This window comes from Amblyomma mixtum, chromosome 3 (genome assembly GCF_055824585.1).
Source record: "Amblyomma mixtum isolate Tamu chromosome 3, ASM5582458v1, whole genome shotgun sequence".
Classification (NCBI taxonomy): Eukaryota; Metazoa; Arthropoda; class Arachnida; order Ixodida; family Ixodidae; genus Amblyomma; species Amblyomma mixtum.
This window is the reverse complement of record NC_143014.1, coordinates 421,025,480-421,097,568: the sequence shown is the minus strand read 5'-3', so window position 1 is coordinate 421,097,568 and position 72,089 is coordinate 421,025,480.

The following is a 72,089-nucleotide window of genomic DNA, read 5'->3' as shown; positions in this document are numbered from 1 at the left end:
CCAACCAACCCAACCAACACAACCAACCAACCAACACAACCAACACAACCAACACAACCAACACAACCAACCAACCAACCAAACAACCAACCAACCAACCAACCAACCAACACAACCAAACAACCAACCAACCAACACAACCAACACAACACAACCAACACAACCAACACAACCAACACAACCAACCAACACAACCAACCAACCAACCAACCAACACAACCAACCAACACAACCAACCAACACAACCAACCAACACAACCAACCAACCAACCCAACCAACCCAACCAACACAACCAACACAACCAACACAACCAACACAACCAACCAACCAACACAACCAACACAACCAACACAACCAACACAACCAACCAACCAACCAACACAACCAACACAACCAACACAACCAACACAACCAACCAACCAACCAACCATTCAACCAACCAACCATTCAACCAACACACAACCAACACAACCAACGCAACCAACACAACCAACACAACCAACCAACCAACACAACCAACCAACACAACCAACCAACCAACACAACCAACCAACACAACCAACACAACTAACAGAACCAACACAACGAACACAACCAACACAACCAACACAACCAACCAACCAACCAACACAACCAACCAACCAACCAACACAACCAACCAACCAACCAACACAACCAACGCAACCAACTCAACCAACCAACCAACCCAACCAACCAACCCAATCAACCAACCAACCCAACCAACCAACCCAACCATCCCAACCCAACCAACCCAACCAACACAACCAACACAACCAACACAACCAACCCAACCAACACAACCAACCCAACCAACACAACCAACCCAACCAACACAACCAACCCAACCCACACAACCAACCCAACCAACCCAACCAACACAACCAACACAACCAACCAACCAACACAACCAACACAACCAACCAACCAACAAAACCAACCAACCAACACAACCAACCAACCAACACAACCAACCAACCAACACAACCAACCAACACAACCAACACAACCAAAATAACCAACCAACCAACACAACCAACGAACACAACCAACACAACCAACACAACAACACAACCAACCAACCAACCAACCAACACAACCAACCAACACAACCAACCAACCAACCAACACAACCAACCAACCAACACAACCAACACAACCAACCCAACCAACCCAACCAACCAACCAACCCAATCAACACAACCAACACAACCAACCAACCAACCAACACAACCAACACAACCAACTAACCAACACAACCAACCAACCAACACAACCAACCAACACAACCAACCAACCAACACAACCAACCAACCAACACAACCAACCAACAACCCAACACAACCAACACAACCAACACAACCAACCAACCAACCAAACAACCAACCAACCAACCAACCAACCAACACAACCAAACAACCAACACAACCAACACAACCAACACAACACAACCAACACCACCAACACAACGAACACAACCAACACAAGCAACACAACCAACCAACCAACACAACCAACCAACCAAGCAACCAACCAACCAACCAACCCAACCAACCCAACCAACCAACCAACCCAACCCAACCAACCCAACCAAACCAACCAACCCAAACAACCAACCAACCAACCAAACCAACACAACCAACCAACCAGCCAACCAACCAACCAACCAACCAACCAACCAACCAACCAACCAACCAACCAACCCAACCAACCAACCAACCCAACCAACCAACCAACCAACCAACCAACCAACCCAACCAACCAACCAACCCAACCAACCAACCCAACCAACCAACAAACCAACCCAACCAACCAACAAACCCAACCAACCAACCCAACCAACCAACCCAACCAACCAACCCAACCAACCCAAGCAACCCAATCAACACAACCAACCCAACCAACACAACCAACCCAACCAACCCAACCAACACAACCAACCCAACCAACCCAACCAACACAACCAACCCAACCAACACAACCAACCCAACCAACACAACCAACCCAACCAACACAACCAACCCAACCAACCCAACCAACACAACCAACCCAACCAACACAACCAACACAACCAACACAACCAACCAACACAACCAACACAAAAAACCAACCAACCAACACAACCAACACAACCAACACAACCAACCAACCAACACAACCAACACAACCAACCAACCAACCAACCAACACAACCAACACAACCAACACAACCAACACAACCAACACAACGGCTTCTTACACGGTCGATCTTGCGAAACACAGCTGTTTGAACTGATCACTGACCTTCATCACGCTGTTCATGCTCACTCTATAATAGACGCCGTATTCGTAGATTTCGCCAAAGCATTCGATAAAGTCCCACACATACGTCTAATAAATAAACTTGAGAATCTGAACTTAAATCCTAAAATTATTTCTTGGATCAAGAGTTTTTTGGCCAGTCGGTATCAAACAGTCTTTGTTAATGGGCATTCATCGTCCCTCTCCCCCGTTAAATCTGGAGTACCGCAAGGGTCTGTACTCGGACCTATCTTGTTCTTAGTTTATATTAATGATATAAGTAATAACCTAAATTCAACGGTCAGATTATTTGCAGATGATTGCGTGATATACAGACAGATTACTGATCCTTCCGACTCTACTCGTCTACAATCAGACCTTAACAAAATTAATGACTGGTGCACACAATGGCAAATGGAGATTAACACCTCAAAAACAAAAGTTGTTAGATTTACCACAATATCTAGCGCCGAACCTTGTCGTTACACTTTGAACAATGTGCGAGTAGAATCGGCACCCATCATAAAATATTTAGGCTTGCATTTAGCAGCAGACCTCTCATGGAACAGGCACATCGATACAGTTATTAACAAAGCTTCCAAAACACTCGGCTTCCTCAGACGTAACCTGCGTTTAGCTAATCCAGGCACAAAGCTATTAGCATACACTACATTAGTTCGCTCGAAATTGGATTACGCCTCTTTGATCTGGAACCCCCATCAAGCATACCTAGTAACAAAATTGGAGTCCCTGCAAAATAAAGCCGCCCGGTTCATATCGAAGAACTACTCTCGATCAGCGAGTGTAACTGAAATAAAAAAAGCTCTAAATTTACCTCTTCTCGACAAACGGAGAATGGTTTCCATACTGTCATTTTTCTACAAATTATATCACAGTCATTCTTCCTTTTCTTCGTACCATATCAAGCCGGCTCATCGGATATTCCCACGCATTGATCACCAACTGAAAGTAGAACCCATTTTTGCTAGAACTAATCTCTTATTTCATTCGCCTCTCCTCATCGCCATCCGTCAATGGAATCTACTCCCTGGCACCATTGCGTCTGCCAATGATTACGAAGCGTTTGTAACCGCTCTAAAACGTCACTTCGAGCTGTAACCTTCATATTTTTGCATTCTTGTTGAAGCACTGCTTTTGAAGGAAACCTGAGTGTTCTTTGTCATGTGCCTTTATATTTTGAGTGTTTGATGCTTTTCAACAATGTGTTCCCGGCCAACGAATTTTGTACTCATCGGAAATTTTTTCTGTTGTTCCCCCCTATGTAATGCCCGCTCGGGCCTTTAGGGTATTTGAAAAAACCAACCAACCAACCAACCAACCCAACCAACCAACCAACCAACCCAACCAACCAACCCAACCAACCAACCCAACCAACCAACAAACCAACCCAACCAACCAACAAACCCAACCAACCAACCCAACCAACCAACCCAACCAACCCAACCAACCCAACCAACCCAAGCAACCCAATCAACACAACCAACCCAACCAACACAACCAACCCAACCAACCCAACCAACACAACCAACCCAACCAACACAACAAACCCAACCAACACAACCAACCCAACTAACACAACCAACCCAACCAACACAACCAACCCAACCAACACAACCAACACAACCAACACAACCAACCAACACAACCAACACAACCAACACAAAAAACCAACCAACCAACACAACCAACACAACCAACACAACCAACCAACCAACCAACCAACACAACCAACACAACCAACACAACCAACACAACCAACACAACCAACACAACCAACCAACCAACCAACCAACCATTCAACCAACCAACCATTCAACCAACCAACCAACCAACACAACCAATGCAAGCAACACAACCAACACAACCTACACAACCAACCAACCAACACAACCAACCAACCAACCAACCAACCAACACAACCAACACAACAAACCAACCAAAACAACCAACACAACCAAAACAAACCAACACAACCAACACAACCAACCAACCAACCCAACCAACCAACCCAACGAACCCAACCAACCAACCCAACGAACCCAACCAACCCAACCAACCCAACCAACCCATCCAACCCAACCCAACCAACCCAACCAACCCAACCAACACAACCAACCCAACCAACACAACCAACCCAACCAGCACAACCAACACAACCAACCCAACCAACCCAACCAAATCAACCAACCCAACCAACACAACCAACCCAACCAGCACAACCAACACAACCAACCAACCAACACAACCAACCAACCAACCAACACAACCAACCAACCAACCAACCAACCAACACAACCAACCAACCAACACAACCAACACAACTAACAGAACCAACACAACGAACACAACCAACACAACCAACACAACCAACCAACCAAACAACCAACACAACCAACCAACCAACCAACACAACCAACCAACCAACCAACACAACCAACACAACCAACTCAACCAACCCAACCAACCAACCCAATCAACCAACCAACCCAACCAACCAACCCAACCATCCCAACCAACCAACCCAACCAACCCAACCAACCCAACCAACACAACCAACCCAACCAACACAACCAACCCAACCAACACAACCAACACAACCAAGACAACCAACACAACCAACACAACCAACCAACCAACACAACCAACTAACCAACACAACCAACCAACACAACCAACCAACCAACACAACCAACCAACACAACCAACACAACCAACACAACCAACACAACCAACACAACCAACCAACCAACCAACCAAACAACCAACCAACCAACCAACACAACCAACACAACCAACCAACACAACCAACCAACCAACCAACACAACCAACCAACCAACCCAACGAACCAACCAACCCAACCATCCAACCAACCAACCAACCAACCAACCCAACAAAACCCAACCAATCAACCCAACCCAACCAACCCAACCCAAACAACCAACCAACCCAACCAACCCAACCAACCAGCCAACCAACCAACCAACCAACCAACCCAACCAACCCAACCAACCCAATCAACACAACCAACCCAACCAACAAAACCAACCCAACCAACACAACCAACACAACCAACACAACGAACCCATCCAACACAACCAACCCAACCAACACAACCAACCCAACCAACCCAACCAACACAACCAACCCAACCAACACAAACAACACAACCAACACAACCAACACAACCAACCAACACAACCAACACAACCAACACAACCAACACAACCAACCAACCAACCAACACAACCAACACAACCAACACAACCAACCAACCAACAGAACCAACTAACCAACACAACCAACCAACCAACACAACCAACCAACACAACCAACCAACACAACCAACACAACCAACACAACCAACACAACCAACCAACCAACCAAGCAAACAACCAACCAACCAACCAACACAACCAACCAACCAACACAACCAACACAACACAACCAACACAACTAACACAACCAACACAACCAACCAACACAACCAACCAACCAACCAACACAACCAACCAACCAACCAACCAACCCAACCAACCAACCAACCCAACCAACCAACCAACCAACCCAACCCAACCAATCAACCCAACCCAACCCAACCCAACCCAACCAACCCAACCCAAACAACCAACCAACCCAACCAACCCAACCAACCAACCAACCAACCAACAAACCAGCCAATCAACCAACCAACCAACCAACCAACCAACCCAACCAACCCAATCAACACAACCAACCCAACCAACACAACCAACCCAACCAACACAACCAACACAACGAACCCATCCAACACAACCAACCCAACCAACACAACCAACCCAACCAACCCAACCAACACAACCAACCCAACCAACCCAACCAACACAAACAACACAACCAACACAACCAACACAACCAACCAACCAACCAACACATCCAACACAACCAACATAACCAACACAACCAACCAACCAACCAACCAACACAACCAACACAACCAACACAACCGACACAACCAACACAACCAACACAACCAACCAACCAACACAACCAACACAACCAACCAACCAACCATTCAACCAACCAACCATTCAACCAACCAACCAACACAACCAATGCAACCAACACAACCAACCCAACCAACCAACCAACACAACCAACCAGCCAACCAACACAACCAACACAACCAACCAACCAACACAACCAACACAACCAACCCAACCAACACAACCAACACAACCAACCAACCAACCAACCCAACCAACCCAACCAACCCAACCAACCCAACCAACCCAACCAACCAACCCAACCCAACCAACCCAACCAACACAACCAACACAACCAACCCAACCAACACAACCAACCCAACCAGCACAACCAACACAACCAACCAACCAACCAACCAACACAACCAACCAACCAACCAACCCAATCAACACAACCAACACAACCAACCAACCAACACAACCAACTAACCAACACAACCAACCAACACAACCAACCAACCAACACAACCAACCAACACAACCAACACAACCAACACAACCAACACAACCAACACAACCAACCAACCAACACAACCAACACAACCAACACAACCAACCAACCAACCAACACAACCAACACAACCAACACAGCCAAAACAACCAACACAACCAACCAACCAACCAACCAACATAACCAACACAACCAACACAACCAACACAACCAACCAACCAACCCGAACAAACCAACCAACCCAACCAACCCAACCAACACAACCAACCCAACCAACACAACCAACACAACAAACACAACCAACACAACCAACCAACCAAGCAACCAACACAACCAACACAACCAACCAACCAACCAACACAACCAACACAACCAACACAACCAGCACAATCAACACAACCAACACAACCAACACAACCAACCAACACAACCAGCACAACCAACACAACCAACCAACCAACCAACACAACCAACCAACACAACCAACCAACCAACCAACCAACACAACCAACCAACCAACCAACACAACCAACACAACCAACACAACCAACCAACCAACCAACCCAATTAACACAACCAACACAACCAACCAACCAACACAACCAACTAACCAACACAACCAACGAACCAACACAACCAACCAACCAACACAACCAACCAACCAACACAACCAACCAACACAACCAACACAACCAACACAGCCAACACAACCAACCAACCAACCAACCAAACAACCCAATCAACACAACCAACCCAACCAACACAACCAACACAACCAACACAACCAACAAACCAACCCAACCAACACAACCAACCCAACCAACACAACCAACCCAACCAACACAACCAACCCAACCAATGCAACCAACACAACCAACCCAACCAACACAACCAACACAACCAACCCAACCAACACAACCAACCCAACCAACACAACCAACCCAACCAACACAACCAACACAACCAACCCAACCAACACAACCAACACAACCAACACAACCAACACAACCAACCAACCAACCAACACAACCAACACAACCAACACAACCAACACAACCAACGAACCAACCAACCAACCCAACCAACCAACCAACCAACCCAACCAACCAACCCAACACAACCAACCCAACCAACACAACCAACCCAAACAACCCAATCAACACAACCAACCCAACCAACACAACCAACCCAACCAACACAACCAACACAACCAACAAACCAACCCAACCAACACAACCAACCCAACCAACACAACCAACCCAACCAACACAACCAACACAACCAACACAACCAACCCAACCAACACAACCAACACAACCAACACAACCAACCAACCAACACAACCAACACAACCAACCAACCAACCAACACTACCAACACAACCAACACAACCAACACAACCAACCAACCAACCAACCAACCATTCAACCAAGCAACCATTCAATCAACCAACCATTCAACCAACCAACCAACCAACCAACACAACCAATGCAACCAACACAACCAACACAACCAACCAACCAACACAACCAACCAACCAACCAACACAACCAACACAACCAACCAACCAACACAACCAACACAACCAACACAACCAACCAACCAACCAAACCAACCAACCCAACCAACCAACCAACCCAACCAACCCAACCAACCCAACCCAACCAACCCAACCAACACAACCAACCCAACCAACACAACCAACCCAACCAACACAACCAACACAACCTTCACAACCAACACAACCAACTCAACCAACCAACCAACCCAACCAACCAACCCAATCAACCAACCAACCCAACCAACCAACCCAACCATCCCAACCAACCAACCCAACCAACCCAACCAACCCAACCAACACAACCAACCCAACCAACACAACCAACCCAACCAACACAACCAACACAACCATCCAAAAACACAACCAACTAACCAACACAACCAACCAACCAACACAACCAACCAACACAACCAACCAACCAACACAACCAACCCAACCAACACAACCAACACAACCAACCAACCAACACAACCAACACAACCAACACAACCAACACAACCAACACAACCAACCAACCAACCAACCATTCAACCAACCAACCATTCAACCAACCAACCAACCAACACAACCAATGCAACCAACACAACCAACACAACCAACCAACCAACACAACCAACCAACCAACCAACCAACACAACCAACACAACCAACCAACCAACACAACCAACACAACCAACACAACCAACACAACCAACCAACCAACACAACCAACACAACCAGCACAACCAGCACAACCAACACAACCAACTAACACAACCAACACAACCATCACAACCAACCAACCAACACAACCAACCAACCAACCAACCAACCCAACCAACCCAACCAACCCAACCAACCAACCCAACCAACCCAACCCAACCAACCCATCCAACCCAACCCAACCAACCCAACCAACACAACCAACACAACCAACCAAACCAACACAACCAACCCAACCAGCACAACCAACACAACCAACCAACCAACCAACCAACCAACACAACCAACCAACCAACCAACCCAATCAACACAACCAACACAACCAACCAACCAACACAACCAACTAACCAACACAACCAACCAACACAACCAACCAACACAACCAACCAACCAACACAACCAACCAACACAACCAACACAACCAACACAACCAACCAACCAACACAACCAACACAACCAACACAACCAACCAACCAACCAACCAACACAACCAACACAACCAACACAGCCAAAACAACCAACACAACCAACCAACCAACCAACCAACATAACCAACTAACCAACACAACCAACCAACCAACACAACCAACCAACACAACCAACCAACCAACACAACCAACCCAACCAACACAACCAACACAACCAACCAACCAACACAACCAACACAACCAACACAACCAACACAACCAACACAACCAACCAACCAACCAACCATTCAACCAACCAACCATTCAACCAACCAACCAACCAACACAACCAACGCAACCAACACAACCAACACAACCAACCAACCAACACAACCAACCAACCAACCAACACAACCAACACAACCAACCAACCAACACAACCAACACAACCAACACAACCAACACAACCAACCAACCAACACAACCAACACAACCAGCACAACCAGCACAACCAACACAACCAACACAACCAACTAACACAACCAACACAACCATCACAACCAACCAACCAACCAACACAACCAACCAACCAACCAACCAACCAACCAACCCAACCAACCCAACCAACCAACCCAACCAACCCAACCCAACCAACCCATCCAACCCAACCCAACCAACCCAACCAACACAACCAACACAACCAACCAAACCAACACAACCAACCCAACCAGCACAACCAACACAACCAACCAACCAACCAACAAACACAACCAACCAACCAACCAACCCAATCAACACAACCAACACAACCAACCAACCAACACAACCAACTAACCAACACAACCAACCAACACAACCAACCAACACAACCAACCAACCAACACAACCAACCAACACAACCAACACAACCAACACAACCAACACAACCAACCAACCAACACAACCAACACAACCAACACAACCAACCAACCAACCAACCAACACAACCAACACAACCAACACAACCAACACAGCCAAAACAACCAACACAACCAACCAACCAACCAACATAACCAACACAACCAACACAACCAACACAACCAACCAACCAACCCGAACAAACCAACCAACCCAACCAACCCAACCAACACAACCAACCCAACCAACACAACCAACACAACCAACATAACAAACACAACCAACACAACCAACCAACCAAGCAACCAACACAACCAACACAACCAACCAACCAACACAACCAACACAACCAACACAACCAGCACAATCAACACAACCAACACAACCAACACAACCAACCAACACAACCAACACAACCAACACAACCAACCAACCAACACAACCAACCAACCAACCAACACAACCAACCAACCAACCAACACAACCAACACAACCAACACAACCAACCAACCAACCAACCCAACCAACCAACCAACCCAATTAACACAACCAACACAACCAACCAACCAACACAACCAACTAACCAACACAACCAACCAACCAACACAACCAACCAACCAACACAACCAACCAACCAACACAACCAACCAACACAACCAACACAGCCAACACAACCAACCAACCAAACAACCCAATCAACACAACCAACCCAACCAACACAACCAACACAACCAACACAACCAACAAACCAACCCAACCAACACAACCAACCTAACCAACACAACCAACCCAACCAACACAACCAACCCAACCAACGCAACCAACACAACCAACCCAACCAACACAACCAACACAACCAACCCAACCAACACAACCAATCCAATCAACACAACCAACAAAACCAACGCAACCAACACAACCAACACAACCAACCCAACCAACACAACCAACACAACCAACACAACCAACACAACCAACCAACCAACCAACACAACCAACACAACCAACACAACCAACACAACCAACGAACCAACCAACCAACCCAACCAACCAACCAACCAACCAACCAACCAACCCAACCAACCAACCCAACACAACCAACCCAACCAACACAACCAACCCAAACAACCCAATCAACACAACCAACCCAACCAACACAAGCAACCCAACCAACACAACCAACACAACCAACAAACCAACCCAACCAACACAACCAACCCAACCAACACAACCAACCCAACCAACACAACCAACACAACCAACACAACCAACCAACCAACACAACCAACACAACCAACCAACCAACCAACACTACCAACACAACCAACACAACCAACACAACCAACCAACCAACCAACCATTCAACCAAGCAACCATTCAATCAACCAACCATTCAACCAACCAACCAACCAACCAACACAACCAATGCAACCAACACAACCAACACAACCAACCAACCAACACAACCAACCAACCAACCAACACAACCAACACAACCAACACAACCAACCAACACAACCAACCCAACCAACACAACCAACCCAACCAACCCAACCAACACAACCAACCCAACCAACACAACCAACACAACCAACACAACCAACACAACCAACCAACCAACACAACCAACACAACCAACCAACCAACCAACACTACCAACACAACCAACACAACCAACACAACCAACCAACCAACCAACCAACCATTCAACCAAGCAACCATTCAACCAACCAACCATTCAACCAACCAACCAACCAACCAACACAACCAACGCAACCAACACAACCAACACAACCAACCAGCCAACACAACCAACCAACCAACACAACCTACACAACCAACCAACCAACACAACCAACACAACCAACCAACCAACCAAACCAACCAACCCAACCAACCCAACCAACCCAACCAACCCAACCCAACCAACCCAACCCAACCAACCCAACCAACCCAACCAACCCAACTAACACAACCAACACAACCTTCACAACAAACACAACCAACTCAACCAACCAACCAACCCAACCAACCAACCCAACCAACCAATTCAATCAACCAACCAACCCAACCAACCAACCCAACCATCCCAACCAACCAACCCAACCAACCCAACCAACCCAACCAACACAACCAACCCAACCAACACAACCAACCCAACCAACACAACCAACACAACCAACCAACCAACACAACCAACTAACCAACACAACCAACCAACCAACACAACCAACCAACACAACCAACCAACACAACCAACCAACCAACACAACCAACCCAACCAACACAACCAACACAACCAACCAACCAACCAACACAACCAACACAACCAACACAACCAACCAACCAACCATTCAACCAACCAACCATTCAACCAACCAACCAACCAACACAACCAACACAACCAACCAACCAACACAACCAACCCAACCAACCAACCAACACAACCAACACAACCAACACAACCAACACAACCAACACAACCAACCAACCAACACAACCAACACAACCAGCACAACCAGCACAACCAACACAACCAACCCAACCAACACAACCAACCCAACCAACCCAACCAACCCAACCAACACAACCAACCCAACCAACACAACCAACACAACCAACCAACACAACCAACACAACCAACCAACAAACAAAACCAACCAACCAACACAAACAACCAACCAACACAACCAACCAACCAACACAACCAACCAACACAACCAACCAACACAACCAACCAACACAACCAACCAACCAACACAACCAACCAACACAACCAACACAACCAACCAACCAACACAACCAACCAACACAACCAACCAACCAACCAACACAACCAACCAACCAACCAACACAACCAACACAACCAACACAACCAACACAACCAACCCAACCAACCAACCAACCCAATCAACACAACCAACGCAACCAACCAACCAACACAACCAACTAACCAACACAACCAACCAACACAACCAACCAACCCAACCAACCCAACCAACACAACCAACACAACAACCCAACCAACACAACCAACCGAACCAACACAACCAACACAACCAACCAACCAACACAACCAACTAACCAACACAACCAACCAACCAACACAACCAACCAACCAACACAACCAACACAACCAACACAACCAACCAACCAACACAACCAACACAACCAACACAACCAACACAACCAACACAACCAACACAACCAACACAACCAACACAACCAACCAACCAACCAACCATTCAACCAACCAACCATTCAACCAACCAACCAACCAACCAACACAACCAACGCAACCAACACAACCAACACAACCAACCAACCAACACAACCAACCAACCAACCAACACAACCAACACAACCAACCAACCAACACAACCAACACAACCAACACAACCAACACAACCAGCACAACCAGCACAACCAGCACAACCAACACAACCAACACAACCAACTAACACAACCAACACAACCAACACAACCAACACAACCAACACAACCAACCAACCAACCAACACAACCAACCAACCAACCAACCAACCCAACCAACCAAGAAACCCAACCAACCAACCCAACCAACCCAAACAACCCAACCAACATAACCAACCCAACCAACACAACCAACCCAACCAACACAACCAACACAACCAACCCAATCAACACAACCAACCCAACCAACACAACCAACCCAACCAACACAACCAACCCAACCAACACAACCAACCCAACCAACACAACCAACCCAACCAACCCAACCAACACAACCAACCCAACCAACACAACCAACACAACCAACCAACCAACACAACCAACACAACCAACCAACCAACAAAACCAACCAACCAACACAACCAACCAACCAACACAACCAACCAACCAACACAACCAACCAACACAACCAACCAACACAACCAACCAACACAACCAACACAACCAACACAACCAACCAACCAACACAACCAACCAACACAACCAACACAACCAACACAACCAACACAACCAACACAACCAACCAACCAACACAACCAACCAACACAACCAACCAACCAACCAACACAACCAACCAACCAACCAACACAACCAACACAACCAACCCAACCAACCCAACCAACCAACCAACCCAATCAACACAACCAACACAACCAACCAACCAACACAACCAACTAACCAACACAACCAACCAACCAACACAACCAACCAACACAACCAACCAACCAACACAACCAACCAACCAACACAACCAACACAACCAACACAACCAACACAACCAACACAACCAACCAACCAACCAAACAACCAACCAACCAACCAACACAACCAAACAACCAAACAACCAACACAACCAACACAACCAACACAACACAACCAACACAACCAACACAACGAACACAACCAACACAAGCAACACAACCAACCAACCAACACAACCAACCAACCAAGCAACCAACCAACCAACCAACCAACCCAACCAACCAACCAACCCAACCAACCAACCAACCAACCAACCAACCAACCCAACCCAACCAACCAACCAACCAACCAACCCAACCAAACCAACCAACCCAACCCAACCAACCAACCAACACAACCAACCAACCAACACAACCACCAACACAACCAACCAACACAACCAACACAACCAACCAACCAACACAACCAACCAACACAACCAACACAACCAACACAACCAACCAACCAACACAACCAACCAACACAACCAACCAACCAACCAACCAACACAACCAACCAACCAACCAACCAACACAACCAACCAACCAACCAAACCAACCCAACCAACCAACCAGCCAACCAACCAACCAACCAACCAACCAACCCAACCAACCAACCAACCCAACCAACCAACCCAACCAACCAACCAACCAACCCAACCAACCCAACCAACCAACCCAACCAACCAACCCAACCAACCAACCAACCAACCCAACCAACGAACCAACCCAACCAACCAACCAACCCAACCAACCAACCAACCCAACCAACCAACCAACCAACCAACCAACCAACCCAACCAACCAACCAACCACACCAACCAACAAACCCAACCAACCAACCCAACCAACCCAACCAACCCAACCAACCAACACAACTAACACAACCAACACAACCAACTAACACAACCAACACAACCAACCAACACAACCAACCAACACAACCAACCAACCAACCCAACCAACCAACAAACCCAACCAACCAACCCATCTAACCCAAACAACCCAACCAACCCAACCAACCGAACCAACACAACCAACCCAACCAACACAACCAACACAACCAACCCAACCAACACAACCAACCCAACCAACACAACCAACCCAACCAACACAACCAACCCAACCAACACAACCAACCCAACCAACACAACCAACCCAACCAACCCAATCAACACAACCAACGCAACCAACCAACCAACACAACCAACTAACCAACACAACCAACCAACACAACCAACCAACCCAACCAACCCAACCAACACAACCAACACAACCAACCCAACCAACACAACCAACCGAACCAACACAACCAACACAACCAACCAACCAACACAACCAACTAACCAACACAACCAACCAACCAACACAACCAACCAACCAACACAACCAACACAACCAACACAACCAACCAACCAACACAACCAACACAACCAACACAACCAACACAACCAACCAACCAACACAACCAACACAACCAACACAACCAACACAACCAACCAACCAACCAACCATTCAACCAACCAACCATTCAACCAACCAACCAACCAACCAACACAACCAACGCAACCAACACAACCAACACAACCAACCAACCAACACAACCAACCAACCAACCAACACAACCAACACAACCAACCAACCAACACAACCAACACAACCAACACAACCAACCAACCAACACAACCAACACAACCAGCACAACCAGCACAACCAGCACAACCAACACAACCAACACAACCAACTAACACAACCAACACAACCAACACAACCAACACAACCAACACAACCAACCAACCAACCAACACAACCAACCAACCAACCAACCCAACCAACCAAGAAACCCAACCAACCAACCCAACCAACCCAACCAACACAACCAACCCAACCAACCCAACCAACACAAACAACACAACCAACACAACCAACACAACCAACACAACCAACCAACCAACCAACACATCCAACACAACCAACATAACCAACACAACCAACCAACCAACCAACACAACCAACACAACCAACACAACCGACACAACCAACACAACCAACACAACCAACACAACCAACCAACCAACACAACCAACACAACCAACCAACCAACCATTCAACCAACCAACCATTCAACAAACCAACCAACCAACACAACCAATGCAACCAACACAACCAACCCAACCAACCAACCAACACAACCAACCAGCCAACCAACACAACCAACACAACCAACCAACCAACACAACCAACCCAACCAACACAACCAACACAACCAACCAACCAACCAACCCAACCAACCCAACCAACCCAACCAACCCAACCAACCCAACCAACCAACCCAACCAACCCAACCCAACCAACCCAACCAACACAACCAACACAACCAACCCAACCAACACAACCAACACAACCAACTAACCAACACAACCAACCAACACAACCAACCAACCAACACAACCAACCAACACAACCAACACAACCAACACAACCAACACAACCAACCAACCAACACAACCAACACAACCAACACAACCAACCAACCAACCAACACAACCAACACAACCAACACAGCCAAAACAACCAACACAACCAACCAACCAACCAACCAACATAACCAACACAACCAACACAACCAACACAACCAACCAACCAACCCGAACAAACCAACCAACCCAACCAACCCAACCAACACAACCAACCCAACCAACACAACCAACACAACAAACACAACCAACACAACCAACCAACCAAGCAACCAACACAACCAACACAACCAACCAACCAACCAACACAACCAACACAACCAACACAACCAGCACAATCAACACAACCAACACAACCAACACAACCAACCAACACAACCAGCACAACCAACACAACCAACCAACCAACCAACACAACCAACCAACACAACCAACCAACCAACCAACACAACCAACCAACCAACCAACACAACCAACACAACCAACACAACCAACCAACCAACCAACCCAATTAACACAACCAACCAACCAACACAACCAACTAACCAACACAACCAACGAACCAACACAACCAACCAACCAACACAACCAACCAACCAACACAACCAACCAACACAACCAACACAACCAACACAGCCAACACAACCAACCAACCAACCAAACAACCCAATCAACACAACCAACCCAACCAACACAACCAACACAACCAACACAACCAACAAACCAACCCAACCAACACAACCAACCCAACCAACACAACCAACCCAACCAACACAACCAACCCAACCAATGCAACCAACACAACCAACCCAACCAACACAACCAACACAACCAACCCAACCAACACAACCAACCCAACCAACACAACCAACCCAACCAACACAACCAACACAACCAACCCAACCAACACAACCAACACAACCAACACAACCAACACAACCAACACAACCAACCAACCAACCAACACAACCAACACAACCAACACAACCAACACAACCAACGAACCAACCAACCAACCCAACCAACCAACCAACCAACCAACCCAACCAACCAACCCAACACAACCAACCCAACCAACACAACCAACCCAAACAACCCAATCAACACAACCAACCCAACCAACACAACCAACCCAACCAACACAACCAACACAACCAACAAACCAACCCAACCAACACAACCAACCCAACCAACACAACCAACCCAACCAACACAACCAACACAACCAACACAACCAACCCAACCAACACAACCAACACAACCAACACAACCAACCAACCAACACAACCAACACAACCAACCAACCAACCAACACTACCAACACAACCAACACAACCAACACAACCAACCAACCAACCAACCAACCATTCAACCAAGCAACCATTCAATCAACCAACCATTCAACCAACCAACCAACCAACCAACACAACCAACACAACCAACCAACCAACCAACCAACCATTCAACCAAGCAACCATTCAATCAACCAACCATTCAACCAACCAACCAACCAACCAACACAACCAATGCAACCAACACAACCAACACAACCAACCAACCAACACAACCAACCAACCAACCAACACAACCAACACAACCAACCAACCAACACAACCAACACAACCAACACAACCAACCAACCAACCAAACCAACCAACCCAACCAACCAACCAACCCAACCAACCCAACCAACCCAACCCAACCAACCCAACCAACACAACCAACCCAACCAACACAACCAACCCAACCAACACAACCAACACAACCTTCACAACCAACACAACCAACTCAACCAACCAACCAACCCAACCAACCAACCCAATCAACCAACCAACCCAACCAACCAACCCAACCATCCCAACCAACCAACCCAACCAACCCAACCAACCCAACCAACACAACCAACCCAACCAACACAACCAACCCAACCAACACAACCAACACAACCATCCAACCAACACAACCAACTAACCAACACAACCAACCAACCAACACAACCAACCAACACAACCAACCAACCAACACAACCAACCCAACCAACACAACCAACACAACCAACCAACCAACACAACCAACACAACCAACACAACCAACACAACCAACACAACCAACCAACCAACCAACCATTCAACCAACCAACCATTCAACCAACCAACCAACCAACACAACCAACGCAACCAACACAACCAACACAACCAACCAACCAACACAACCAACCAACCAACCAACCAACACAACCAACACAACCAACCAACCAACACAACCAACACAACCAACACAACCAACACAACCAACCAACCAACACAACCAACACAACCAGCACAACCAGCACAACCAACACAACCAACTAACACAACCAACACAACCATCACAACCAACCAACCAACACAACCAACCAACCAACCAACCCAACCAACCCAACCAACCCAACCAACCAACCCAACCAACCCAACCCAACCAACCCATCCAACCCAACCCAACCAACCCAACCAACACAACCAACACAACCAACCAAACCAACACAACCAACCCAACCAGCACAACCAACACAACCAACCAACCAACCAACCAACCAACACAACCAACCAACCAACCCAATCAACACAACCAACACAACCAACCAACCAACACAACCAACTAACCAACACAACCAACCAACACAACCAACCAACACAACCAACCAACCAACACAACCAACCAACACAACCAACACAACCAACCAACCAACACAACCAACACAACCAACACAACCAACCAACCAACCAACCAACACAACCAACACAACCAACACAACCAACACAGCCAAAACAACCAACACAACCAACCAACCAACCAACCAACATAACCAACTAACCAACACAACCAACCAACCAACACAACCAACCAACCAACACAACCAACCAACACAACCAACCAACCAACACAACCAACCCAACCAACACAACCAACACAACCAACCAACCAACACAACCAACACAACCAACACAACCAACACAACCAACACAACCAACCAACCAACCAACCATTCAACCAACCAACCATTCAACCAACCAACCAACCAACCAACCAACACAACCAACGCAACCAACACAACCAACACAACCAACCAACCAACACAACCAACCAACCAACCAACACAACCAACACAACCAACCAACCAACACAACCAACACAACCAACACAACCAACACAACCAACCAACCAACACAACCAACACAACCAGCACAACCAGCACAACCAACACAACCAACACAACCAACTAACACAACCAACACAACCATCACAACCAACCAACCAACACAACCAACCAACCAACCCAACCAACCCAACCAACCAACCCAACCAACCCAACCCAACCAACCCATCCAACCCAACCCAACCAACCCAACCAACACAACCAACACAACCAACCAAACCAACACAACCAACCCAACCAGCACAACCAACACAACCAACCAACCAACCAACCAACAAACACAACCAACCAACCAACCAACCCAATCAACACAACAACACAACCAACCAACCAACACAACCAACTAACCAACACAACCAACCAACACAACCAACCAACACAACCAACCAACCAACACAACCAACCAACACAACCAACACAACCAACACAACCAACACAACCAACCAACCAACACAACCAACACAACCAACACAACCAACCAACCAACCAACCAACACAACCAACACAACCAACACAACCAACACAGCCAAAACAACCAACACAACCAACCAACCAACCAACCAACATAACCAACACAACCAACACAACCAACACAACCAACCAACCAACCCGAACAAACCAACCAACCCAACCAACCCAACCAACCCAACCAACACAACCAACATAACAAACACAACCAACACAACCAACCAACCAAGCAACCAACACAACCAACACAACCAACCAACCAACACAACCAACACAACCAACACAACCAGCACAATCAACACAACCAACACAACCAACACAACCAACCAACACAACCAACACAACCAACACAACCAACCAACCAACACAACCAACCAACCAACCAACACAACCAACCAACCAACCAACACAACCAACACAACCAACACAACCAACCAACCAACCAACCCAACCAACCAACCAACCCAATTAACACAACCAACACAACCAACCAACCAACACAACCAACCAACACAACCAACACAGCCAACACAACCAACCAACCAAACAACCCAATCAACACAACCAACCCAACCAACACAACCAACACAACCAACACAACCAACAAACCAACCCAACCAACACAACCAACCTAACCAACACAACCAACCCAACCAACACAACCAACCCAACCAACGCAACCAACACAACCAACCCAACCAACACAACCAACACAACCAACCCAACCAACACAACCAATCCAATCAACACAACCAACAAAACCAACGCAACCAACACAACCAACACAACCAACCCAACCAACACAACCAACACAACCAACACAACCAACACAACCAACCAACCAACCAACACAACCAACACAACCAACACAACCAACACAACCAACGAACCAACCAACCAACCCAACCAACCAACCAACCAACCAACCAACCCAACCAACCAACCCAACACAACCAACCCAACCAACACAACCAACCCAAACAACCCAATCAACACAACCAACCCAACCAACACAAGCAACCCAACCAACACAACCAACACAACCAACAAACCAACCCAACCAACACAACCAACCCAACCAACACAACCAACCCAACCAACACAACCAACACAACCAACCAACCAACACAACCAACACAACCAACCAACCAACCAACACTACCAACACAACCAACACAACCAACACAACCAACCAACCAACCAACCATTCAACCAAGCAACCATTCAATCAACCAACCATTCAACCAACCAACCAACCAACCAACACAACCAATGCAACCAACACAACCAACACAACCAACCAACCAACACAACCAACCAACCAACCAACACAACCAACACAACCAACACAACCAACCAACACAACCAACCCAACCAACACAACCAACCCAACCAACCCAACCAACACAACCAACCCAACCAACACAACCAACACAACCAACACAACCAACACAACCAACCAACCAACACAACCAACACAACCAACCAACCAACCAACACTACCAACACAACCAACACAACCAACACAACCAACCAACCAACCAACCAACCATTCAACCAAGCAACCATTCAACCAACCAACCATTCAACCAACCAACCAACCAACACAACCAACGCAACCAACACAACCAACACAACCAACCAGCCAACACAACCAACCAACCAACACAACCAACACAACCAACCAACCAACACAACCAACACAACCAACACAACCAACCAACCAACCAAACCAACCAACCCAACCAACCCAACCAACCCAACCCAACCAACCCAACCCAACCAACCCAACCAACCCAACCAACCCAACTAACACAACCAACACAACCTTCACAACAAACACAACCAACTCAACCAACCAACCAACCAACCCAACCAACCAACCCAACCAACCAATTCAATCAACCAACCAACCCAACCAACCAACCCAACCATCCCAACCAACCAACCCAACCAACCCAACCAACCCAACCAACACAACCAACCCAACCAACACAACCAACCGAACCAACACAACCAACACAACCAACCAACCAACACAACCAACTAACCAACACAACCAACCAACCAACACAACCAACCAACACAACCAACCAACACAACCAACCAACCAACACAACCAACCCAACCAACACAACCAACACAACCAACCAACCAACCAACACAACCAACACAACCAACACAACCAACACAACCAACCAACCAACCATTCAACCAACCAACCATTCAACCAACCAACCAACCAACACAACCAACACAACCAACCAACCAACACAACCAACCCAACCAACCAACCAACACAACCAACACAACCAACACAACCAACACAACCAACCAACCAACACAACCAACACAACCAGCACAACCAGCACAACCAACACAACCAACCCAACCAACACAACCAACCCAACCAACCCAACCAACACAACCAACCCAACCAACACAACCAACACAACCAACCAACCAACACAACCAACACAACCAACCAACAAACAAAACCAACCAACCAACACAAACAACCAACCAACACAACCAACCAACCAACACAACCAACCAACACAACCAACCAACACAACCAACCAACACAACCAACCAACCAACACAACCAACCAACACAACCAACACAACCAACCAACCAACACAACCAACCAACACAACCAACCAACCAACCAACACAACCAACCAACCAACCAACACAACCAACACAACCAACACAACCAACACAACCAACCCAACCAACCAACCAACCCAATCAACACAACCAACGCAACCAACCAACCAACACAACCAACTAACCAACACAACCAACCAACACAACCAACCAACCCAACCAACCCAACCAACACAACCAACACAACCAACCCAACCAACACAACCAACCGAACCAACACAACCAACACAACCAACCAACCAACACAACCAACTAACCAACACAACCAACCAACCAACACAACCAACCAACCAACACAACCAACACAACCAACACAACCAACCAACCAACACAACCAACACAACCAACACAACCAACACAACCAACCAACCAACACAACCAACACAACCAACACAACCAACACAACCAACCAACCAACCAACCATTCAACCAACCAACCATTCAACCAACCAACCAACCAACCAACACAACCAACGCAACCAACACAACCAACACAACCAACCAACCAACACAACCAACCAACCAACCAACACAACCAACACAACCAACCAACCAACACAACCAACACAACCAACACAACCAACACAACCAGCACAACCAGCACAACCAGCACAACCAACACAACCAACACAACCAACTAACACAACCAACTAACACAACCAACACAACCAACACAACCAACCAACCAACCAACACAACCAACCAACCAACCAACCCAACCAACCAAGAAACCCAACCAACCAACCCAACCAACCCAAACAACCCAACCAACATAACCAACCCAACCAACACAACCAACCCAACCAACACAACCAACACAACCAACCCAATCAACACAACCAACCCAACCAACACAACCAACCCAACCAACACAACCAACCCAACCAACACAACCAACCCAACCAACACAACCAACCCAACCAACCCAACCAACACAACCAACCAACCAACCAACACAACCAACCAACACAACCAACCAACCAACCAACACAACCAACCAACCAACCAACACAACCAACACAACCAACCCAACCAACCCAACCAACCAACCAACCCAATCAACACAACCAACACAACCAACCAACCAACACAACCAACTAACCAACACAACCAACCAACCAACACAACCAACCAACACAACCAACCAACCAACACAACCAACCAACCAACACAACCAACCAACCAACCAAACCAACCCAACCAACCAACCAGCCAACCAACCAACCAACCAACCCAACCAACCAACCAACCCAACCAACCAACCAACCCAACCAACCAACCAACCAACCCAACCAACCCAACCAACCAACCCAACCAACCAACCAACCCAACCAACCAACCAACCCAACCAACGAACCAACCCAACCAACCAACCAACCCAACCAACCAACCAACCCAACCAACCAACCAACCAACCAACCAACCCAACCAACCAACCAACCACACCAACCAACAAACCCAACCAACCAACCCAACCAACCCAACCAACCCAACCAACCAACACAACTAACACAACCAACACAACCAACTAACACAACCAACACAACCAACACAACCAACCAACACAACCAACCAACCAACCCAACCAACCAACAAACCCAACCAACCAACCCAACCAACCCAAACAACCCAACCAACCCAACCAACCGAACCAACACAACCAACCCAACCAACACAACCAACACAACCAACCCAACCAACACAACCAACCCAACCAACACAACCAACCCAACCAACACAACCAACCCAACCAACACAACCAACCCAACCAACCCAATCAACACAACCAACGCAACCAACCAACCAACACAACCAACTAACCAACACAACCAACCAACACAACCAACCAACCCAACCAACCCAACCAACACAACCAACACAACCAACCCAACCAACACAACCAACCGAACCAACACAACCAACACAACCAACCAACCAACACAACCAACTAACCAACACAACCAACCAACCAACACAACCAACCAACCAACACAACCAACACAACCAACACAACCAACACAACCAACCAACCAACACAACCAACACAACCAACACAACCAACACAACCAACCAACCAACACAACCAACACAACCAACACAACCAACACAACCAACCAACCAACCAACCATTCAACCAACCAACCATTCAACCAACCAACCAACCAACCAACACAACCAACGCAACCAACACAACCAACACAACCAACCAACCAACACAACCAACCAACCAACCAACACAACCAACACAACCAACCAACCAACACAACCAACCAACCAACACAACCAACACAACCAGCACAACCAACACAACCAACACAACCAACTAACACAACCAACACAACCAACACAACCAACACAACCAACACAACCAACCAACCAACCAACACAACCAACCAACCAACCAACCCAACCAACCAAGAAACCCAACCAACCAACCCAACCAACCCAAACAACCCAACCAACATAACCAACACAACCAACCCAACCAACACAACCAACACAACCAACCCAATCAACACAACCAACCCAACCAACACAACCAACCCAACCAACACAACCAACCCAACCAACACAACCAACCCAACCAACACAACCAACCCAACCAACCCAACCAACACAACCAACCCAACCAACACAACCAACACAACCAACCAACCAACACAACCAACACAACCAACCAACCAACAAAAAACCAACCAACACAACCAACCAACCAACACAACCAACCAACCAACACTACCAACCAACACAACCAACCAACACAACCAACCAACACAACCAACACAACCAACACAACGAACCAACCAACACAACCAACCAACACAACCAACACAACCAACACAACCAACACAACCAACCAACCAACCAACACAACCAACCAACACAACCAACCAACCAACCAACACAACCAACCAACCAACCAACACAACCAACACAACCAACCCAACCAACCCACCCAACCAACCAACCCAATCAACACAACCAACACAACCAACCAACCAACACAACCAACTAACCAACACAACCAACCAACCAACACAACCAACCAACACAACCAACCAACCAACACAACCAACCAACCAACACAACCAACACAACCAACACAACCAACACAACCAACACAACCAACCAACCAACCAACCAAACAACCAACACAACCAAACAACCAAACAACCAACACAACCAACACAACCAACACAACACAACCAACACAACCAACACAACGAACACAACCAACACAAGCAACACAACCAACCAACCAACACAACCAACCAACCAAGCAACCAACCAACCAACCAACCAACCCAACCAACCAACCAACCAACCCAACCAACCAACCAACCAACCAACCAACCAACCAACCAACCCAACCAACCCAACCAAACCAACCAACCCAACCCAACCAACCAACCAACACAACCAACCAACCAACACAACCACCAACACAACCAACCAACACAACCAACACAACCAACCAACCAACACAACCAACCAACACAACCAACACAACCAACACAACCAACCAACCAACACAACCAACCAACACAACCAACCAACCAACCAACACAACCAACCAACCAACCAACCAACACAACCAACCAACCAACCAAACCAACCCAACCAACCAACCAACCAACCAACCAGCCAACCAACCAACCAACCAACCCAACCAACCAACCCAACCAACCAACCCAACCAACCAACCAACCAACCAACCCAACCAACCCAACCAACCAACCCAACCAACCAACCCAACCAACCAACCAACCAACCCAACCAACGAACCAACCCAACCAACCAACCAACCCAACCAACCAACCAACCCAACTAACCAACCAACCAACCAACCCAACCAACCAACCACACCAACCAACAAACCCAACCAACCAACCCAACCAACCCAACCAACCCAACCAACCAACACAACTAACACAACCAACACAACCAACTAACACAACCAACACAACCAACCAACACAACCAACCAACCAACCCAACCAACCAACAAACCCAACCAACCAACCCAACCAACCCAAACAACCCAACCAACCCAACCAACCGAACCAACACAACCAACCCAACCAACACAACCAACACAACCAACCCAACCAACACAACCAACCCAACCAACACAACCAACCCAACCAACACAACCAACCCAACCAACACAACCAACCCAACCAACACAACCAACCCAACCAACCCAACCAACACAACCAACCCAACCAACACAACCAACACAACCAACCAACCAACACAACCAACACAACCAACCAACCAACAAAACCAACCAACCAACACAACCAACCAACCAACACAACCAACCAACAAACACAACCAACCAACACAACCAACCAACACAACCAACCAACACAACCAACACAACCAACCAACCAACACAACCAACCAACACAACCAACACAACCAACCAACCAACACAACCAACCAACACAACCAACCAACCAACCAACACAACCAACCAACCAACCAACCAACACAACCAACACAACCAACACAACCAACACAACCAACCCAACCAACCAACCAACCCAATCAACACAACCAACGCAACCAACCAACCAACCAACACAACCAACTAACCAACACAACCAACCAACCAACACAACCAACCAACACAACCAACCCAACCAACACAACCAACACAACCAACACAACCAACCAACCAACACAACCAACACAACCAACACAACCAACACAACCAACCAACCAACCAACACAACCAACACAACCAACCAACCAACCAACCATTCAACCAACCAACCATTCAACCAACCAACCAACCAACCAACACAACCAACGCAACCAACACAACCAACACAACCAACACAACCAACCAACCAACACAACCAACCAACCAACACAACCAACACAACCAACACAACCAGCACAACCAGCACAACCAACACAACCAACACAACCAACTAACACAACCAACACAACCAACACAACCAACACAACCAACCAACCAACCAACACAACCAACCAACCCAACCAACCAACCAACCAACACAACCAACCAACAAACCCAACCAACCAACAAACCCAACCAACCAACAAACCCAACCCAACCAACCCAACAAACCCAAACAACCCAACCAACCCCACCAACCCAACCAACACAACCAACCCAACCAACCTAACCAACACAACCAACCCAACCAACACAACCAACCCAACCAACACAACCAACCCAACCAACACAACCAACCCAACCAACACAACCAACCCAACCAACACAACCAACCCAACCAACACAACCAACACAACCAACCAACCAACACAACCAACACAACCAACCAACCAACAAAACCAACCAACCAACACAACCAACCAACCAATACAACCAACCAACACAACCAACACAACCAACACAACCAACCAACCAACACAACCAACCAACACAACCAACACAACCAACACAACCAACCAACCAACCAACACAACCAACACAACCAACCCAACCAACCCAACCAACCAACCAACCCAATCAACACAACCAACACAACCAACCATCCAACACAACCAAATAACCAACCCAATCAACACAACCAACAAACACAACCAACCAACCAACACAACCAACCAACCAACACAACCAACACAACCAACACAACCAACACAACCAACACAACCAACCAACCAACCAAACAACCAACCAACCAACCAACCAACACAACCAACACAACCAACACAACACAACCAACACAACCAACACAACGAACACAACCAACACAAGCAACACAACCAACCAACCAACACAACCAACCAACCAAGCAACCAACCAACCAACCAACCAACCCAACCAACCAACCCAACCAACCAACCAACCAACCAACCAACCAACCAACCAACCAACCCAACCAACCAACCAACCAACCCAACCAACCAACCAACCAACCCAACCAACCAACCAACCAACCAACCAACCCAACCAACCAACCAACCCAACCAACCAACCCAACCAACCAAGAAACCCAACCAACCAACCCAACCAACCCAAGCAACCCAACCAACACAAACAACCAACCAACCAACACAACCAACACAACCAACACAACCAACACAACCAACCAACCAACCAACCATTCAACCAACCAACCATTCAACCAACCAACCAACCAACACAACCAACGCAACCAACACAACCAACACAACCAACCAACCAACACAACCAACCAACCAACCAACCAACCAACACAACCAACACAACCAACCAACCAACACAACCAACACAACCAACACAACCAACACAACCAACCAACCAACACAACCAACACAACCAGCACAACCAGCACAACCAACACAACCAACACAACCAACACAACCATCACAACCAACCAACCAACCAACACAACCAACCAACCAACCCAACCAACCAACAAACCCAACCAACCAACCCAACCAACCCAAACAACCCAACCAACCCAACCAACCCAACCAACACAATCAACCCAACCAACATAACCAACACAACCAACCCAACCAACACAACCAACCCAACCAACACAACCAATCCAACCAACACAACCAACCCAACCAACACAACCAACCCAACCAACACAACCAACCCAACCAACCCAACCAACACAACCAACCCAACCAACACAACCAACACAACCAACCAACCAACACAACCAACACAACCAACCAACCAACAAAACCAACCAACCAACACAAACAACCAACCAACACAACCAACCAACCAACACAACCAACCAACACAACCAACCAACACAACCAACCAACACAACCAACCAACCAACACAACACAACCAACACAACCAACACAACCAACACAACCAACCAACCAACCAACACAACCAACCAACACAACCAACCAACCAACCAACACAACCAACCAACCAACCAACACCACCAACACAACCAACACAACCAACACAACCAACCCAACCAACCAACCCAATCAACACAACCAACGCAACCAACCAACCAACACAACCAACTAACCAACACAACCAACCAACACAACCAACCAACCCAACCAACCCAACCAACCCAACCAACACAACCAACCCAACCAACACAACCAACCGAACCAACACAACCAACACAACCAACCAACCAACACAACCAACTAACCAACACAACCAACCAACCAACACAACCAACCAACCAACACAACCAACCCAACCAACACAACCAACACAACCAACACAACCAACCAACCAACACAACCAACACAACCAACACAACCAACACAACCAACACAACCAACCAACCAACCAACACAACCAACACAACCAACACAACCAACACAACCAACACAACCAACACAACCAACCAACCAACCAACCAACCATTCAACCAACCAACCATTCAACCAACCAACCAACCAACCAACACAACCAACGCAACCAACACAACCAACACAACCAACCAACCAACACAACCAACCAACCAACACAACCAACACAACCAACCAACCAACACAACCAACACAACCAACACAACCAACACAACCAACCAACCAACACAACCAACACAACCAGCACAACCAGCACAACGAACACAACCAACACAACCAACTAACACAACCAACACAACCAACACAACCAACACAACCAACCAACCAACCAACACAACCAACCAACCAACCCAACCAACCAACAAACCCAACCAACCAACCCAACCAACCCAAACAACCCAACCAACATAACCAACCCAACCAACACAACCAACCCAACCAACACAACCAACACAACCAACCCAATCAACACAGCCAACCCAACCAACACAACCAACCCAACCGACACAACCAACCCAACCAACACAACCAACCCAACCAACACAACCAACCCAACCAACCCAACCAACACAACCAACCCAACCAACACAACCAACACAACCAACCAACCAACACAACCAACACAACCAACCAACCAACAAAACCAACCAACCAACACAACCAACCAACCAACACAACCAACCAACACAACCAACCAACACAACCAACCAACACAACCAACACAACCAACACAACCAACCAACCAACACAACCAACCAACACAACCAACACAACCAACACAACCAACACAACCAACCAACCAACCAACACAACCAACCAACACAACCAACCAACCAACCAACACAACCAACCAACCAACCAACCAACACAACCAACACAACCAACCCAACCAACCCAACCAACCAACCAACCCAATCAACACAACCAACACAACCAACACAACCAACACAACCAACCCAATCAACACAGCCAACCCAACCAACACAACCAACCCAACCGACACAACCAACCCAACCAACACAACCAACCCAACCAACACAACCAACCCAACCAACCCAACCAACACAACCAACCCAACCAACACAACCAACACAACCAACCAACCAACACAACCAACACAACCAACCAACCAACAAAACCAACCAACCAACACAACCAACCAACCAACACAACCAACCAACCAACACAACCAACACAACCAACCAACCAACACAACCAACACAACCAACACAACCAACACAACCAACCAACCAACACAACCAACACAACCAGCACAACCAGCACAACCAACACAACCAACACAACCAACACAACCATCACAACCAACCAACCAACCAACACAACCAACCAACCAACCCAACCAACCAACAAACCCAACCAACCAACCCAACCAACCCAAACAACCCAACCAACCCAACCAACCCAACCAACACAACCAACCCAACCAACACAACCAACACAACCAACCCAACCAACACAACCAACCCAACCAACACAACCAATCCAACCAACACAACCAACCCAACCAACACAACCAACCCAACCAACACAACCAACCCAACCAACCCAACCAACACAACCAACCCAACCAACACAACCAACACAACCAACCAACCAACACAACCAACACAACCAACCAACCAACAAAACCAACCAACCAACACAAACAACCAACCAACACAACCAACCAACCAACACAACCAACCAACACAACCAACCAACACAACCAACCAACACAACCAACCAACCAACACAACCAACCAACACAACCAACACAACCAACACAACCAACCAACCAACCAACACAACCAACCAACACAACCAACCAACCAACCAACACAACCAACCAACCAACCAACACAACCAACACAACCAACACAACCAACACAACCAACACAACCAACCCAACCAACCAACCCAATCAACACAACCAACGCAACCAACCAACCAACACAACCAACTAACCAACACAACCAACCAACACAACCAACCAACCCAACCAACCCAACCAACCCAACCAACCCAACCAACACAACCAACCCAACCAACACAACCAACCGAACCAACACAACCAACACAACCAACCAACCAACACAACCAACTAACCAACACAACCAACCAACCAACACAACCAACCAACCAACACAACCAACCCAACCAACACAACCAACACAACCAAAACAACCAACCAACCAACACAACCAACACAACCAACACAACCAACACAACCAACCAACCAACCAACACAACCAACACAACCAACACAACCAACACAACCAACACAACCAACACAACCAACCAACCAACCAACCAACCATTCAACCAACCAACCATTCAACCAACCAACCAACCAACCAACACAACCAACGCAACCAACACAACCAACACAACCAACCAACCAACACAACCAACCAACCAACCAACACAACCAACACAACCAACCAACCAACACAACCAACACAACCAACACAACCAACACAACCAACACAACCAACCAACCAACACAACCAACACAACCAGCACAACCAGCACAACGAACACAACCAACACAACCAACTAACACAACCAACACAACCAACACAACCAACACAACCAACCAACCAACCAACACAACCAACCAACCAACCCAACCAACCAACAAACCCAACCAACCAACCCAACCAACCCAAACAACCCAACCAACATAACCAACCCAACCAACACAACCAACCCAACCAACACAACCAACACAACCAACACAACCAACACAACCAACACAACCAACACAACCAACCAACCAACCAACCATTCAACCAACCAACCATTCAACCAACCAACCAACCAACCAACACAACCAACGCAACCAACACAACCAACACAACCAACCAACCAACACAACCAACCAACCAACACAACCAACACAACCAACCAACCAACACAACCAACACAACCAACACAACCAACACAACCAACCAACCAACACAACCAACACAACCAGCACAACCAGCACAACCAACACAACCAACCCAACCAACACAACCAACCGAACCAACACAACCAACACAACCAACCAACCAACACAACCAACTAACCAACACAACCAACCAACCAACACAACCAACCAACCAACCCAACCAACACAACCAACACAACCAACACAACCAACCAACCAACACAACCAACACAACCAACACAACCAACACAACCAACCAACCAACCAACACAACCAACACAACCAACACAACCAACACAACCAACACAACCAACACAACCAACCAACCAACACAACCAACCAACCAACCAACACAACCAACACAACCAACCCAACCAACCCACCAACCAACCCAACCCAACCAACCCAACCAACACAACCAACTCAACCAACACAACCAACAGAACCAACCAACACAACCAACACAACCAACACATCCAACCAACCAACCAACACAACCAACACAACCAATACAACCAACACAACCAACACAACCAACCAACCAACACAACCAACACAACCAACACAACCAATACAACCAACACAACCAACCAATCAACCAACCCAACCAACCAACCCAACCAACCAACCAACCAACCCAACCAACCAACCAACCCAACCCAACCAAACCAACCAACCAACCAACTACCAACCAACCAACAACCAACCAACCAACCAACCCAACCAACCACCCAACCCAACCAACCAACCCAACCAACACAACCAACCAACACAACCAACCAACCAACACAACCAACCAACCAACACAACCAACCAACACAACCAACCAACCAACACAACCAACCAACCAACACAACCAACACAACCAACACAACCAACCAACCAACCCAACCAACCAACCCAACCCAACCAACCAATCAATCAATCAATCAATCAATCAATCAATCATTTTTATTTCTGCCTCAAAAAAGTGACAGAGGAGCTGCAGAAAAAGCTGTCATAGACAGCTTGACTGAGCCGCAGCCCCCATTATACCGGGCAGCAGTGACAGGCGACGAGAAAAAATAACAAAACAAACAAAAGAAAACAATTCAGAGAAAAACACATTAACACAAAAAAAAATCTTACCACTAGATTGTACATGTGGGCAATTTACATGTTCATCCAAACATCATTGCATAAGTATCTTTCAGCAGTACAACAAAAGCACAATGAATCAAACAAAACAAATTAAACAAAACAAAAACACCTCTTAGTGCAGTTTAAAGAAAAAAAAATCATTTTGTAACACAGTCTATGTATAAGCAACGCAGCTCACGATTAGTACAGGTAGACAAGTTGAAATTGGCAGATTTGTATGTGTTTAGAAGAGAAGGAAGTCTATATTGCAGGCGTTGTTTACCGGTATTTATGCGTGGTGTAGGCACCAACCAGGTTTCAGGCTCTCTAAAAGGGTAACTCGCTTCTTTTTCTTTCAAATTTGCCAGACGTCGAATATAACTTATGTTATTTTTGGTTTCTAGTTTAAAACGCACACTCAGTCGATATTGATATAAATCAAAGATTTTGATTATGCCAGTTTCACGAAAGAACGCTTTGCTGGGTGCTCCATAGTCCGCATTAAAGACGTAGCGAAGAAACTTTTTTTGCAGAACATGAATTTTTTGTAATGAGGAATACGTTGCAGTGCCCCATACAAGCTGGCAGTAGTTAATATGGGCACAGAACAGTGTGTTATATAGAAGTAGTTTAATTGATTTAGGAAGAATGTATCTAATGCAGCCAATCGTGCCTGTTACCCTGGCTAACTGCCGGAAAACATGATTTGTGTGATCTTCCCAAGACATGTGCGAAGAAAATACTACACCTAGGCATTTGAAGTGATCAACTATTTCTATTTCTCTCGAGTTAAAGGTAATACTATCGTGTGGGGTGATCGGTTTGTTTCTTGGTCGAAATATTACAGCTTTAGTCTTTCTTTCATTCACGCGCATATAGTTTGATTGTGACCATCTTTCCAGCGTGATCATTGTTGTGTTGCACATTTGTATCAGGTCATGAATGTTACTTCTGGAGAAAAAAATGCTAGTATCATCGGCATATATGATAAACCTGACATTTGGGTTAATGTTCACAATATCATTAAGGTAAATGTTGAAAAGTAGGGGCCCAAGTATGCTTCCCTGTGGGACACCAGAATAAATTTCTTTTATTTCTGAATATGTATTATCTATGTTGACAGTTTGTTTCCTTTTTGACAGGTAAGATTTTATTAGTTCTGCAGCCTGGCCCCGAATTCCGTAGTGCCATAGCTTCTCTAGAAGTAACTTATCATTAACCAAGTCAAATGCCTTTGAGAAGTCTATGAATATTCCTATTACGAGCTCTTTGTGTTCAAACTGTGTCAGAATATATTCTTTTTGCTCTAAGAGTGCTAGTTCAGTCGACTTGTTTTTCCGGAATCCGAACCAACCCAATCAACCAACCCAACCAACCCAATTAACCCAACCAACCAACCAACAACCAACCAACCAACAACCAACCAACCAACCCAACCAACCAACCCAACCAACCAACCCAACCAACCAACCAACCCAACCAACCAACAAACCCAACCAACCAACACAACCAACACAACCAACACAACCAACACAACCAACCAACCAACACAACCAACACAACCAACCAACCAACCAACACAACCAGCACAACCAACACAACCAATACAACCAACACAACCAACACAACCAACCAAACAACCCAACCAACCCAACCAACCAACCCAACCAACCCAACCAACACAACCAACCCAACCAACACAACCCAACACAACTAACACAACCAACACCACCAACACAACCAACAAAACCAACACAACTAACACAACCAACAAACCAACACAACCAACCAACCAACACAACCAACCAACCAACACAACCAACCACACAACCAACCAACCAACCAACCAACCAACACAACCAACACAACCAACCCAACCAACACAACCAACCAACCCAACCAACAAACCCAACCAACCAACCCAACCAACCAACCCAACCAACCAACCAACCCAACCAACCAACAAACCCAGCCAACCAACCAACACAACCAACACAATCAACCCAACCAACCCAACCAACACAACCAACACCACCAACACAACCAACCAACCAACACAACCAACCAACAAACACAACCAACCAACCAACACAATCAACCAACCAACCAACACAACCAACCAACCAACACAACCAACACAACCAACAAAACCAACACAACCAACCAACCAACACAACCAACACAACCAACCAACCAACACAACCAACACAACCAACACAACCAACAGAACCAACCAACCAACCAACACAACCAACACAACCAACACAACCAACCAACCAACCAACCAACCAACCAACACAACCAACACAACCAACCAACCAACCAACACAACCAACACAACCAACACAACCAACCAACCAACACAACCAACACAACCAACCAACTAACCAACACAACCAACACAACCAACCAACCAACCAACCCAACCAACCAACCAACCCAACCCAACCAACCAACCAACACAACCAACCAACCAACAAAACCAACCAACACAACCAACCAACACAACCAACACAACCAACACAACACAACCAACACAACCAACACAACCAACACAAGCAACACAACCAACCAACACAACCAACCAACCAACCAACACAACCAACCAACCCAACCAACCAATCAACCAACCCAACCAACCAACCAACCAACCCAACCCAACCCAACCAATCAACAAAACCCAACCCAACCAACCCAACCCAAACAACCAACCAACCCCAACCAACCAACCAACCAGCCAACCAACCAACCAACCCAACCAACCAACCAACCCAACCAACCAACCCAACCACCCAACCCAACCAACCAGCCAACCCAACCAACCAACAAACCCAACCAACCAACCCAACCAACCAACCAACACAACCAACCCAACCCAACCCAACCAACCAACCCAACACAACCAACACAACCAACACAACCAACACAACCAACCAACCAATGCAACCAACTAACCAACACAACCAACCAACCAACCAACCAACACAACCAACCAACACAACCAACCAACCAACACAACCAACGAACCAACACAACCAACCAATCAACACAACCAACCAACACAACCAACACAACCAACACAACCAACCAACCAACCAAACAACCAACCGACCAACCAACACAACCAACCAACCAACACAACCAACACAACCAACACAACCAACACAACCAACCAACACAACCAACCAACCAACCAACACAACCAACCAACCAACCAACCCAACCAACCAACCAACCCAACCAACCAACCAACCAACCCAACCCAACCAATCAACAAAACCCAACCCAACCCAACCAACCAACCAACCCAACCAGCCCAACCAACCCAACCAGCCCAACCAACCCAACCAACACAACCAACCCAACCAACACAACCAACCCAACCAACACAACCAACACAACCAACCCAACCAACACAACCAACCCAACCAACATAACCAACCCAAACAACACAACCAACCCAACCAACACAACCAACACAACCAACACAACCAACCAACCAACACAACCAACCAACCAACACAACCAACCAACCAACAAAACCAACCAACCAACACAACCAACGAACACAACCAACACAACCAACCAACACAACCAACACAACCAACACAACCAAGCAACCAACCAACACAACCAACACAACCAACACAACCAACACAACCAACCAACCAACACAACCAACACAACCAACAAACCAACCAACACAACCAACACAACCAACACAACCAACCAACCAACCAACCAACCATTCAACCAACCAACCCAACCAACCAACCCAACGAACCCACCCAACCCAACCAACCCAACCCAACCAACCCAACCAACCCATCCAACCCAACCAACCCAACCAACCCAACCAACCCAACCAACACAACCAACCCAACCAACACAACAAACCCAACAAACACAACCAACACAACCAACACAACTAACACAACCAACACAACCAACCAACACAACCAACACAACCAACACAACCAACACAACCAACACAGCCAACACAACCAACACAACCCACCAACCAACCAACCAACACAACCAACACAACCAACCAACCAACACAACCAACACAACCAACACAGCCAACACAACCAACACAACCAACCAACCAACCAACATAACCAACATAACCAACACAACCAACACAACCAACGCAACCAACACAACCAAGACAACCAACACAACCAACACAACCAACACAACCAACCAACCAACCATTCAACCAACCAACCAACCCAACGAACCCACCCAACCCAACCAACCCAACCCAACCAACCCAACCAACCCATCTAACCCAACCAACCCAACCAACCCAACCAACACAACCAACCCAACCAACACAACCAACCCAACCAACCCAACGAACCCACCCAACCCAACCAACCCAACCCAACCAACCCAACCAACCCATCCAACACAACCAACACAACCAACCCAACCAACCCAACCAACACAACCAACCCAACCAACACAACCAACACAACCAACACAACCAGCACAACCAACACAACCAACACAACCAACCAACACAACCAACACAACCAACACAACCAACAAACCAACACAACCAACCAACCAACACAACCAACCAACCAACCAACCAACACAACCAACACAACCAACACAACCAACACAACCAACACAACCAACACAACCAACTAACCAACACAACCAACCAACCAACACAACCAACACAACCAACACAACCAACACATCCAACACAACCAACACAACCAACCAACCAACAAACATAACCAACCAATCCAACGAACCCACCCAACCCAACCAACCCAACCCAACCAACCCAACCAACCCATCCAACCCAACCAACACAACCAACCCAACCAACACAACCAACCCAGCCAACACAACCAACCCAACCAACACAACCAACCCAACCAACACAACCAACACAACCAACACAACCAACACAACCAACCAACCAACACAACCAACACAACCAACACAACCAACACAACCAACCAACCAACACAACCAACACAACCAACCAACCAACACAACCAACACAACCAACACAACCAAGCAACCAACCAACACAACCAACACAACCAACCAACCAACCAACATAACCAACACAACACACAACCAACGCAACCAACACAACCAAGACAACCAACACAACCAACACAACCAACACAACCAACACAACCAACCAACCAACCAACCCAACCAACCCAACCAACCCAACCAACACAACCAACCCAACCAACACAACCAACACAACCAACACAACCAACCAACCAACCCAACCAACCAACCCAACCAACCAACCAACCAACCCAACCAACCAACAAACCCAACCAACCAACCAACACAACCAACCCAACCAACCAACCCAACCCAACCCAAACAACCCAATTAACCAAACCCAACCAACCAACCAACACAACCAACACAACCAACCAACCAAACAACCAACCCAACCAACCCAGCCAACCCAACCAACACAACCAACCCAACCAACACAACCAACACAACCAACCAACCAACCAACACAACCAACACAACCAACCAACCAACACAACCAACACAACCAACACAACCAACCAACCAACACAACCAACACAACCAACAACACCAACACAACCAACACAACCAACCAACCAACCCAACCACCCAACCAACCAACCCAACCAACACAACCAACCCAACCAACACAACGAACCGAACCAACACAACCAACCCAACCAACACAACCAACACAACCAACACAACCAACCAACCAACCAACACAACCAACACAACCTGCACAACCAACACAACCAACAGAACCAACACAACCAACCAACCAACCAACCCAACCAACCCAACCAACCAACCCAACCAACCCAACCAACCAACCAACCCAACCAACCCAACCAACACAACCAACACAACCAACCCAACCAACACAACCAACCCAACCAACACAACCAACCCAACCAACACAACCAACACAACCAACACAACCAACCAACACAACCAACACAACCAACACATCCAACCAACCAACCAACACAACCAACACAACCAATACAACCAACACAACCAACACAACGAACCAACCAACAAAACCAACACAACCAACACAACCAATACAACCAACACAACCAACCAATCAACCAACCCAACCAACCCAACCAACCCAACCAACCAACCCAACCAACCAACCCAACCCAAACCAACCAACCAACCAACCAACCAACTACCAACCAACACAACCAACACAACCAACACAAGCAAGCAACCAACCAACACAACCAACACAACCAACCAACCAACCAACATAACCAACACAACCAACACAACCAACGCAACCAACACAACCAAGACAACCAACACAACCAACACAACCAACACAACCAACCAACCAACCAACCCAACCAACCCAACCAACCCAACCAACACAACCAACCCAACCAACACAACCAACACAACCAACCAACCAACCCAACCAACCAACCCAACCAACCAACCAACCAACCCAACCAACCAACAAACCCAACCAACCAACACAACCAACCCAACCAACCAACCCAACCCAACCCAAACAACCCAATTAACCCAACCCAACCAACCAACCAACACAACCAACACAACCAACCAACCAAACAACCAACCCAACCAACCCAGCCAACCCAACCAACACAACCAACCCAACCAACCCAACCCAACCAACACAACCAACCAACCAACCAACACAACCAACACAACCAACCAACCAACACAACCAACACAACCAACCAACCAACCAACCAACACAACCAACACAACCAACAACACCAACACAACCAACACAACCAACACAACCAACCAACCAACCCAACCACCCAACCAACCAACCCAACCAACACAACCAACCCAACCAACACAACGAACCGAACGAACACAACCAACTCAACCAACACAACCAACCCAACCAACACAACCAACACAACCAACACAACCAACCAACCAACCAACACAACCAACACAACCAACACAACCTGCACAACCAACACAACCAACACAACCAACCAACCAACCAACCCAACCAACCCAACCAACCAACCCAACCAACCCAACCAACCAACCCAACCAACCCAACCAACACAACCAACCCAACCAAAACAACCAACACAACCAACACAACCAACCCAACCAACACAACCAACCCAACCAACACAACCAACACAACCAACACAACCAACACAACCAACACCACCAACACAACCAACACCACCAACACAACCAACACAACCAACACAACCAACCAACACAACCACCACAACCAACTAACCAACACAACCAACCAACCAACACAACCAACCAACCAACACAACCAACCAACCAACCAACACAACCAACCAACACAACCAACACAACCAACCAACCAACCCAACCAACCAACCAACACAACCAACAGAACCAACACAACCAACCAACCAACCAACACAACCAACACAACCAACCCAACCAACCCAACCAACACAACCAACCCAACCAACACAACCAACCCAACCAACACAACCAACACAACCAACACAACCAACCAACACAACCAACACAACCAACACAACCAACACATCCAACCAACCAACCAACACAACCAACACAACCAATACAACCAACACAACCAACACAACCAACCAACCAACACAACCAACACAACCAACACAACCAATACAACCAACACAACCAACCAATCAACCAACCCAACCAACCAACCAACCCAACCAACCAACCCAACCCAACCAAACCAACCAACCAACCAACCAACCAACTACCAACCAACCAACAACCAACCAACCAACCAACCAACACAACCAACCAACCAACACAACCAACACAACCAACACAACCAACACAACCAACCAACACAACCAACCAACCAACCAACACAACCAACCAACCAACCAACCCAACCAACCAATCAACCAACCCAACCAACCAACCAACCCAACCCAACCCAACCAATCAACAAAACCCAACCCAACCAACCCAACCCAAACAACCAACCAACCCCAACCAACCAACCAACCAGCCAACCAACCAACCAACCCAACCAACCAACCAACCCAACCAACCAACCCAACCACCCAACCCAACCAACCAACCAACCCAACCAACCAACCCAACCAACCAACCAACCAACCCAACCAACCAACCCAACCAACCAACCAACACAACCAACCCAACCAACCAACCCAACACAACCAACACAACCAACACAACCAACACAACCAACCAACCAATGCAACCAACTAACCAACACAACCAACCAACCAACACAACGAACCAACACAACCAACCAACCAACACAACCAACGAACCAACACAACCAACCAATCAACACAACCAACCAACACAACCAACACAACCAACACAACCAACCAACCAACCAAACAACCAACCAACCAACCAACACAACCAACCAACCAACACAACCAACACAACCAACACAAGCAACACAACCAACCAACACAACCAACCAACCAACCAACACAACCAACCAACCAACCAACCAACCCAACCAACCAACCAACCAACCAACCCAACCAACCAACCAACCAACCAACCAACCAACCAACCAACCCAACCCAACCAATCAACAAAACCCAACCCAACCCAAACAACCAACCAACCCAACCAACCCAACCAACCCAACCAACCAACCAACCAGCCAACCAACCAACCAACCAACCAACCAACCAACCAACCAACCCAACCAACCAACCAACCCAACCAACCAACCCAACCAACCAACCAACCCAACCAACCAACAAACCCAACCAACCAACCCAACCAACCAACAAACCCAACCAACCAACCCAACCAACCCAAAACACCCAACCAACCCAACCAACCCAACCAGCCCAACCAACCCAACCAACACAACCAACCCAACCAACACAACTAACACAACCAACCCAACCAACACAACCAACCCAACCAACATAACCAACCCAAACAACACAACCAACCCAACCAACACAACCAACACAACCAACACAACCAACCAACCAACACAACCAACACAACCAACCAACCAACACAACCAACCAACCAACACAACCAACCAACCAACACAACCAACCAACCAACACAACCAACCAACCAACACAACCAACGAACACAACCAACACAACCAACCAACACAACCAACACAACCAACACAACCAACACAACCAACCAACCAACCAACACAACCAACACAACCAACACAACCAACACAACCAACACAACCAACCAACCAACACAATCAACACAACCAACAAACCAACCAACACAACCAACACAACCAACCAACCAACCAACCACTCAACCAACCAACCCAACCAACCAACCCAACGAACCCACCCAACCCAACCAACCCAACCCAACCAACCCAACCAACCCATCCAACCCAACCAACCCAACCAACCCAACCAACACAACCAACCCAACCAACACAACAAACCCAACCAACACAACCAACACAACCAACACAACTAACACAACCAACACAACCAACCAACACAACCAACACAACCAACACAACCAACACAACCAACACAGCCAACACAACCAACACAACCAACCAACCAACCAACCAACACAACCAACACAACCAACCAACCAACCAACACAACCAACACAACCAACACAGCCAACACAACCAACACAACCAACCAACCAACCAACATAACCAACACAACCAACACAACCAACACAACCAACGCAACCAACACAACCAAGACAACCAACCCAACCAACACAACCAACACAACCAACACAACCAACACAACCAACACAACCAACCAACCAACCATTCAACCAACCAACCAACCCAAGCAACCCAACGAACCCACCCAACCCAACCAACCCAACCCAACCAACCCAACCAACCCAACCAACCCAACCAACCCAACCAACACAACCAACCCAACCAACCCAACGAACCCACCCAACCCAACCAACCCAACCCAACCAACCCAACCAACCCATCCAACACAACCAACACAACCAACCCAACCAACCCAACCAACACAACCATCCTAACCAACACAACCAACCAACCAACCAACCAACACAACCAACACAACCAACACAACCAACACAACCAACCAACCAACCAACACAACCAACACAACCAACACAACCAACCAACCAACCAACCAACCAACACAACCAACACAACCAACGCAACCAACACAACCAACACAACCAACACAACCAACACAACCAACGCAACCAACCAACCAACCCAACCAACCCAACCAACCCAACCAACACAACCAACACAACCAACACAACCAACCAACACAACCAACCAACCAACACAACCAACACAACCAACACAACAAACACAACCAACACAACCAACACAACCAACACAACAAACACAACCAACACAACCAACCAACCAAGCAACCAACACAACCAACACAACCAACACAAGCAACACAACAAACCAACCTACCAACCAACACAACCAACACAACCAACACAACCAGCACAACCAACACAACCAACACAACCAACCAACACAACCAACACAACCAGCACAACCAACACAACCAACACAACCAACCAACACAACCAACACAACCAACTCAACCAACGCAACCAACACAACCAAGACAACCAAGAAAACCAACGCAACCAACACAACCAACACAACCAACCAACCAACCCAACCAGCCCAACCAACCCAACCAACCCAACCAACACAACCAACACAACCAACACAACCAACCAACCAACACAACCAACCAACCAACCAACACAACCAACACAACCAACCCAACCAACCCACCAACCAACCCAACCCAACCAACCCAACCAACACAACCAACCCAACCAACACAACCAACCAACACAACCAACACAACCAACACATCCAACCAACCAACCAACACAACCAACACAACCAATACAACCAACACAACCAACACAACCAACCAACCAACACAACCAACACAACCAACACAACCAATACAACCAACACAACCAACCAATCAACCAACCCAACCAACCAACCAACCCAACCAACCAACCAACCCAACCAACCAACCCAACCCAACCAAACCAACCAACCAACTACCAACCAACCAACAACCAACCAACCAACCAACCAACCCAACGAACCACCCAACCCAACCAACCAACCCAACCAACCAACCAACCCAACCAACCAACAAACCCAACCAACCAACCCAACCAACCAACCCAACCAACCAACACAACCAACCCAACCAACCAACCCAACACAACCAACACAACCAACACAACCAACCAACCAACGCAACCAACACAACCAACCAACCAACACAACCAACCAACACAACCAACCAACCAACCAACACAACCAACCAACCAACACAACCAACCAACACAACCAACCAACCAACACAACCAACCAACCAACACAACCAACACAACCAACACAACCAACCAACCAACCCAACCAACCAACCCAACCCAACCAACCAATCAATCAATCAATCAATCATTTTTATTTCTGCCTCAAAAAAGTGACAGAGGAGCTGCAGAAAAAGCTGTCATAGACAGCTTGACTGAGCCGCAGCCCCCATTATACCGGGCAGCAGTGACAGGCGACGAGAAAAAATAACAAAACAAACAAAAGAAAACAATTCAGAGAAAAACACATTAACACAAAAAAAAATCTTACCACTAGATTGTACATGTGGGCAATTTACATGTTCATCCAAACATCATTGCATAAGTATCTTTCAGCAGTACAACAAAAGCACAATGAATCAAACAAAACAAATTAAACAAAACAAAAACACCTCTTAGTGCAGTTTAAAGAAAAAAAAATCATTTTGTAACACAGTCTATGTATAAGCAACGCAGCTCACGATTAGTACAGGTAGACAAGTTGAAATTGGCAGATTTGTATGTGTTTAGAAGAGAAGGAAGTCTATATTGCAGGCGTTGTTTACCGGTATTTATGCGTGGTGTAGGCACCAACCAGGTTTCAGGCTCTCTAAAAGGGTAACTCGCTTCTTTTTCTTTCAAATTTGCCAGACGTCGAATATAACTTATGTTATTTTTGGTTTCTAGTTTAAAACGCACACTCAGTCGATATTGATATAAATCAAAGATTTTGATTATGCCAGTTTCACGAAAGAACGCTTTGCTGGGTGCTCCATAGTCCGCATTAAAGACGTAGCGAAGAAACTTTTTTTGCAGAACATGAATTTTTTGTAATGAGGAATACGTTGCAGTGCCCCATACAAGCTGGCAGTAGTTAATATGGGCACAGAACAGTGTGTTATATAGAAGTAGTTTAATTGATTTAGGAAGAATGTATCTAATGCAGCCAATCGTGCCTGTTACCCTGGCTAACTGCCGGACAACATGATTTGTGTGATCTTCCCAAGACATGTGCGAAGAAAATACTACACCTAGGCATTTGAAGTGATCAACTATTTCTATTTCTCTCGAGTTAAAGGTAATACTATCGTGTGGGGTGATCGGTTTGTTTCTTGGTCGAAATATTACAGCTTTAGTCTTTCTTTCATTCACGCGCATATAGTTTGATTGTGACCATCTTTCCAGCGTGATCATTGTTGTGTTGCACATTTGTATCAGGTCATGAATGTTACTTCTGGAGAAAAAAATGCTAGTATCATCGGCATATATGATAAACCTGACATTTGGGTTAATGTTCACAATATCATTAAGGTAAATGTTGAAAAGTAGGGGCCCAAGTATGCTTCCCTGTGGGACACCAGAATAAATTTCTTTTATTTCTGAATATGTATTATCTATGTTGACAGTTTGTTTCCTTTTTGACAGGTAAGATTTTATTAGTTCTGCAGCCTGGCCCCGAATTCCGTAGTGCCATAGCTTCTCTAGAAGTAACTTATCATTAACCAAGTCAAATGCCTTTGAGAAGTCTATGAATATTCCTATTACGAGCTCTTTGTGTTCAAACTGTGTCAGAATATATTCTTTTTGCTCTAAGAGTGCTAGTTCAGTCGACTTGTTTTTCCGGAATCCGAACCAACCCAATCAACCAACCCAACCAACCCAATTAACCCAACCAACCAACCAACAACCAACCAACCAACAACCAACCAACCAACCAACCCAACCAACCAACCAACCCAACCAACCAACCAACCAACCCAACCAACCAACAAACCCAACCAACCAACACAACCAACACAACCAACACAACCAACCAACCAACACAACCAACACAACCAACCAACCAACACAACCAGCACAACCAACACAACCAATACAACCAACACAACCAACACAACCAACCAAACAACATAACCAACCCAACCAACCAACCCAACCAACCCAACCAACCCAACCAACACAACCAACCCAACCAACACAACCAACACAACTAACACAACCAACACCACCAACACAACCAACAAAACCAACACAACTAACACAACCAACAAACCAACACAACCAACCAACCAACACAACCAACTAACCAACACAACCAACCACACAACCAACCAACCAACCAACACAACCAACACAACCAACCCAACCAACACAACCAACCAACCCAACCAACAAACCCAACCAACCAACCCAACCAACCAACCCAACCAACCAACCAACCCAACCAACCAACAAACCCAGCCAACCAACCAACACAACCAACACAATCAACCCAACCAACCCAACCAACACAACCAACACCACCAACACAACCAACCAACCAACACAACCAACCAACAAACACAACCAACCAACCAACACAATCAACCAACCAACCAACACAATAAACCAACCAACACAACCAACACAACCAACAAAACCAACACAACCAACCAACCAACACAACCAACACAACCAACCAACCAACACAACCAACACAACCAACACAACCAACCAACCAACACAACCAACACAACCAACACAACCAACAGAACCAACCAACCAACCAACACAACCAACACAACCAACCAACCAACCAACACAACCAACACAACCAACCAACCAACCAACACAACCAACACAACCAACACAACCAACCAACCAACACAACCAACACAACCAACCAACTAACCAACACAACCAACACAACCAACCAACCAACCAACCCAACCAACCAACCCAACCAACCCAACCCAACCAATGAACCCAACCAACACAACCAACCCAACCAACACAACCAACCCAACCAACACAACCAACCCAACCAACACAACCAACACAACCAACACCACCAACACAACCAACACCACCAACACAACCAACACAACTAACACAACCAACCAACACAACCACCACAACCAACTAACCAACACAACCAACCAACCAACACAACCAACCAACCAACACAACCAACCAACCAACCAACACAACCAACACAACCAACACAACCAACCAACCAACCCAACCAACCAACCAACACAACCAACACAACCAACACAACCAACCAACCAACCAACACAACCAACACAACCAACCCAACCAACCCACCAACCAACCCAACCCAACCAACCCAACCAACCCAACCAACACAACCAACCCAACCAACACAACCAACACAACCAACCAACACAACCAACACAACCAACACATCCAACCAACCAACCAACACAACCAACACAACCAATACAACCAACACAACCAACACAACCAACCAACCAACACAACCAACACAACCAATACAACCAACACAACCAACCAATCAACCAACCCAACCAACCAACCAACCCAACCAACCAACCAACCCAACCAACCAACCAACCAACCCAACCAACCAACCCAACCCAACCAAACCAACCAACCAACCAACTACCAACCAACCAACAACCAACCAACCAACCCAACCAACCAACCAACCCAACCACCCAACCCAACCAACCAACCAACCGAACCAACCAACCCAACCAACAAACCCAACCAACCAACCCAACCAACCAACACAACCAACCCAACCAACCCAAACAACCAACCCAACCCAACCAACACAACCAACACAACCAACACAACCAACCAACCAACGCAACCAACACAACCAACCAACCAACACAACCAACCAACACAACCAACCAACCAACACAACCAACCAACACAACCAACCAACACAACCAACCAACACAACCAACACAAACAACACAACCAACACAACCAACACAACACAACCAACACAACCAACACAACCAACCAACACAACCAACCAACCAACCAACACAACCAACCAACCAACCAACCCAACCAACCAATCAACCAACCCAACCAACCAACCAACCAACCCAACCCAACCCAACCAATCAACAAAACCCAACCCAACCAACCCAACCCAAACAACCAACCAACCCCAACCAACCAACCAACCAGCCAACCAACCAACCAACCAACCCAACCAACCAACCAACCAACCCAACCAACCAACCCAACCACCCAACCCAACCAACCAACCAACCAACCCAACCAACCAACCCAACCAACCAACAAACCCAACCAACCCAACCAACCAACCAACACAACCAACCCAACCCAACCCAACCAACCAACCCAACACAACCAACACAACCAACACAACCAACCAACCAATGCAACCAACTAACCAACACAACCAACCAACCAACCAACACAACCAACCAACACAACCAACCAACCAACACAACCAACGAACCAACACAAACAACCAATCAACACAACCAACCAACACAACCAACACAACCAACCAACCAACCAAACAACCAACCGACCAACCAACACAACCAACCAACCAACACAACCAACACAACCAACACAACCAACACAACCAACCAACACAACCAACCAACCAACCAACACAACCAACCAACCAACCAACCCAACCAACCAACCAACCAACCCAACCAACCAACCAACCAACCCAACCCAACCCAACCAATCAACAAAACCCAACCCAACCCAACCAACCAACCAACCCAACCAACCCAACCAACCCAACCAGCCCAACCAACCCAACCAACACAACCAACCCAACCAACACAACCAACCCAACCAACACAACCAACACAACCAACCCAACCAACACAACCAACCCAACCAACATAACCAACCCAAACAACACAACCAACCCAACCAACACAACCAACACAACCAACACAACCAACCAACCAACACAACCAACACAACCAACCAACCAACACAACCAACCAACCAACACAACCAACCAACCAACACAACCAACGAACACAACCAACACAACCAACCAACACAACCAGCACAACCAACACAACCAAGCAACCAACCAACACAACCAACACAACCAACACAACCAACCAACCAACACAACCAACACAACCAACAAACCAACCAACACAACCAACACAACCAACCAACCAACCAACCATTCAACCAACCAACCCAACCAACCAACCCAACGAACCCACCCAACCCAACCAACCCAACCCAACCAACGCATCCAACCCAACCAACCCAACCAACACAACCAACCCAACCAACACAACAAACCCAACAAACACAACCAACACAACCAACACAACTAACACAACCAACACAACACAACCAACACAACCAACACAACCAACACAACCAACACAGCCAACACAACCAACACAACCCACCAACCAACCAACCAACACAACCAACACAACCAACCAACCAACACAACCAACACAACCAACACAGCCAACACAACCAACACAACCAACCAACCAACCAACATAACCAACACAACCAACACAACCAACGCAACCAACACAACCAAGACAACCAAGACAACCAACCATTCAACCAACCAACCAACCCAACGAACCCACCCAACCCAACCAACCCAACCCAACCAACCACACCAACCCATCCAACACAACCAACACAACCAACCCAACCAACCCAACCAACACAACCAACCAACCAACCAACACAACCAACACAACCAACACAACCAACCAACCAACACAACCAACAGAACCAACACAACCAACACAACCAACACAGCCAACACAACCAACACAACCAACCAACCAACCAACATAACCAACACAACCAACACAACCAACACAACCAACGCAACCAACACAACCAAGACAACCAACACAACCAACCAACCAACCCAACCAACCCAACCAACACAACCAACACAACCAACACAACCAACACAACCAACCAACCAACACAACCAACCAGCACAACCAACACAACCAACACAACCAGCCAACCAACCAACCAACACAACCAACACAACCAACACAACAAACACAACCAACACAACCAACACAACAAACACAACCAACACAACCAACCAACCAAGCAACCAACACAACCAACACAACCAACACAACCAACACAACAAACCAACCAACCAACCAACACAACCAACACAACCAACACAACCAGCACAACCAACACAACCAACACAACCAACACAACCAACCAACACAACCAACACAACCAACACAACCAATGCAACCAACACAACCAACACAACCAAGAAAACCAATGCAACCAACACAACCAACCAACCAACCCAACCAGCCCAACCAACCCAACCAACACAACCAACACAACCAACACAACCAACCAACCAACACAACCAACCAACACAACCAACACAACCAACCAACCAACCAACACAACCAACACAACAAACACAACCAACACAACCAACCAACCAACACAACCAACACAACCAACACAACCAACACAACCAACCAACCAACACAACCAACACAACCAACACAACCAGCACAACCAACACAACCAACACAACCAACCAACACAACCAACACAACCAACACAACCAACACAACCAACCAACCAACACAACCAACCAACCAACCAACACAACCAACCAACCAACACAACCAACACAACCAACCCAACCAACACAACCAACACAACCAACACAACCAACACAACCAACTAACCAACACAACCAACCAACACAACCAACACAACCAACCAACCAACACAACCAACCAACCAACACAACCAACACAACCAACCAACCAACACAACCAACACAACCAACACAACCAACCAACCAACACAACCAACGCAACCAACACAACCAACACAACCAACCAACCAACAAACATAACCAACCAACCCAACGAACCCACCCAACCCAACCAACCCAACCCAACCAACCCAACCAACCCATCCAACCCAACCAACACAACCAGCCCAACCAACACAACCAACCCAGCCAACACAACCAACCCAGCCAACACAACCAACACAACCAGCACAACCAACACAACCAACACAACCAACACAACCAACCAACCAACACAACCAACACAACCAACACAACCAACACAACCAACCAACCAACACAACCAACACAACCAACCAACCAACACAACAAACACAACCAACACAACCAAGCAACCAACCAACACAACCAACACAACCAACCAACCAACCAACATAACCAACACAACCAACACAACCAACGCAACCAACACAACCAAGACAACCAACACAACCAACACAACCAACACAACCAACACAACCAACCAACCAACCAACCCAACCAACCCAACCAACCCAACCAACACAACCAACCCAACCCAACCAACACAACCAACACAACCAACACAACCAACCAACCAACCCAACCAACCAACCCAACCAACCAACCAACCAACCAACCCAACCAACCAACAAACCCAACCAACCAACCAACACAACCAACCCAACCAACCAACCCAACCCAAACAACCCAATTAACCAAACCCAACCAACCAACCAACACAACCAACACAACCAACCAACCAAACAACCAACCCAACCAACCCAGCCAACCCAACCAACACAACCAACCCAACCAACACAACCAACACAACCAACCAACCAACCAACACAACCAACACAACCAACCAACCAACCAACACAACCAACACAACCAACACAACCAACACAACCAACCAACCAACCAACACAACCAACACAACCAACAACACCAACACAACCAACACAACCAACACAACCAACCAACCAACCCAACCACCCAACCAACCAACCCAACCAACACAACCAACCCAACCAACACAACGAACCGAACGAACACAACCAACCCAACCAACACAACCAACCCAACCAACACAACCAACACAACCAACACAACCAACCAACCAACCAACACAACCAACACAACCAACACAACCTGCACAACCAACACAACCAACACAACCAACACAACCAACCAACCAACCAACCCAACCAACCCAACCAACCAACCAACCCAACCAACCCAACCAACCAACCCAACCAACCCAACCAACACAACCAACCCAACCAACACAACCAACACAACCAACCCAACCAACACAACCAACCCAACCAACACAACCAACACAACCAACACCACCAACACAACCAACACCACCAACACAACCAACACAACCAACCAACACAGCCACCACAACCAACTAACCAACACAACCAACCAACACAACCAACCAACCAACACAACCAACCAACCAACCAACACAACCAACCAACACAACCAACACAACCAACCAACCAACCCAACCAACCAACCAACCAACACAACCAACACAACCAACACAACCAACCAACCAACCAACACAACCAACACAACCAACCCAACCAACCCACCAACCAACCCAACCCAACCAACCCAACCAATACAACCAACCCAACCAACACAACCAACCCAACCAACACAACCAACACAACCAACACAACCAACCAACACAACCAACACAACCAACACAACCAACACATCCAACCAACCAACACAACCAACACAACCAATACAACCAACCCAACCAACACAACCAACCCAACCAACACAACCAACACAACCAACACAACCAACACAACCAACACAACCAACCAACCAACACAACCAACACAACCAACACAACCAACCAACCAACACAACCAACACAACCAACCAACCAACACAACCAACACAACCAAGCAACCAACCAACACAACCAACACAACCAACCAACCAACCAACCAACATAACCAACACAACCAACACAACCAACGCAACCAACACAACCAAGACAACCAACACAACCAACACAACCAACACAACCAACACAACCAACCAACCAACCAACCCAACCAACCCAACCAACACAACCAACACAACCAACCCAACCAACACAACCAACACAACCAACACAACCAACCAACCAACCCAACCAACCAACCCAACCAACCAAACAACCCAACCAACCAACAAACCCAACCAACCAACCAACACAACCAACCCAACCAACCAACCCAACCCAACCCAAACAACCCAATTAACCAAACCCAACCAACCAACCAACACAACCAACACAACCAACCAACCAAACAACCAACCCAACCAACCCAGCCAACCCAACCAACACAACCAACCCAACCAACACAACCAACACAACCAACCAACCAACCAACACAACCAACACAACCAACCAACCAACCAACACAACCAACACAACCAACACAACCAACACAACCAACCAACCAACCAACACAACCAACACAACCAACAACACCAACACAACCAACACAACCAACACAACCAACCAACCAACCCAACCACCCAACCAACCAACCCAACCAACACAACCAACCCAACCAACACAACGAACCGAACCAACACAACCAACCCAACCAACACAACCAACCCAACCAACACAACCAACACAACCAACACAACCAACCAACCAACCAACACAACCAACCCAACCAACACAACCAACACCACCAACACAACCAACACCACCAACACAACCAACACAACCAACCAACACAACCACCACAACCAACTAACCAACACAACCAACCAACCAACACAACCAACCAACCAACACAACCAACCAACCAACCAACCAACACAAGCAACCAACACAACCAACACAACCAACACAACCAACCAACCAACCCAACCAACCAACCAACACAACCAACACAACCAACACAACCAACCAACCAACCAACACAACCAACACAACCAACCCAACCAACCCACCAACCAACCCAACCCAACCAACCCAACCAATACAACCAACCCAACCAACACAACCAACCCAACCAACACAACCAACACAACCAACACAACCAACCAACACAACCAACACAACCAACACAACCAACACATCCAACCAACCAACACAACCAACACAACCAATACAACCAACACAACCAACACAACCAACCAACCAACACAACCAACACAACCAATACAACCAACACAACCAACCAATCAACCAACCCAACCAACCAACCCAACCAACCCAACCAACCAACCAACCCAACCAACCAACCAACCCAACCAACCAACCCAACCCAACCAAACCAACCAACCAACCAACCAACTACCAACCAACCAACAACCAACCAACCAACCAACCAACCAACACAACCAACCAACACAACCAACACAACACAACCAACACAACCAACACAACCAACACAAGCAACACAACCAACCAACACAACCAACCAACCAACACAACCAACCAACCAACCCAACCAACCAATCAACCAACCCAACCAACCAACCAACCCAACCCAACCAATCAACAAAACCCAACCCAACCAACCCAACCCAAACAACCAACCAACCCCAACCAACCAACCAACCAGCCAACCAACCAACCAACCCAACCAACCAACCAACCCAACCAACCCAACCACCCAACCCAACCAACCAACCAACCAACCCAACCAACCAACCAACCCAACCAACCAACAAACCCAACCAACCAACCAACCAACCCAACCAACCAACCAACACAAACAACCCAACCAACCAACCCAACACAACCAACACAACCAACACAACCAACCAACCAATGCAACCAACTAACCAACACAACCAACCAACCAACACAACCAACCAACACAACCAACCAACCAACACAATCAACGAACCAACACAACCAACACAACCAACACAACCAACACAACCAACCAACCAACCAACCAAACAACCAACCAACCAACCAACCAACCAACCAACCAACCAACACAACCAACCAACCAACACAACCAACACAACCAACACAACCAACACAAGCAACACAACCAACCAACACAACCAACCAACCAACCAACACAACCAACCAACCAACCAACCAGCCAACCAACCAACCAACCAACCAACCAACCAACCAACCCAACCAACCAACCAACCAACCAATCCAACCAACCAACCCAACCAACCAACCAACCCAACCAACCAACAAACCCAACCAACCAACCCAACCAACCAACAAACCCAACCAACCCAAAACACCCAACCAACCCAACCAACCCAACCAGCCCAACCAACCCAACCAACACAACCAACCCAACCAACACAACCAACACAACCAACCCAACCAACACAACCAACCCAACCAACATAACCAACCCAAACAACACAACCAACCCAACCAACACAACCAACACAACCAACACAACCAACCAACCAACACAACCAACACAACCAACCAACCAACACAACCAACCAACCAACACGACCAAGCAACCAACACAACCAACCAACCAACGAACACAACCAACGAACACAACCAACACAACCAACCAACACAACCAACACAACCAACACAACCAACACAACCAACACAACCAACCAACCAACCAACACAACCAACACAACCAACACAACCAACACAACCAACCAACCAACACAACCAACACAACCAACAAACCAACCAACACAACCAACACAACCAACACAACCAACCAACCAACCAACCATTCAACCAACCAACCCAACCAACCAACCCAACGAACCCACCTAACCCAACCAACCCAACCCAACCAACCCAACCAACCCATCCAACCCAACCAACCCAACCAACCCAACCAACACAACCAACCCAACCAACACAACAAACCCAACCAACACAACCAACACAACCAACACAACTAACACAACCAACACAACCAACACAACCAACACAACCAACACAGCCAACACAACCAACACAACCAACCAACCAACATAACCAACACAACCAACACAACCAACCAACCAACCAACACAACCAACACAACCAACACAGCCAACACAACCAACACAACCAACCAACCAACCAACATAACCAACACAACCAACACAACCAACGCAACCAACACAACAAAGACAACCAACACAACCAACACAACCAACACAACCAACCAACCAACCATTCAAACAACCAACCAACCCAACCAACCCAACCAACCCAACGAACCCACCCAACCCAACCAACCCAACCCAACCAACCCAACCAACCCATCCAACCCAACCAACCCAACCAACCCAACCAACACAACCAACCCAACCAACACAACCAACACAACCAACCAACCAACACAACCAACACAACCAACACAACCAACACAGCCAACACAACCAACACAACCAACCAACCAACCAACATAACCAACACAACCAACACAACCAACACAACCAACGCAACCAACGCAACCAAGACAACCAACACAACCAACACAACCAACACAACCAACCAACCAACCCAACCAACACAACCAACACAACCAACCAACCAACACAACCAACCAGCACAACCAACACAACCAACACAACCAGCCAACCAACCAACCAACACAACCAACACAACCAACACAACAAACACAACCAACACAACCAACACAACCAACACAACAAACACAACCAACACAACCAACCAACCAAGCAACCAACACAACCAACACAACAAACCAAGCTACCAACCAACACAACCAACACAACCAACACAACCAGCACAACCAACACAACCAACACAACCAACCAACACAACCAACACAACCAACACAACCAGCACAACCAACACAACGAACACAACCAACCAACACAACCAACACAACCAACACAACCAACGCAACCAACACAACCAAGACAACCAAGAAAACCAACGCAACCAACACAACCAACACAACCAACCAACCAACCCAACCAGCCCAACCAACCCAACCAACCCAACCAACACAACCAACACAACCAACACAACCAACACAACCAACCAACCAACACAACCAACCAACCAACCAACCAACCAACACAACCAACACAACAAACACAACCAACACAACACAACCAACACAACCAACACAACCAACACAACCAACCAACCAACACAACCAACACAACCAACACAACCAACCAACACAACCAACACAACCAACCAACCAACACAACCAACCAACCAACCAACCAACACAACCAACCAACCAACCAACACAACCAACACAACCAACCCAACCAACACAACCAACACAACCAACTAACCAACACAACCAACCAACCAACACAACCAACCAACACAACCAACCAACCAACACAACCAACACAACCAACCAACCAACACAACCAACACAACCAACACAACCAACCAACCAACACAACCAACACAACCAACACATCCAACACAACCAACACAACCAACCAACCAACAAACATAACCAACCAACCCAACGAACCCACCCAACCCAACCAACCCAACCCAACCAACCCAACCAACCCATCCAACCCAACCAACACAACCAACCCAACCAACACAACCAACCCAGCCAACACAACCAACCCAACCAACACAACCAACCCAACCAACACAACCAACACAACCAACACAAGCAACACAACCAACACAACCAACCAACCAACCAACCAACACAACCAACACAACCAACACAACCAATACAACCAACACAACCAACCAACCAACACAACCAACACAACCAACCAACCAACCAACACAACCAACACAACCAAGCAACCAACCAACACAACCAACACAACCAACCAACCAACCAACCAACATAACCAACACAACCAACACAACCAACGCAACCAACACAACCAAGACAACCAACACAACCAGCACAACCAACACAACCAACCAACCAACCAACCCAACCAACCCAACCAACCCAACCAACACAACCAACCCAAGCAACACAACCAACACAACCAACACAACCAACCAACCAACCCAACCAACCAACCCAACCAACCAACCAACCAACCCAACCAACCAACAAACCCAACCAACCAACCAACACAACCAACCCAACCAACCAACCCAACCCAACCCAAACAACCCAATTAACCCAACCCAACCAACCAACACAACCAACACAACCAACCAACCAAACAACCAACCCAACCAACCCAGCCAACCCAACCAACACAACCAACCCAACCAACACAACCAACACAACCAACACAACCAACCAACCAACCAACACAACCAACACAACCAACACAACCAACACAACCAACCAACCAACCAACACAACCAACACAACCAACAACACCAACACAACCAACACAACCAACACAACCAACCAACCCAACCACCCAACCAACCAACCCAACCACCCAACCAACCAACCCAACCAACACAACCAAACCAACCAACACAACGAACCGAACCAACACAACCAACCCCACCAACACAACCAACCCAACCAACACAACCAACACAACCAACCAACCAACCAACACAACCAACACAACCAACACAACCTGCACAACCAACACAACCAACACAACCAACACAACCAACACAGCCTACACAACCAACCAACATAACCAACACAACCAACACAACCAACGCAACCAACACAACCAAGACAACCAACACAACCAACACAACCAACACAACCAACCAACCATCCAACCATTCAACCAACCAACCAACCCAACCAACCAACCCAACCAACCCAACGAATCCACGCAACCCAACCAACCCAACCCAACCAACCCAACCAACCCATCCAACCCAACCAACACAACCAACCCAACCAACCCAACCAACACAACCAACCCCACCAACACAACCAACCCAACCAACACAACCAACCCAACCAACCCAACGAACCCACCCAACCCAACCAACCCAACCCAACCAACCCAACCAACCCATCCAACCCAACCAACACAACCAACACAACCAACACAGCCAACACAACCAACACAACCAACCAACCAACCAACCAACCAACACAACCAACACAACCAACCAACCAACCAACACAACCAACACAACCAACACAACCAACACAGCCTACACAACCAACACAACCAACCAACCAACCAACCAACATAACCAACACAACCAACACAACCAACACAACCAACGCAACCAACACAACCAAGACAACCAACACAACCAACACAACCAACACAACCAACCAACCAACACAACCAACCAACCAACACAACCAACCAACCAACACAACCAACACAACCAACCAACCAACACAACCAACACAACCAACACAACCAACACGGCCAACACAACCAACAAAACCAACCAACCAACCAACATAACCAACCAACCCAACCAACCCAACGAACCCACCCAACCCAACCAACCCAACCCAACCAACCCAACCAACCCATCCAACCCAACCAACACAACCAACCCAACCAACACAACCAACCCAGCCAACACAACCAACCCAACCAACACAACCAACCCAACCAACACAACCAACACAACCAATACAACCAACCAACCAACACAACCAACACAACCAACACAACCAACACAACCAACACAACCAACCAACCAACCAACACAACCAACACAACCAACACAACCAACCAACCAACCAACACAACCAAGACAACCAACACAACCAACACAACCAACACAACCAACCAACCAACCAACACAACCAACCAACCAACACAACCAACCAACCAACACAACCAACACAACCAACCAACCAACACAACCAACCAACCAACCAACACAACCAACACAACCAACACAACCAACCAACCAACCAACACAACCAAGACAACCAACACAACCAACACAACCAACACAACCAACCAACCAACCAACACAACCAACCAACCAACACAACCAACCAACCAACATAACCAACACAACCAACACAACCAACGCAACCAACACAACCAACACAACCAACACAACCAACACAACCAACCAACCAACCAACCCAACCAACCCAACCAACCCAACCAACACAACCAACCCAACCAACACAACCAACACAACCAACCAACCAACCAACCCAACCAACCAACCCAACCAACCAACCAACCAACCCAACCAACCCAACCAACCCAACCCAACCCAACCAACCCAACCAACCCAACCAACACAACCAACCCAGCCAACACAACCAACCCAACCAACACAACCAACCCAACCAACACAACCAACACAACCAACACAACCAACCAACCAACACAACCAACACAACCAACACAACCAACACAACCAACACAACCAACACAACCAACCAACCAACACAACCAACACAACCAACACAACCAACACACCAACACAACCAACACAACCAACCAACCAACCAACACAACCAACACAGCCAACACAACCAACACAACCAACCAACCAACCAACACAACCAACACAACCAACCAACCAACCAACACAACCAACACAACCAACCAACCAACCAACACAACCAACACAACCAACACAACCAACACAGCCTACACAACCAACACAACCAACCAACCAACATAACCAACACAACCAACACAACCAACACAACCAACGCAACCAACACAACCAAGACAACCAACACAACCAACACAACCAACACAACCAACCAACCAACCATTCAACCAACCAAGCAACCCAACCAACCAACCCAACCAACACAACCAACACAACCAACACAACCAACACAGCCTACACAACCAACCAACATAACCAACACAACCAACACAACCAACACAACCAACGCAACCAACACAACCAAGACAACCAACACAACCAACACAACCAACACAACCAACCAACCATCCAACCATTCAACCAACCAACCAACCCAACCAACCAACCCAACCAACCCAACGAACCCACCCAACCCAACCAACCCAACCCAACCAACCCAACCAACCCATCCAACCCAACCAACACAACCAACACAACCAACCCAACCAACACAACCAACACAACCAACCCCACCAACACAACCGACCCAACCAACACAACCAACCCAACCAACCCAACGAACCCACCCAACCCAACCAACCCATCCAACCCAACCAACAACCCAACACAACCAACACAACCAACACAGCCAACACAACCAACACAACCAACCAACCAACCAACCAACACAACCAACACAACCAACCAACCAACCAACACAACCAACACAACCAACACAACCAACACAGCCTACACAACCAACACAACCAACCAACCAACCAACCAACCAACATAACCAACACAACCAACACAACCAACACAACCAACGCAACCAACACAACCAAGACAACCAACACAACCAACACAACCAACACAACCAACCAACCAACACAACCAACCAACCAACACAACCAACACAACCAACCAACCAACACAACCAACACAACCAACACGGCCAACACAACCAACACAACCAACCAACCAACCAACATAACCAACCAACCCAACCAACCCAACGAACCCACCCAACCCAACCAACCCAACCCAACCAACCCATCCAACCCAACCAACACAACCAACACAACCAACACAACCAACCCAGCCAACACAACCAACCCAACCAACACAACCAACCCAACCAACACAACCAACACAACCAACCAACCAACACAACCAACACAACCAACACAACCAACACAACCAACCAACCAACACAACCAACACAACCAACCAACCAACCAACACAACCAACACAACCAACACAACCAACCAACCAACCAACACAACCAACACAGCCAACACAACCAACACAACCAACCAACCAACCAACCAACCAACACAACCAACACAACCAACCAACCAACCAACACAACCAACACAGCCTACACAACCAACACAACCAACCAACCAACCAACATAACCAACACAACCAACACAACCAACACAACCAACGCAACCAACACAACCAACACAACCAACCAACCAACCATTCAACCAACCAAGCAACCCAACCAACCAACCCAACCAACACAACCAACACAACCAACACAACCAACACAGCCTACACAACCAACCAACATAACCAACACAACCAACACAACCAACGCAACCAACACAACCAAGACAACCAACACAACCAACACAACCAACACAACCAACCAACCATCCAACCATTCAACCAACCAACCAACCCAACCAACCAACCCAACCAACCCAACGAATCCACCCAACCCAACCAACCCAACCAACCCATCCAACCCAACCAACCCAACCAACACAACCAACCCCACCAACACAACCAACACAACCAACCCCACCAACACAACCGACCCAACCAACACAACCAACCCAACCAACCCAACGAACCCACCCAACCCAACCAACCCAACCAACCCATCCAACCCAACCAACAACCCAACACAACCAACACAACCAACACAGCCAACACAACCAACACAACCAACCAACCAACCAACCAACACAACCAACACAACCAACCAACCAACCAACCAACACAACCAACACAACCAACACAACCAACACAGCCTACACAACCAACACAACCAACCAACCAACCAACATAACCAACACAACCAACACAACCAACACAACCAACGCAACCAACACAACCAAGACAACCAACACAACCAACACAACCAACACAACCAACCAACCAACACAACCAACCAACCAACACAACCAACACAACCAACCAACCAACACAACCAACACAACCAACACGGCCAACACAACCAACACAACCAACCAACCAACCAACATAACCAACCAACCCAACCAACCCAACGAACCCACCCAACCCAACCAACCCAACCCAACCAACCCATCCAACCCAACCAACACAACCAACACAACCAACACAACCAACCCAGCCAACACAACCAACCCAACCAGCACAACCAACCCAACCAACACAACCAACACAACCAACACAACCAACCAACCAACACAACCAACACAACCAACACAACCAACACAACCAACCAACCAACACAACCAACACAACCAACCAACCAACACAACCAACACAACCAACACAACCAACCAACCAACCAACACAACCAACACAGCCAACACAACCAACACAACCAACCAACCAACCAACCAACCAACCAACCAACACAACCAACACAACCAACCAACCAACCAACACAACCAACACAACCAACACAACCAACACAGCCTACACAACCAACACAACCAACCAACCAACCAACATAACCAACACAACCAACACAACCAACACAACCAACGCAACCAACACAACCAACACAACCAACCAACCAACCATTCAACCAACCAAGCAACCCAACCAACCAACCCAACCAACACAACCAACACAACCAACACAACCAACACAGCCTACACAACCAACCAACATAACCAACACAACCAACACAACCAACGCAACCAACACAACCAAGACAACCAACACAACCAACACAACCAACACAACCAACCAACCATCCAACCATTCAACCAACCAACCAACCCAACCAACCAACCCAACCAACCCAACGAATCCACCCAACCCAACCAACCCAACCAACCCATCCAACCCAACCAACCCAACCAACACAACCAACCCCACCAACACAACAAACCCAACCAACACAACCAACCCAACCAACCCAACGAACCCACCCAACCCAACCAACCCAACCAACCCATCCAACCCAACCAACACAACCAACACAACCAACACAGCCAACACAACCAACAATAACCAACCAACCAACCAACACAACCAACACAACCAACCAACCAACCAACACAACCAACACAACCAACACAACCAACACAGCCTACACAGCCTACACAACCAACACAACCAACCAACCAACCAACCAACCAACCAACCAACCAACATAACCAACACAACCAACACAACCAACCCAACCAACACAACCAACACAACCAACCAACCAACCAACCCAACCAACCAACCCAACCAACCAACCAACCAACCCAACCAACCCAACCAACCCAACCCAACCAACCCAACCAACCCAACCAACCCATCCAACCCAACCAACACAACCAACACAACCAACCCAACCAACACAACCAACACAACCAACCAACCAACCAACACAACCAACACAACCAACCAACCAACACAACCAACACAACCAACACAACCAACCAACCAACCAACACAACCAACACAACCAACACAACCAAAAACACCAACACAACCCAACCACCCAACCAACCAACCAACCCAACCAACACAACCAACCCAACCAACACAACGAACCGAACCAACACAACCAACCCAACCAACCCAACAACCCAACCAACACAACCAACCCAACCAACACAACCAACACAACCAACCAACCAACCCAACCAACCAACCAACCAACCCAACCAACACAACCAACCCAGCCAACACAACCAACCCAACCAACACAACCAACCCAACCAACACAACCAACACAACCAACACAACCAGCCAACCAACACAACCAACACAACCAACACAACCAACCAACCAACACAACCAACACAACCAACCAACCAACCAACACAACCAACACAACCAACGCAACCAACACAACCAAGACAACCAACACAACCAACACAACCAACACAACCAACACAACCAACACAACCAACCAACCAACCAACCAACCAACCCAACCAACCAAACCAACCCAACCAACACAACCAACCCAACCAACGCAACCAACCAACCAACCCAACCAACCAACCCAACCAGCCAACCAACCCAACCAACCAACAAACCCAACCAACACACCAACACAACCAACCCAACCAACCAACCCAACCCAACCCAAACAACCCAATTAACCCAACCCAACCAACCAACCAACACAACCAACACAACCAACCAACCAAACAACCAACCCAACCAACCAACCCAACCAACCAACCCAACCCAACCCAACCCAACCAACCAACCCAACCAACCCAACCAACCCAGCCAACCCAACCAACACAACCAACCCAACCAACACAACCAACCCAACCAACACAACCAACCCAACCAACACAACCAACACAACCAACCAACCAACCAACCAACACAACCAACACAACCAACACAACCAACATAACCAACACAACCAACACAACCAACACAACCAACGCAACCAAGACAACCAACACAACCAACACAACCAACACAACCAACCAACCAACCAACCCAACCAACCCAACTAACCCAACAAACACAACCAACACAACCAACACAACCAACCAACCAACACAACCAACCAGCACAACCAACACAACCAACACAACCAGCCAACCAACCAACACAACCAACACAACCAACACAACACAACCAACACAACAAACACAACCAACACAACCAACCAACCAAGCAACCAACACAACCAACACAACCAACACAACCAACCAACCAACCAACCAACACAACCAACACAACCAGCACAACCAACACAACCAACACAACCAACCAACACAACCAACACAACCAACACAACCAACCAACCAACCAACCAACACAACCAACACAACCAATACAACCAGCACAACCAACACAACCAACACAACCAACCAACACAACCAACACAACCAACACAACCAACACAACCAACGCAAACAACACAACCAACACAACCAAGAAAACCAACGCAACCAACACAACCAACACAACCAACCAACCAACCCAACCAGCCCAACCAGCCCAACCAACCCAACCAACCCAACCAACACAACCAACACAACCACCACAACCAACCAACCAACACAACCAACCAACACAACCAACACAACCAACCAACCAACCAACACAACAAACACAACCAACACAACCAACCAACCAACACAACCAACACAACCAACACAACCAACCCAACCAACCAACCAACACAACCAACACAACCAACACAACCAGCACAACCAACACAACCAACACAACCAACCAACACAACCAATACAACCAACACAACCAACACAACCAACCAACCAACCAACACAACCAACCAACCAACCAACACAACCAACCAACACAACCAACACAACCAACCCAACAAACACAACCAACACAACCAACACAACCAACACAACCAACTAACCAACACAACCAACCAACCAACACAACCAACCAACACAACCAACCAACCAACACAACCAACCAACCAACACAACCAACACAACCAACACGGCCAACACAACCAACACAACCAACCAACCAACCAACATAACCAACCAACCCAACCAACCCAACGAACCCACCCAACCCAACCAACCCAACCCAACCAACCCAACCAACCCATCCAACCCAACCAACACAACCAACACAACCAACCCAACCAACACAACCAACCCAGCCAACACAACCAACCCAACCAACACAACCAACCCAACCAACACAACCAACACAACCAACCAACCAACACAACCAACACAACCAACACAACCAACCAACCAACACAACCAACACAACCAACCAACCAACACAACCAACACAACCAACCAACCAACCAACCAACCAACACAACCAACACAACCAACCAACCAACCAACATAACCAACACAACCAACACAACCAACGCAACCAAGACAACCAACACAACCAACACAACCAACACAACCAACACAACCAACCAACCAACCAACCCAACCAACCCAACCAACACAACCAACCCAACCAACCCAACCAACACAACCAACCAACCAACCCAACCAACCAACCCAACCAACCAACCAACCAACCAACCAACCAACCAACCCAACCAACCCAACCAACACAACCAACCCAACCAACACAACCAACACAACCAACCAACCAACCCAACCAACCAACCCAACCAACCAACCAACCAACCCAACCAACCAACAAACCCAACCAACCAACACAACCAACCCAACCAACCAACCCAACCCAAACAACCCAATTAACCCAACCGAACCAACCAACCAACACAACCAACACAACCAACCAACCAAACAACCAACCCAACCAACCCAACCAACCAACCAACCCAACCCAACCAACCAACCCAACCAACCAACCAACCAACCCAACCCAACCAACCAACCCAACCAACCCAACCAACACAACCAACCCAACCAACACAACCAACCCAACCAACACAACCAACACAACCAACCAACCAACCAACACAACCAACACAACCAACCAACCAACACAACCAACACAACCAACCAAGCAACCAACACAACCAACACAACCAACACAACCAACAACACCAACACAACCAACACAACCAACACAACCAACCAACCAACCCAACCAACACAACCAACCCAACCAACACAACCAACACAACCAACCAACCAACCAACACAACCAACACAACCAACAACACCAACACAACCAACACAACCAACACAACCAACCAACCCAACCAACACAACCAACACAACCAACCAACCAACCAACCAACACAACCAACACAACCAACCAACCAACACAACCAACACAACCAACACAACCAACCAACCAACCAACCAACCAACACAACCAACACAACCAACACAACCAAAAACACCAACACAACCAACACAACCAACACAACCAACCAACCCAACCAACACAACCAACCCAACCAACACAACGAACCGAACCAACCCAACCAACCCAACGAACCCAACCAACACAACCAACCCAACCAACACAACCAACACAACCAACCAACCAACCCAACCAACCAACCCAACCAACCAACCAACCCAACCAACCAACAAACCCAACCAACCAACCAACACAACCAACCCAACCAACCAACCCAACCCAACCCAAACAACCCAATTAACCCAACCCAACCAACCAACCAACACAACCAACACAACCAACCAACCAAACAACCAACCCAACCAACCCAACCAACCAACCCAACCCAACCAACCAACCCAACCAACCAACCCAACCCAACCAACCCAACCAACCCAGCCAACCCAACCAACACAACCAACCCAACCAACACAACCAACCCAACCAACACAACCAACCCAACCAACACAACCAACACAACCAACCAACCAACCAACACAACCAACACAACCAACACAACCAACACAGCCAACACAACCCACACAACTAACCAACCAACCAACACAACCAACACAACCAACCAACCAACCAACACAACCAACACAACCAACACAACCAACACAGCCTACACAACCAACACAACCAACCAACCAACCAACACAACCAACACAACCAACACAACCAACGCAACCAACACAACCAACACAACCAACACAACCAACACAACCCACACAACCAACACAACCAACCAACCAACCAACCATTCAACCAACCAACCAACCCAACCAACCAACCCAACCAACACAACCAACACAACCAACACAACCAACACAGCCTACACAACCAACCAACATAACCAACACAACCAACACAACCAACACAACCAATGCAACCAACACAACCAACACAACCAACACAATCAACCAACCAACCATTCAACCAACCAACCAACCCAACCAACCCAACGAACCCACCCAACCCAACCAACCCAACCCAACACACCCAACCAACCCATCCAACCCAACCAACACAACCAACACAACCAACCCAACCAACACAACCAACACAACCAACCAACCAACCAACACAACCAACACAACCAACCAACCAACACAACCAACACAACCAACACAACCAACCAACCAACACAACCAACACAACCAACACAACCAAAAACACCAACACAACCAACACAACCAACACAACCAACCAACCAAACCACCCAACCAACCAACCCAACCAACACAACCAACACAACGAACCGAACCAACACAACCAACCCAACCAACCCAACCAACCCAACCAACACAACCAACCCAACCAACACAACCAACACAACCAACCAACCAACCCAACCAACCAACCAACCAACCCAACCAACACAACCAACCCAGCCAACACAACCAACCCAACCAACACAACCAACCCAACCAACACAACCAACACAACCAACGCAACCAGCCAACCAACACAACCAACACAACCAACACAACCAACACAACCAACACAACCAACACAACCAACACAACCAACCAACCAACCAACACAACCAAGACAACCAACACAACCAACCCAACCAACACAACCAACACAACCAACCAACCAACCCAACCAACCAACCCAACCAACCAACCAACCAACCCAACCAACCAACAAACCCAACCAACCAACCAACACAACCAACCCAACCAACCAACCCAACCCAAACAACCCAATTAACCCAACCGAACCAACCAACCAACACAACCAACACAACCAACACAACCAACCAACCAAACAACCAACCCAACCAACCCAACCAACCAACCAACCCAACCACCCAACCAACCAACCCAACCAACCAACCAACCCAACCCAACCAACCAACCCAACCAACACAACCAACCCAACCAACACAACCAACCCAACCAACACAACCAACACAACCAACCAACCAACACAACCAACACAACCAACCAACCAACACAACCAACACAACCAACCAAGCAACCAACACAACCAACACAACCAACACAACCAACAACACCAACACAACCAACACAACCAACCAACCAACCCAACCAACACAACCAACCCAACCAACACAACCAACACAACCAACCAACCAACCAACCAACCAACACAACCAACACAACCAACAACACCAACACAACCAACACAACCAACACAACCAACACAACCAACCAACCCAACCAACACAACCAACACAACCAACCAACCAACCAACCAACACAACCAACACAACCAACCAACCAACACAACCAACACAACCAACACAACCAACCAACCAACCAACCAACACAACCAACACAACCAACACAACCAAAAACACCAACACAACCAACACAACCAACACAACCAACACAACCAACCAACCCAACCAACACAACCAACCCAACCAACACAACGAACCGAACCAACCCAACCAACCCAACGAACCCAACCAACACAACCAACCCAACCAACACAACCAACACAACCAACCAACCAACCCAACCAACCAACCAACCCAACCAACCAACCAACCCAACCAACCAACAAACCCAACCAACCAACCAACACAACCAACCCAACCAACCAACCCAACCCAAACAACCCAATTAACCCAACCCAACCAACCAACCAACACAACCAACACAACCAACCAACCAAACAACCAACCCAACCAACCCAACCAACCAACCCAACCCAACCAACCAACCCAACCAACCAACCAACCCAACCCAACCAACCAACCCAACCAACCCAACCAACCCAGCCAACCCAACCAACACAACCAACCCAACCAACACAACCAACCCAACCAACACAACCAACCCAACCAACACAACCAACACAACCAACCAACCAACCAACACAACCAACACAACCAACACAACCAACCAACCAACACAACCAACACAACCAACACAACCAACACAGCCTACACAACCAACACAACCAACCAACCAACCAAC